General features: G+C 41.2%; 2 protein-coding genes across 10 annotated transcripts in view; both read left to right on the top strand.

Moving 5' to 3' along the window:
• The window catches only part of camta1a (calmodulin binding transcription activator 1a), a 1308418-nt gene extending 1300999 nt beyond the window's left edge, over window positions 1-7419 (top strand). For all 9 annotated transcript variants that reach the window (XM_072586311.1, XM_072586310.1, XM_072586307.1 and 6 more), the window contains one exon: window positions 1141-7419. In XM_072586311.1, the coding sequence (XP_072442412.1) occupies window positions 1141-1173 (33 nt within the window). In that variant the 3' untranslated portion in view covers window positions 1174-7419. The remainder of the gene's footprint in view (window positions 1-1140) is intronic.
• Window positions 7420-34153: 26734 nt separating this feature from the next.
• On the top strand, window positions 34154-52007 carry vamp3 (vesicle-associated membrane protein 3 (cellubrevin)). Its single transcript, XM_072586305.1, has 5 exons — window positions 34154-34288; window positions 42610-42703; window positions 45737-45895; window positions 46419-46470; window positions 49438-52007. Coding segments are annotated over exons 1-5 (324 nt in total). The 5' UTR covers window positions 34154-34286; the 3' UTR covers window positions 49455-52007.
• The last annotated feature ends 20082 nt before the right edge of the window (window positions 52008-72089 follow it).

Below are 72089 nucleotides of genomic sequence, written 5' to 3'. Positions count from 1 at the left end.
CTGGGATCAAACTGGTGAACCTCTCTAGACTGCTGTCAGTGTCAGTATATCTTTCCTTAGATAGCCAGACCAAAACTCTTTACAGTTTCCTCAGTGTAATTTAACTGATGTCTTTTATAGTTTGAGTCCGACTTCCCAATTTTATTATCCATTCCCCTCTAAAATAATGGCCGGCATTACATTTGCCTTCCCTATTATCTACTGAATTTAGATACAGACTGTTTTGTGAGAGGATTCCAGATGTATTTCTGCTGCAGCTTTCTGCAGTCATTCTCCATTGAAGTAATTTTCAGCTCTTCCATTCTTTTTACCGAAGTTCATAACCTCGCATTTTCCCACATTATATTCCATCTGTCAAACTTTTCCTCACAGAACCAATCAGAATCAGCTCTGAATGATCCAGGATCCACTTCTAAGATCCAGCAGAGATTAATTCTGTTAATCTTGGTAATTTTATTAAGGATGGCATTTATTACCCACTGCCTTGATGTGTGACACAAATGAGAGGCTTACTAGGCCACTTCAGTTTAATTAGTAATCAACCACATTCATAATGGACTGGAGCCATAAAAGGAACAGATTTCCTTAACTAAACTTCCCTAATGAACCAACTGGGATTTTTACAGAGATGTCTTTGCAGTCACTTTTATTCACACATTCCCTTTTTAAACTCAATTCAAGCCCATAAATTGCTGTGGTGGGATTTAAGTTCTCATTCTCTGGCTTACTCACTCAGCATTACTTGTCCAATAATGTAACCACAACACCACTCTACTCCCAATGTGACAGTAACCCTACATCAATAGTCTTCACAGATTTGAAGCCACGGGCCCATAACAATTTGCTTCCTTAGGTAATAAGAAGCTTTTTTTTTGAGGAGCTGCTTGCTGCCTTGTAGTCTCAGGAGAGTTGAACTGATAAATTAGCTCTTTTGAAGAGCTGGCATAGGGCAAGATAATCTAAATGGCCTCCTTCTATGCTGTATCAAATGGTGCTATGATTGTAGACATTCCCAGGTGTTGTTACCCTTTAATGAGTGATGCTATAATAACTCCTTGTTATTGTGCCCTCGGTGTTTTTGCTGACACTAATGTCTGTAACTTGATTTTACTCTCTTTTGTTCCCTCTCCCTCCCTTCAGAGTGAAAGAATTGAGAAAGGCCAAGGAACCTGAAGATTTACAGAAGCACCCCATAGCAATGTAACATTGCTTCCTGACTGTTTTCTTTACGTTTATATCAGAGACATTTACAAAAGATCACTAGAGATTTGGGAAGATTAGCAACACTCTCATCGCAACAAGGCTCTAGAAACTTTTTTTCTCTCGACCACATCGGCACTTTTATGGAACTTTTTTTAAAGAAAACAAAACAAGGCGCCATAGAACTTGCAATTTATTGTTTTAAGAACTTGAAACTAACTTGTAGAATGAAATAACCTCTTTACCAGCCTGGTGCGTAGTACTGTAAACTTGTGTAAAGGTTTGCAACACAAAAAAGGGGTTTATTTTCAGGAATAAGCAAATGTATGTAGAGAAATCAAACAAAGAGTGAAGAAAAGCAGGTGAGTGAACTGAGGGGAGTATTAGAATGACTGAGAGGGTGATGCACAGCTTATGTGGACGAATAGCCTGAGGCAGGAAGTGACAGATATCGCATGTGCCACTTGTTGGGCGTGATCATATCCACACTCTGGTGATAGGAACTGGTCCAATAAAAGGCATACAGCTTTCCTTCTTTGACCTACGTCCCTACTTTAATAAAGAGCTGCTATCAGTCAACGTGCTGCAACAATATTATTGATAGTCCAAACTTGGGTTTTAGGAAAGAGGAGAGAGATGTTTAATGTCAGTTGCCAAAATACTGGGGGGAAGCCAGCAGGCTGTGTTACAATTAATCTATTAAGTAGATTTTGTGTTCATTTCTGGGTGAGTTGGTCATTTTCCTTCCCTCCACCCCAACCCAGGTCTGTCTTCTTTATCTCCTGAATGGGACACCCAGAAATTACAGTCCTAATAACCTTTGAAGGACTAACAGTAGTTTATTGGGGCCAGAAGTACAGAGCAATATGAGGCTATGACTTTTTTTTTAGTACATTTGGGCAATGTTATGGATTCTTACTAGATGTGTTTTATTGTGAGATTTCAATTCTCACCATCAGTATTGCAAAATCAGTCAGTATTTCAATTGTTGATGAAAGTATACTTGGTTGGAGAAAATCAGACGCTGCAGACACTAATGGTCTCTGATTTCCAGAACGTCATCATTTAAGAGGTGCCTATTACTGAGCAATAAGGCAGAACACTGGGCAGAATCAATGTGCTAGGGAATGTTTGAGTATGCTGGAGCTTGCTTGATGAGCATGCTTGCAACTTTAAGCTACTGTCGGTCTAATAGGGCTGAACTTTTGGACTCCACTGTGGCTAGGACAAAAGGCAGCAGAGCCTTGGAAAGCCACAACTGGCTGCATGTCAGTTTCCCAGTGCCAAGTCATTTTAGTGAAAACAGAATTGGGACTAGCAGGGCTATACACACTTCCTTTGCACCAGATTGTCTCTTAGGCCCAACTAAGAGACTTGTGTTCAATTAAAGGAGGCCAATTTGGAAATTTCCAATTTCCTGCACTGGCAGGGGCCAGTTTGAATGCATGAAGGTGGGCACCTTGCGGCAGATTTGGGGGCCTGTGCTCCAGGTATGCCAAGAGCATCTCCCTGTCATATGTAGCCAGGTAAAGGCATTCGCTCCCCCAGCTTCCCCAGACAGTGGTGGCCAGACTGCAAAGAAAACTGTTATAAATAAAGACTGAAAGAAAATTGGTGAACACCTGCATGTTGAAACACATTCTTTGTTACTTAACTTCCTTCTGCAGTTACTGCACCTTTCAAGCTGGAAAGCCTGTGGTTCTACAGCTTCAAGAGTTCAGCTGCCTTCCTTAATTGGGGCTTTAGGACTTTTTGTTACCTGTGCTATTCTGAACCACACCAATGTCCAGGTAATCAATAGTCTATGTGAATGCTGGAGATCCCAGAACAGTAGCAGGACATTTTTTTTTGTATTCACTCGTGTCACAGGCTCGGCCAACATTTATTATCCATCCTGCGTGGCCCTTGAGAAGGTGGTGGTGAGCTGCCTTCTTGAACCATAGCCGTCCTTCTGCTGTAGGTAGACTCAAATGCACGCTAAGGAGAGAGTTCCAGGATTTAGACCCAACAACACTGAAAGAATGGTGAGATATTTCCAAGTCAGGATGGTAGTGGCTTAAAGAAGAACTTGCAGGTGGTGGTGTTCCCATGCATTCTGTCATGGGTTGTTTTAAGGTTCTGTCTAAGGATCTTTGGTGAATTACCGAAAAGACAGACTAAGTGTATACAGTGCTAAAAAAACACTGTATTTTATCACCTTGAATCCTGACTCTGTGGGATGTTTATTTCACTCCCAGAATTGAGTAATTTTAGATTCAAGTCTTGTATAATTCAAGCAGTAGATTTAAATTTATTGATTTATATATAGATTTATTGAGTTTAACCTCATCTCAACCAGATTCAAACTTTACACATCAATTGAGTTTGGCAGAGAATCTTAAAGCATTTATACTGCATAAAAATATGCAACATATGCCATTTTTAGCCAACTGAGTATTCAGAATCCCCTGAGGTGCTACATTGAAGTGGGTCAGTTAAAAATATAATATAAAAAATTTAAATAATGGAGTGAATAAATCTGCATAAAGTATTATTAGAGAGTTTTTTAAAATGGTGTTAGTAAATTGGAGTACTACAGGAGCTGAGAGAGATTTGAAGGTAGTGCATCAGTTCATCTCAGAATTTCTACCTAAAAGTGCATGAAGCCCCATGTATTTCTGTGAAGACATCCTGCTCCCTATCTCCTTCTCACCAATATTCTCTTTTGTTTCCTTATCTCCTCTCTTGAAGACCAGTACTGGCTACAGTTCATCTCTCCCGAGTGTTTTTGCATGAACTAAGCCAATATTTATCATTCAAACAACATTGTATAAAACAGACTTATAAAATTATTTATACTGATGTTTGAAGGTGCTTGCAGTATGCAATTTGCTGCCACTTTTTCTGCATTACACAGTCATGCTTTTCAGGATTGAGGCTTCATTGGTTGTGAAGTGCCTTGGTATGTCTGAGGTTGGGAAAGGTAGTACATCAATGCATGTTGTTTCTTGCTTTCTTTACATTTTCAAGTGCTTATTTATCAGGAGTCAGGTATTAATAATGGAGTTGATAGGAAGGTGGTAAGGAATAGGGAAGGAAGGGGACTGATTGAAAGTTTGGAAATAAATGAAAAGAAAACTTACATTTATATAATGTTTTTCATGACTACCAGATGTCTCGAACCACTATTTAGGCAATGAAGTACTTTTTGAACTGTAGTCACTGTTGTAGGAAACACAGCAGCCTATTTGTATGCTGCAAGTTCCCACAAACAATGTGATAGTGACCAGATAATCAGTTGTTACGATACTAAATGATGGACAAGTATTAACCAGGACACCAAGGATAACTTGCCTGTTGTTCAAAATAATAGGATGGAATCTTTTATATTTACCTGAGAAGCTGGACAGGGTTTACCATTTCATCCTAAAGACAGCACCTTTGATCATGTCCCGTTGCCTCAGGACTGCATTGGAGTACCAGCCTTGACTCTTGTGCTCAAGTCCTGGAGTTGCCGGAGAGGGTTGAACTTGGTTGGGCAAGGGAGCCTAGACTCAGTTTGACAATGGTTACCAGGTTATTCTTATGGAGCTCTGAGGTCCATTCCTTCCTCCCAGTCCCATTCAAATAATCAAGTACTAACCATGGCCTTCTTTGGAGACTAGACCAGATTGGTGAAGTGCAGGGTTCCTTCCACCCAGAAGAGTCCAAACTTTTGCAGGGTGCAAGTGATATGAAAGAATTCTGATTTAAAAGCCTATACATTAGTCCTGCGCTTCTTTGAGACAGTGCTGGCTACCTCTTCCACACAGCCTGTAGGAAGCTTTCATCCTCAGGTGTTTTGGAGGCATAACCACCCTATTCCAATCAGGCAGCTGTGCATTTGTTTTTCTTTGTTTATGAGTAGTTTGATTTTTTTTCTGGTTTGACAGTTAACCATGGGGATGCATGTCTTTTCACCAATTCACGTAGTTTTTGTGAAGACCAAGATGACTGAAAGAGCAAGTGTACTTATTGGAACAGTACAGAAAATTAAGTTAACTCTACTTTCCCATACACATATAAGGCCTTCTGAGACCAACAGTGGTGAAATTGGCACTACCTTGATTTCCACCTCCTATACCAGTTAGGTCGGTTGAAGAGAGACAATGCCTTCTATTGGACCATCTATTTTTCCTGTTGTAAAGGGGTAGGTGTTTCAGGTTAAGTTTAAACTGGGATATAGACAGAAATTCAGTCCTTTATAAATTCATTATCTACATTGAGCCCAGTGCTGTGGTCAGATAGGAAACTGCTTCACACTCAATGGATGTGATCTACACTGTGAAATCCGCATACTTTATTTCCCTTTTTTAAACATTGTTTTCAATCACAGAATAGTAGCTTAATAGAATGCTACCAGAGAACTACCTGTACTATTAAAAGCATGGAATGATAGCTAGGAACTGTAAACACCACAGTATTTTCAGTAGGAAGTTGTTCCTTTGCTTTACAAAGGCATGTTGTCATTTGATACATCACTGGCAAAGCTGTTGAGTCGAAGCACGATCACTGACTGTGGTATCAGTCAACCTAAAGTTTCCAAGGCGAGAGCCTTTCCCACTTAAACTGTATTTCAAGCTGAGGGCAAATGAAATGGGAAGAAATGTAAACTAGTGAATAAATAAAAATTTGAACAAATACGCAAATTACTTAAACTTCACCACCACCCCATCCAGGATATGTTAACTCTTTGAGGGCACCATAGAACAGTTCTTTATAATCTTTATTTTGTTCCTTCAGCAGATAAAAACATTGTGACATAAAAGATTTTGTTTTGCCTTTTGAGTTCATGATGTATGTAACAGACACATTGAAGCCTGTGACCGACTGGTGATAGTTACAAATTGAAATTGAGGTGGCACATGGAGAACACGTGTGTCAAGAACATGCAGGGCGAGGGTCCCACAATTTCCCACCTATTTGTGAGCAATGCTCCCTAGCTTTTCTCTACCTGGCCACAGTGCACAGCAAAAGAAGGAAATTGTAGGAGGGGAGGAAAAGTTCCACATAAGCTGGGTGTTAGCCTTTTCCAAAAACTCCCAAAACCTTTCTTCCTCAACAGTCGCTGTCACCTAGCTAGTGTCCTGTCACGTCCAGCACTTTATTTTGCCTTACTTTATAACTTTTTATTTAGTCTGAACTTTTTTTAATATATAAATAATATATAAATAGTTTATTTAAAGCTTTGATTATTTAATTTATTTTTTGTTTTCTTTTTGTTTTAAAAAGCATTTAAGCTTTTTTAGCCTTTCAAAATAGGACGATTTTTTTGAGGGGTCACATTCATTGCCTTGACATCATACAAGCCAATAATGACTAGTGTGATGTATTCTGCTGGCCAGTAATGTCCATATTCTTGGCTACTGTCAGTAACCTGGTGGACTCTGTATATATTGAAGAACATGATAGGGAAATGAGTGCAAAGTGAATAAAAAACAGGGGATGCCAACAATGAATTATTTTACTGTGAGTTGTAACAAGATTGGTGAAGGCAGAATGGGAATTTGTATAGTTTTATCTGAATGAGCTAGCAATGTGGATATACTGTTTGTATATATTGTATATATACTTAAGAACAATGAAAAAATGGAGATATGTGCATGACTGTAATGAAAAAACAAAACAAAAGGAAGTATTAGAAGCAAACGACCTGTAAAATGAAAAAAAATCACTGTAAGAATTCCTTATTTTAAATGTTCTTTAGAAGGACATTTTTGCTAAAGCATGATTAATTGCAAAAAAAACCTACTGTACTTAGAATTAGAAAACAAACAGCAAAATGATATAACTGAAAAGTTTACATTTACATATTTCTTTTCTGTTTGGCTACCAAGACTTATCTCCTTTGCCAATGGGTGCCAAGTAATGTGAATGCTGTATTGCTAAATGAAAAGACACAACATTAAGTTATAATCTTTGCTGAGCAGATTACTGTAAGGATATTATATATATATATAGCATTATACCATAACTCACTCTTTGAAAAGACAGGTTAACAGACATTTTTATGTTAAATACTGTGTGTTAAATACCGTGAAGAAACAATGCACATACACACACAAAATAAATTTTAAAAGATATGTACGAACAAAAAAAAAACAAATCTGACAGTAACGGAAAGAATGTCCACTTCATCTGTTCATCAATTAGAAAAACAGGTCATAACATTGCACAAAAAAAAACCTTAAAAAAAGAAAATTCTAGAAAATGCAAAGCTTTGTTGCACACTCGCAACAGCCCAGAGTAAGCTACGAAACTCCTGGGGTTGCTGACACTTGCATGTGATACTAGTGTAGGTCCTTCTTTTTTTCTTTCTCTTGCTCTCTTTTCTTTCCTCTCTTTCCCTCTTCTCTCGCTCTGTTTTTTTTTAACCTTTTTAATTTTTCCTTTTTTTTAATTTTTCCTGGTTTTGTATGTCTGCATGTGAGTGTTGCTGGGTCACAGCTGTTTAGAAGCTTTACAAGGGATAGCCCAGCTGCCAGAGTCATGCAAACATTTTAAATTGCCCTTAAAAATTATGTAAGATGTTTTTGAATGCTTTATAATCCTTTCTGCTGTAAATTAAAAAAAACAAAAGAAAAATCTCATGATAGTTTGTTAAATTTATTTCTATTATATATTGTTTTAAACTCATTGTTCTTCTTTCACTGGGCAACTTTTTGACTCTTGGCACTATGGTGCCCTCTAATGGATAGATTGTTGGAGCATTTCTGTTACTGTCTTTTTAATTTCCCAGATTTCCTTCCCCTTGCCTATCCCTGGACCTTACCTTTCCCTTGAACCTAACCTTTCTTCTGGACAGCACGTTTTCCTACACCTCACCTTCTCCTGGCCCACGCATTTCCTGGACCATATCTTCCCTTTACCTCTTCTTCAGCTGGGGTACAGATTAATGGTGCATTTTGAGTGCAGGATTGCCTAATCAGATTGGATGTATTCATCACATGACCTCCAGACTCCAACCACCTCGTTCTGTCAAACAGCTTCTTAACTCATCTTCACTATTTTTTAAATTAATAAATAAAAGTTTTCAAGGAAAATGGAAAAACTACATAACTTTTTGTCATGTCCCTTATAATTCTCTTACTGGGTTGCTCACAGCAGCATTCAGATGATTCATCTTAAATTCCTGGAGACTTGAGGACAATCTGGAGGGTTATGGACTCTACCACTTGGCCATCATTCATCAGTCAGCCTAGACAATAAATGTCAATAGGTTGTTGAACCATGTAGGGCATCACAAGCAAACTTGTATGCTGTTTCCATCTGACTTGTGCACACATGCTCTTTCCCACTTGCGTTAGTGGAATAAAATCTGGAGCTGAAAGTTTGGATAGTGTTTGGATAGCTAATGTTTCAGCTGTCCATCCTGTTGCATTCAAACTGTCTTATCTGAAACTAGATTCTCTGGCTGTCAGCAACCATCCCAGTGAAGATTGAGCATTTTAATATTGCACCTTGGGTCTGGATGATTGTGCGTTGCCAATCAAAGCAACTTATCCCCATTCTTTCCATTTATGTTCATGCATATTTCTGTGGCCAGTTCAGTAGGTTTCTCTGTCTCCACCTATGCTGTTCTTCTGAACTACACTAAATCTCTAATTTCTATTTTTGTCCCTCTGTCCCCATCCCTTCACCATGAGTGCTGGTGCAATAAATTTACATCTCACTGGTTAGGCCATGCCTTCAGGCATTGTTATGAAACTGCCCCAACAACTGGTTGCAAAATTCACCAAGAATAGGGGCAATTATTGATGAGATACTACCTTAGCAGCTGCCCCTCTGTGTGCCGCCTTCATCCAGGCATGGTGTCACCCTTAGGCATTAAATCAGAGGCTGAAACATTAGCTTGTTGTGTCTCCATGGCAACCTCAAAGGCAGAACAACCAAGCTCAAGTAAACTAACAAATTGGACGAATGGTCTTCAAATGAGGAGGAAATCAACAATTCAAAATAAAAAAGAGTGATGCTCTCATTGAAGATACCCCACTGATTGTGCTTGTGTTGAAGATTTACAAAAAGCCAACACTTGGAACATTCACGCCAAACTTGTGCCTCCAGCAATGAGAATTGCTCTACCAAGGGGAGGTAATGGCCTAGTGGTATTATCGCTGGACTGTTAATCCAGAGACCCAGCTAATGTTCTGGGGACCTGGGTTTGAATTCTGCCACGGCTGATGGTGGAATTTGAATTCAATCTAAATCTGGAGTGAAAACTCTAATGATGGCCAATTGTTGGAAAAACCCACCTGGTTCATTAATGTCATTTAGGAAAGGAAACTGATGTCTTCACCTGGTCTGGCCTATATGTGACTCCAGACTCAAAGCAATGTAGTTGACGCATAACTGTCCTTTAGGCAATTAGGGATAGGCAATAAGTGCTGAACAGCCAGCGATGGCCTTTTCGTATGAGTGAATTTTAAAACCCAAGGAGATGGATGACTGCAACATCTGACAGATTTTATTGAAAGGCAGGAGCAATCCAGATTGAAGGTCTGGTTTAGTGCACCAAATTAAACGGAACTACAGTACCAACTTTCCAAACTCAGCTCTATAGTTGTCAGACAGAATTCAATGGGTGAACCTCTTTGGTTGCCTGCACAATCACGATGGCTAATGTGAAAGCAATATAGCTTTAAGTCCAGGAAGCTCGTCAGCTGTCTGCCATTTTGGTCACAGTTAATGTGAGCAAGAGGAAAAATTGAAACACAGAAAACTGTGAATGAAATGGATCACTACAGGATAAATCCAAGACTAATAATGACCACCAAGACCACTCTCTAACTAATAATGACCATAAACTCATCGGCACATAGGCAGCCTTTGCTGAATATCCCTGAACTCTGCTATCTGCTTAAAAATGAACCATCTGACATGCCCATTGCCTCTTCCTCTCAGTATCCCTCTAAAAATTCCAAAATCACCATGAAGAATCATGGGTAATGTTTGCCTTAACACATCATGCCATAATCAACTGGCTCCACCAATGTAGCAACAGGTTTCCAAAGAGTGAATGTACAAACACTTAAGAGAGACAAACTTTCCTAATCAGCAGGCCTCGTCACTCTGGCCTCTGCAATGATTAATGGCATGGACATTAGTAGGGTTGGGCAACAAACAGAGGAAAAAAGTTCAGAATCTAAAATGAAAAGATGGAAACTCAAAATACTACTCTGAATGATGTGACAAGTATGTGGTTTATCCCTTTGTTCCTGCAGTATTGTGTTACTTCCTTCCTATCTTACACTTCTTGAGGCAAAATATCGATTTACACACCCAGGAAACAGCACTTCCAAAGCCTTTTTACCTCACATAGTGCTATTCCAAAAGCCAAGTATCTACGTTTAGTAAGTGTGTAAATTGTCAGGTTCTTATGAGAATCTTTTTCCCTAAGATTAGTAAGCCTGTGGAACATGATGGATTTCCAACTACATGAAGCAAATGGACTAACATTTGACTGGAGCAATGACTGCATCATAAAGAAGGTGAGTGCCTTTCTAAGCATTTTGTGATATCCTTGGACTGCTTTCAATTGTCTGAGTAGATCAGAGATGTAGTTGACTTATTCCCAATCAGTGGTTTTCTTTCTCATTGGCGTGTATGTTTGCTTTTCTTAAGTGATTACATTAGCTGTGGGGAGATGGTGGAGGTTTGCGAGTGCGCTATATAGATGGGAGGAGACTGTCTGGTCACAATGCACCAGTCACCATCATAGACCAGCCGGATTTTTCCATACTGTCAGCTTTTAATGATGTATTATATTAAATGAGTCACTTTGGTGATGAACAGAATTGCTTCTATTTCATTTGTTGGGGAATCTAGAGCAAGGCAACACAATGTAAAAGTAGAGCTCAGCTATTCTGGAGTGATAGCAAGAAGTAAATATTTAATGAAAAGGAATGGCATACTGATCTTTTAAATTTCTGTTTATCAGTCCTTCACAACTCAAGTACTAGAAAATGGGACTAGTGTAGATTTAAAGTAGTTTTTGTTAGTGCACACTCAACAGGCTAAAGGGCCTCTTCTGTATTGTATGATTCTGTGATGCTATGCACAGGTGACGCAAAATGGACTTCAGTGCATGTTATGATCTCCATTAAACAGTTCTGGAAGTGTGGCACTAGTGAAAGATGATACACTGTGGGTCCTCTTGCCTACATTTAAATGACATCATTATCAGTAGACACACAATCTGCATCAGGTCTAATGCATTTTCTGGCCCGGGAAGATTGACAGCAATTAAAAATGTCTTCTTATAAATGAGTGTTCAGGTTTGGCATCAGGTGTACCTATGGGCAACGTAGAATGCTGACTTGCATTGTAATTGTAGGACTTCAGTGCAATGCTCAGAAGACCATGGGTACAGTTTAAACCTAATCTGCTTAACAGGAAACTGGTAGAGTGTTGTTTTAACACCTCACTCACTGAATAGCAATAACAAGCAGAAAAACCAGAGTCCTTGGGTTTTGCAACTGGCTAATTGGGTTAACATTATCCCTCCAGAGTCACAGTGTGATGTAGCATAGAAGGAAGCCACTTGGCACTTCCTACTGGTGCCAGTTCTTTAATAGAACCCCAATCCTACTTCCCTGCTCCTGTCCTGGAACATTGAAGTACTTTTCCTGATCTCTTTTGAATGTTACTGTCGACACTGCTTCAACCTCCCTATCAGCAGTGTATTCCAGATCAGACCAATATATTGTGTAAAAAGCTTTTCTTCATGTCACTTCTGGTTCCTCTCACAGCTCTTTAAGTCTGTACCCCTTGCTTACCACCACTTCTGCCACTAAAAATAATTTTTCCATATTTACTCTGTGGAAAATGAGAATAAATTTTGTTTTCACAGATTACTTGAAATATAAGACTGGCTTAGCTTCTCTCAGAATTGATTAAGACCTCCAAAGTGAACAAGACAACTTTCAGGTTTAGCAGGGTTTGGATCCTAGAGGATAAAATGATCTGGTCTCATATGAAGCACTATAGCTCAAGTCTGTTGCAGCCTGGAGGGATGCTACTTGTGGAGGATCACACAGGCGCATTGGACATCATTATATTACTGTCCCAAAGGTTTTGTGCCACTCAATTGCTTTTGGAATCAAAGAACTTTTGGAAGCTCCTCCTACCAGAAGTGTTACTGGCAATTGGTTCACTGTGGTGAATAAACATAACAAAACTCTGTCACAACTCCCTCCAAAACCATGGGTGGCATGGTAGCTCAGTGGTTAGCACTGCTGCCTCATCGCCCCAGAGACCGGGTTTGATTCGAGCCTTCCAGTCTGTATGAGGTTTGCACGTTCTCCCTGACTCTGCATGAGTTTCCTCAGAGTGCTCCTCCCATGGTCCAAAAATGTGCAGGTTAGGTGGACTGACCCATAGTGTCCAGGGATGTGCAGGCTAAGTGGGTTAGCCATGGGGAATTTGGGGATAGGGTGGAGGGGTGGAATGCTGTTTGGTGCAGGTCCATTGAGCCTGCACCTGTCAATAAAGTAGATGCCAATTTTCCTTTGTTTGTGACATCTGATCAATTCATGCAAACCATGCAGGGCATCTCCAGACTAACACATTTGACCTGCTGGATAACTGTGTTTTAAATATGATATTGGTGCCAAGAATGCCATGAGGCATTGGTATTGGCAAACACTTCCGCCTCAGGTGAGAGGGAAGATATGATGAGCAGGGTGCCATAGAGACATGGTGCATACTTAATGAGATGAGTTTTGGTAAACAGTGAGAAATCTTGCTAGGTCTCACGGATGGAAACCCAGCATGCAGGCTCAATGGGCCAAATAGCCTGTAAGGAACTATGAAAGCATTACAACAGTGAAGTGATGGACAACACATAAGCCTATGTTGCTGTGTAAAAGAGCAGCGATTAAGAAATAAACTTGTCGATATAAGCTATTCAAACTGTCCTTGTTTTACATTTGCTTGTTTTTATTTTAAAAACTCTCATCCCACTGTGGTTTGCTTAAACTGAATGCTGAAACAATGGGGCCATGACAATGTTGAGGTCAATTGGAGAGATTGAATTGAGTTAAAATTGTAATATAGGAATGAAAGGTGACCAGATGTTGTAATATACCCAAGTGGTTCAAAAATGTATCTTTGGGAAGTAAATGTATTCTCCTTAGCCATTATGATCTATGACTTCAATTCACATCAAATGGTCGACTCTTCAACAGCCTCTTTATTTGCCTAACAAAGCATTCAGTCAAATCAGTAGGAAAGGGTGTAACTGCTGGCCCTGTCAGTGTTACGCTCATCTTGAATATTAATTTCAAAAACTCATTGAAACGTTTAGCAGTTATTACCAAATTCTGTTCACATTTGACTTGCAGCCTGATTGCCAAAATTTCTCTCCTTTTGGAATTCAAGAAACAACTGTCATTGGGAGGCACAAATTACAAATCCAACATTTATCATGTTTATTTTTCAGAAAATATTAAAATATTTAAATACACTTTTTGGAAATCATTTGCTGATGAATTTTCTACTCCTCAATTTGAGTCTTCTTGTGTCTCACAACATTCTGTATGCAAGGAATCATAAAATGGTCCGCTAAAACAGTCTTTGGCAGGTCCATAAGAACATTACAGGATAATATAAAATTGAACTAATGTTTACAAGAAATCAGTTAAATGTCAATATTGGCAAGTTTCATGTTGGGTTTCCATCCGTGAGACCTCGCAAGATTTCTCACTGTTTACCAAAACTCATCTCATTAAGTATGCACCATGTCCCTATGGCACCCTGTTCATCATATTTTCCCTCTCACCTGAGGCGGATGTGTTTGCCAATACCAATGCCTCTTGGCATTCTTGGCACCAATATCATATTTAAAACACAGTTATCCACTAGGTCAAATGTGTTAGCCTGGAGCTGCCCTGCACAGTTTGCATGAACTGATCAGATGTCACAAACAAAGGAAAATTGGCATCTACTTTATTGACAGGGACCTGGAAGTCCTTGTGGATGGCATGGTGCAGAGGAAGGCTGTTCTCTTTCCTCAGGACTGGCAGAGGAGACTACAACATTAGATACTGCCATCTCTGGTCCAAGGCTGACACTTGGGTCAGTGCTGTTTCCTTGGTTCAGACAACACCCAGCAATATAGAATGAAGATCAATGAGCTTCTCCACTCCACAGGGGTCAGTGCCACAATATTCTGTCTGCTATCTTACCCACCTCTTACTAACAGTCTCTACTAGTCTCACTATTGCATGTAACATCTTCCTTCACTCACTCTCAATTACCCAATTCCCCCTACATCACTAACCCTGCATGGCCTCTGCACTACCCATTCTCTTATTCATGACACCTCATCATTTGACCCATCTGTGCCACCACTAACAGCCATTTTCATCTCAGTTCCTCTAGGGCAGAGAGTGCCATGACAAGCAGTAGAGTACCTGATTTTCACAAGGAGAGGATCCTGACCCAGGTCAGTTAGGACTGTGACCAATCCTGTGGTGATGCCAAAACTTAAATGTCTCAGCAACCAAGTAAGAATCATTGTCCATTACCATGTAGGGTCAGCATGGTGGCACAGTAGTTAGCACTGCTGCTTCACAGCACCAAGACCCAGGTTCAATTCCAGCCTCGGGCGACTGTGTGGAGTCTGCACGTTCTTCCTGTGAGCGCACGGGTTTCTGCCAGGTGCTTCAGTTTCCTCCCACAGTCCAAAGATGTGCAGGTTAGATGGATTGGCCGTTCTAAGAGCTCATTGTGTCCAGGGATTTGCAAGCTAGATGGATAAACCATGGTAAATGCAGGGTTACAAGGATAGATTAGGACGCTTGGTTCTGGGTGAGATGCTGTTTGGAGGGTCGGTGTAGACCATTGGGCTGAATGGTCTCTTTCCACACTGTAGGGATTCTATGATCCCCTTACATGCATTCTGTCTTTTGTCTCCTGCAGGTACCACTCGAGTCTGCATATATCCACAGTCAAGAGAGTGACTATAAGACACTTCCTGCTCCACCACGTCTTTAGAAGGAGACGGACATAATGGATGTTGAGGTTAGGGATAGATGTTTGATTACTCTAGGTCAAGTTGGCATAAGGAGGGTGGATGTGTCGGGTATTCTAAAGGGTATTAAGATGGACAAGTCCCCAGGTCCAGAAGGGATCTATCCTAGATTATTGAGGGAAGCGAGAGAGGAGATAGCTGGGGCCTTAACAGATATCTTTGCAGCATCCTTGAATATGGGTGAGGTCTCGGAGAATTGCTAGTGTTGTTGCCTTGTTTAAGAAGGGTAGCAAGGATAATGCAGGTAATTATAGATTGGTGAGCCTGACATCAATAGTAGTGAAGCTGCTGGAGAAGATACTGAGCAATAGGATCTATTTCCATTTGGAAGAAAATGAGCTTATCAGTGATAGGCAGCATGGTTTTGTGCAGGGAAGGTCATGTCTTACAAACCTAATAGAATTCTTTGAGGAAGTGGCAAAGTTGATTGATGTGGGAAGGGCTGTAGATATCATATACATGGACTTTAGGCGTTTGATAAGGTTCCCCATGGTAGGCTGATGGATAGAGAACTGGCTGGGCAACAGGAGACAGAGAGTAGTAGTGGAAGCATGTTTCTCAAAATGGAGACCTGTGACCAGTGGTGTTCCATAAGGATCTGTACTGGGACTATTGTTGTTTGTGATATACATAAATGATCTGGAGGAAAGTATAGGTGGTTTGATTAGCAAGTTTGCAGATGACACTAAGATTGGTGGAGCAGCAGATGATGAAGGGGACTGTCAGAGGATGCAGCAGAATACAGATAGATTACAGAGTTGGGCAGAGAAATGGCAGATGGTGTTCAATGTGGTCAAATGCAAGACGATGCATTTTAGAAGATCCAATTCAAGAGCGAATTATATGATAGATGGAAAAACTCTGGAGAAAATTGATGTAAAAGAGATCTGGTTGTTCAGGTCCATTCTACCCTGAAGGTGGCAATGCAGGTCAATAGAGTGGTCAAGGCGGCATACAGCATGCTTTCCTCCATCAGATGAGGTATTGAGTACAGAATTGGCAGGTCATGTTACAGTTGTACAAGTCCTTGATTCGGCCACCTTTGGAATACTACACACAGTTCTGGTCGCCACATTACCAAAAGGATGTGGATGCTTTGGAGAGGTTGCATACAAGGTTCACTAGTATGTTGTCTGGTATGGAGGGCTATAAAGAAAGGTTGAGTAGATTAGGATTATTTTCATTAGAAAGACAGAGGTTGAGGGGGTACCTGATTGAGGTCTACAAAATCGTGAGAGGTATAGACAGGGTGGATAGCAAGAAGTTTTTCCCCAGAGTGGGGGGGCTCAATTCCTAGGGGTCATGAATTCAAAGTGAGAGGGGAAAAGTTTTGGGAGATACGCATGGAAAGTTCTTTATGCAGAGGGTGCTGGGTGCCTGGAACACGTTGCCAGTGGAGGTGGTAGAGGCGGGCATGATAATGTCATTTAAGATGTATCTAACAGATACATGAATGGGCAGGGAGCAGAGGGATAGAGATCCTTGGAAAATAGATGACAGGTTTAGATAGAGAATCTGAATTGGCACAGGCTTGCAGGGCCAAAGGGCCTGTTCCTGTGCTGTAATTTTCTTTGTTCTTTGGTCTTCAATCCCTCAGATTCCTCAGAGGAAGCACCAGCAAGACTGCCTCTTGCAACCTTCATCAGCTCAGATACAGACACCTCATTGGGGCAGCAGCTGGTCAAGAAAGAAATACCCCAGGTCAACTCCAGTTGAACCCCAGTTTCCCAAAGGAGAGATGGGAATACTAAACACTATACTAAGGAGGAAACAACTCCAGGTGTGGTGGCAGCCATTTTCATTTCCATTGTGCACCTGCTATCTGAATCACAATGTCAAGAAACAGCAGTCATGCTTCACGCAGTGAGTCGTGTAGTCAGCCTCTTAGTCCAGATAACCTCCAAAATGTTCATATTCCCTTCTTGAGTTCCTTCTCTGTCAAAGGATTCTGGGTAATCCAAGATGGAGGGTGGGGAAAATACGTGGCTCTCAGAGCTGCTGCTTTTTTGAGGCATTTTCAGTGTGGGAGCTGATTTCCTCATTCTCGGAGCAGTACTACTGTTTAATAAGCTGTTGCATTATTTTGGAACTTTGGAGGAGAAAAGATCAAAATAACAGCACTTTAAAAAGGAGGAAGACAAAGACAGGTTGTGACCACAAGGGAGGTGAACCAGAGAAATAAACTTGCACTGCTGTCTAAACCAGCAGTGAATCTGCACAGCTGACTGTTCTGCTGTTTAATTTCAAGTATCTCTGGACATCGGAGTTCCTCTAAGGAAAATTAACAAACAGCAAAGTTCACAGCTGACCTTGGAGAAACCTGTGTGGGAGAGCTCATAGTAGGGGAGCCACTAAGTGGCTTTTTAAAAGTGTAACCTTACTGGGGTTTTTTTGTAAATCTACAATAGTAAGTAATCTGGGTTCTGTTTTGATTATATGTTTTATTGAGAACTGTCTCTTGATTAAAATTTAAAAATATAATACATAGGTAATAAGTTAGCCCGGAGCAGAGATTTTTAGAGTGCTAAGACTGTGCTATTTTCTGTATCTGTAGATTGTTAAGGTGCAAAAATGGCCTTTAGTAGAGCGATGTGCTCTTCCTGTCAGATATGGGAGATTAGGGAGAATTCCCACGTTACTGATGATTATGTTTGCAGGAAGTGTGGTTGGTTGCAAATCCTACCGGATTGCATAGATTGGCAGTTAGAGGCATTGAGGTATTTACAGAATAGCTGGTCCATCGATTTGTCTTTGTTTGTACTGAATTCTGGATTCACGATCTGAGACATCAGGGTTCATTAGGACCTAATAAGCCAGCCCAACTGTGGTCAAGTCAGGGGTGGGACTGCAGTGCTTGGGTTAAAGGCCGAGAGTTAAAGCTGTGTGAGGGTAGGGTCCAGGGCCAAGAGCAATATTAGGGGGCCTGCGATTTTCATTCCTGCCCCTGTCCCTGCCTGAATGTCAGCAATTTTGACTTTGAATGATGGGGTGTCTTACAGCTGATTTTGGATCAGCTATTGTTTCTACATCATTGACTTGAAAGGAAATGCAAACCTTGAGTGTAAATTATATGACCTACCCAATATCATCTATTTGATACGAGCATCCAAAGTCAAAATTACCTCCTATGCATTTAATTTTAATAATTCTAAATAGCACTGTAATACCTCAACACTCAGGCAAGCATAGTCAAGAAGTGTTGTGAACCCCTAATCCTAACCCTAACCCTATCACACATTCCTGATGAAGGGCTTATGCCCGAAGTGTCAATTCTCCTGCTCCTTGGAAGCTGCCTGAACTGCTGTGCTTTTCCAGCACCACACTTCTTGGATTTTTATGTCAAAATGAACACTGATTTCTCAGGTACTGAATCCAGAATTCAGTACAAAGACAAATCAATGGACCAGCTATTCTGTAAATTCCTCAATAACTCTAACTGCCAATCTATGCAATCCAGTAGGATTTGCAACAAACCACACTTCCTGCAGACATAACATCAGTAACATGGGAACTCTTCCCTCATCTCCCACATCCGACAGGAAGGGCACATCATTCTACTAAAGGCCATCTTTGCAACTCAACAATCTACAGATGCAGAAAATCTCTGCTCCAGGCTAACTTAGTTCCTATGTTTTATATTTTTAAAGTTTAATCAAGAGACAGATCTCAACAAAACATATAATCAAAACAGAACCCACAGTACTCATTATTGTGGATTTACAAAATAAAACTCACTGAGGTTACACTTTAAAAAGCCACTTAGCAGCTCCCCTGCTATGAGCTCTCCCACACAGGTTTCTCCAAGGTCAGCTGTGAACTTTGCTGTTTGTTAATATTTCTTAGAGGAACTCCGATGTCCAGAGATACTTGAAATAAACAGCAGAACAGATGCTGCGTGTTTTGACTCTGATCTCCAGCATCTGCAGTCCTCACTTTCTACTCGGGCAAACATAGGCTAGGTAAAGACCAAGGTTAGGAGAATTTAGCCCACTACAAGTTCTAGTTTTGCATTAGCTTATTCTGGTTAACAAAGCAAATGAAATAAATTAACTCTACTTTTTTTTTTAACTCACAGGACATTGCTGGCTGGCCAGCACTTTTTCCCCGTCCCTAGTTGCCCTTGAAAAGGTGGTGGTAAGATGCCTTCTTGAATCACTACAGTCCATGTGCTGTAGGTAGACCCACAATGCTGTTAGGGAGGGGATTCCAGGACTTTTACCCAGCGGTAGTGAAGCAACGGCAATACATTTTCAAGTCAGGCTTTATTAGATTAGATCCCCCTACAGTGTGGAAACAGGCCCTTCACCCAACCAGTCCACACTGACCCTCCAAAGAGTAACCCACCCAGACCCATTTCCCTCTGACTAATGCACCTAACACTATGGGCAAGTTAGCATGGCCCATAACCTGCACATCTTTGGACTGTGGGAGGAAACCGGAGCACCCAGAGGAAACCCACGCAGACATGGGGAGAACTTGCAAACTCCACACAGACAGTTGTCCGAGGCTGGAATCGAACCTGGGACCCAGTGCTACGAGGCAGCAGTGCTAACCACTGAGCCACCGTGCCACCCATGGTGGTGGAGTTCCCATTATCTTGTCCTTCTAGATGGAAATGGTCTGGGTTTGGAAGGTGCTGTCTAATGACAATTTCCTCAATGCATCTTGCAGATCGTACTCACGACTGGACCATTCTGTGAGATAGCTCTCCCAGTTTTGGCACCAGCCCCCAGATGTAGGACTTTGCAGGGTTTTTGCCATTATCATTTCCATTGTCTAGGTTGATACCAGGTTATCTATCTGGTTTTGTTTCACTCCTCTGTCAGTTTGCATGCCCTGATTTTTTGTTTCCCCCATTAACATTATCTGTCTAGACATTAAGTTGTGAAATTAAATCCGTAAATTCTCAAGCCCATTTTTCAAACCCATTCTTGACCTTGCTGCTAATGATCACTGTAACCAGCTCCAGTCTCTAAGGCTCTGAGATCTGCGTGCTGCTCAGATATCTGGCCTTTTGTGGATCCCTGGTTTTAATAACTCCAACATTAGTAGCCATACCTTCAGTCACTTGAGCCTTAAGTTCTGGAGTCATGGAGTCATACAGCACGGATACGCACTTTGACCCAACCAGTCCATGCCAAATATAATCCCAAATTAACTAGTCTCGCTTGCCTGTGCTTAGCCCATATCCCTCCAAACCTTTCTTATTTGTGTATTTATCCAAATGTCTTTTATATGTTGTAGCCATCCCCATCGCTTTTTCTGGAAGTTCACACCACACACAAACCACACTCTCTGGTAAAAAAAATGCCCCTTATATCTTTTTAAATCTCTCTCCTCTCACCTTAAAAATATGCCCCCTTGTCTTGAAACCCCCCCATCCTAGGGAAAAGACATTTGGCACTCACCTCATCCGTATCCCTCATGACTTTATAAAGCTGTATAAGGTCACCCCTCAATCTCCTATGTTCCAATGAAAAAAGCCCCAGACTATCCAACCTCTCATTATACCTAAGAGTCTCCATTCCTGGCTACGTCCTGGGAAAATCTCTTCTGAACCCTCCCCAGCTTTATAATATCCTTTGTATAACAGGGCGACCAGAACTGGAGATGGTACTCCAGAAGAAGCCTCACCAACATCTTGAACAACCTCAACATAACGTCCCAACTCCTATGTTCAAAGATCTGAGCAATGAAGGCAAGCACACTAAATGCCTTCTTAACCACGCTGTCTATATGTGACACAAAGAATTATGTATCTGAACCCTTGTCTCTCTGTTATGCAACACTACCCAAGACCCAATTTTTAATTGAATTCTTCTTCATAAAAGTCTCTCCTCTCCATTCTTCTATTCTCCTTCAAAATGCATCTGAAACCCTGTATCTTTCAGCATGCTATTGATCATCCATCCTATTATCCCTTTATGTGACTTTGTGGTTGGATACCCCTGCTTTGAAGCACCTCTCTTGTCTACATTGATATATAAATTCAGCTTGTCATTTGTTGATGAGAAAATAACTAGTATAGACAGGCTGATGTACTTGAATTTTCAGATTTCTCCAGTATTTCAGAAACCTTCCTGGGAAACATAACTGCCATCTAACCTTCTGAGGCCCAGTTAGGTCCAAAACCAAAAGAGTGGAAGGGCCATGACTAGAGTGGGACACCTACAACTTTTTTCTCACCCATGAACACAAAGGTGTTGCAAGAAATGAGTAATACCACTGGGGACAATAAAACCCTTTCACTATTTTGAATTGAACAACGGATGTTTCTTCAAATCTAGTGAATCACAAATTTTTCGTCAGAATATTTATTGTTTTGACATTTCAGTTCAAGGAAATGTTACAGATGTCAAGGTTCTATATATAAACAGTGGTTGTACTTCAAAACTCCTCATAGGCCTTAAAGTGCTTTGCAATGTCTGGTAATTGTGAAAGTCTACCTTTTTCCACTTATTGTTAACAGTATTTATAAGTGTCTTCTTTCAATAAATAGATAAATGTGAGGCGTTGCATTTTGGTAACGCAAATCAGGGCAGGACTTAATAGTACGGTCCTGGGGACTGTTGCCAAACAAAGGGACCTTGGGTGCAGGTTCATTGTTCCTTGAAGTGGACTCATAGGTAGACAGGGTAGTAAAGAAGGCACTTGGTATGCTTGCCTTTACTGGCCAATGCATTGAGTAAAGGAGTTGGGATGTCATGTTGGAACTGTACAGGATATTGATTAGGCAACGTTTGGAATACTGCATTCAATTCTGATCTCCCTGCTACAGGAAAGTTGTTGTTCAACTCGAAAGGGTTCAGAAAAGATTTATAAGGATGTTGCCGGTGTTGGAGGGTTTGAGCTGTGGGGAGAGGATGAATAGGATGGGGCTAATTTCCCTGGAGTACTAGAGACTGAGGGGTGTCCTAATGGTGGCTTATAAAATCATGAGGGGCATGGATAGGGTTAATAGCCAAAGTCTTTTTCCCAGGGTAGGACAGTCCGAAAGTAGAAGGCATAGGTTTAAAGTGAGAGAGGAAAAGTATGAAAAGGACCTAAGGGGCAAATTTTTGACGTAGAGGGTGGTGTGTTTGTGGAATGAGCTGCCAGAAGAACTAATGGAGGTGGGTAGAATTACAACATTTAAAAGGCATCTGGATAGGTAGATGAATAGGAAGGGTTCAGATGGAAATATGCTGGCAAATGGGACTCGATTAATTTAGAATATCTGGTCAGCATGGACAGGTTGGACCGAAGGATCTGTTTCCATGCTGTACATCGCTGTGACTCTAAATAGGTAGAAATATTTAAGTCTCGCAAAAATATCTGAACTACTCTGTACAACTGGTTGAGGGTAAGGTAGTAAACTCCTTTAGATTTTGTATCACAAATCAGCAAAACAGGAAGGAAAATGTCTGTGTTCATTTGCACCTTAGTACATGCATGCCATTGTTTCTTGAGCCATAGTTACCATTTTTATTTGTCAAAGCAAGAAATGAGATAACTTATAATTTCATATTTCCTTGTTTGAATTTTATTATTTAGAATACCCATGCAGCTGGTTTGCTCACCGCAAACTCCCACACACAACATTGTGAGAATGACCAGATATCTGTTTGAGAGATGTAGGTGAAAGGATAACTAATTTGTCAGAATACCAGGGAGAACTTCCCTGCCTTTACTGAATTAATGCTGTAGGAAATTTTACAAGATACAGAAATGCCAAAACAAGAAGGCACATTTCCACTCCACTTGATGGTCTGTGACGTGAGTGCTTTGATTCTAGGAATTTTGGCACTTTCTCCGCTCATTTAATACATATGCTTTCCGAATGCATCTGTTGTGGAACCTTGCCAACTGCTTAATAAGACTAGAATATGCGGTTCTTGTCTCACAGATGTAAAGAAGGGTAGACTTTACCAAAGCTTTGTACACAGTAAGTTTTGTTGTAAGTTTAATATCTCATTTCCTTCAGAGCCTCCTGTGTAAGTGGGAGAATACTGAGCTTCCTCCAGCAACTGAATACAATGTCAATGCAGACATTTCTGCAGATTGTGCTTCTAGGGTAGGCAAAATTATCTCAAGCCTTCAAGACTATGTCATTGGTAGTTTTTGTGTATGAGGCAAAGTCAGAATTTATGATGAAGTAATTCTATCTTCCTTAAGCTGACCATTAGCCCATAGACATCAGCTGCTTTGAACAAAACATTCTATGCTTCTTTGAAGGCCATGTTCACAATGTCACATAAGGGCAGAGTCATTGGGAAAAAGCAATTCCCATGTCATCTCCTGTTACCTTATTTGATGTATTTTTTCAGATTGAAGTCAGTGTGGTCTGTTCTGAATTGGGTGTATATTCTATCAACATTTCCATCAATGTCTGAAATGACTCTCTTTCAATACTGTAATGGATGGTGGCCTTGCAATCCAGACAAATGGCAAATTAGTCCTATTTACTTGTATATATTTTATTCCAAGGTTTTTTTTAAATTGGCTTTCGTATGAAGGGCGGTTCCAAGTGTTGTCGCCTCATTGGTGGATGTCCATTAATAGCAGCAAGTGGGGACCAATAGGAATTAAGTCAGGTGGAAAGTTCAACTGGCCACAAGGTAAGCAAGGTTCACATCTGTGTAACTACCAAATGAAAACTCTTGGACACTCAAAACATCAGTTACAGCATCTTTGTGATCTGATTATTCAGTGATTGCAAAGAAAAGTGAATTTATTTGTTAAGACGAGTACTTAAATGACCAATAAATATTGGACAGAACTTGGAGGACAATTTCCCTACTTTTCTGTGAACAGTGTCATGGAATATTTTCACATCCACCAGAGAGGATAGGCAAGGGCTTTTTAAATTTCTCATCCAAAAATTTGCACCTCTGACAATGCAGTGTTCCCTCAGTACTGCAGAGTGCAAGTTCCTCTATTATGCATTCAAGGCATAGAGTGCATCTGGAACTCGGCAAAAGTGATGGCAACCTTGTAACTAGGATTCCTGATGAAGGGCTTTTGCCTGAAACATCGATTTTCCTGCTTCTCGGATGCTGCCTGACCTGCTGTGCTTTTCCAGCACCACTCTAATCTAGACTCCTGCATCTGGAACTTCCTGTCCCAGAAGAAAGAACACTACCACTTAACGGCAGCTGGCACTGAATTTACATTATCTCTTATTTTGGCACCTGCTTAGGTATGGGAGAAAGTGGTCAAGCTTTGGTTAATATACCACTCCGTGAACACTGGAAATATCAACAAAACACATGAAGCCATTGGGGAAAAAAACTGCTGTAAACACAGGAAGAAAGAATACTCCACAGACTGGCAAGATGCAATAACATCACATTTTATTTCCCTGCTTGTCTCGAGCTACTTCACCATAGCAGTCTGCTTCCAGTTTTACAAAGTTTTCTCTCTTTAAACTAATTTTTCACAAATATGCTTCTTGCGTTTGTCCAATAAAATTTCTCTCAGCTCCAGATTAATTGGCACGATTTTGACTTTGTGTGATGGGTAATAGCAAGTCAACATTGCTTTTATACCTCCCTTCATTTTCATTTCTATTGATTTTCAAACTAGGTTTAACAAGCTGCAAACTAGTTATCACCTGTTTTGTATTATCACACAGGATCTACCCCTGTTCTCTGCTGCATTTTCTCTAGCTCCATTCACGCTCTTTCAAGTGACCTTTCTCAGTGGGGGTGAGCCCATTCACAGGGCAGTGTCCAGATAGTTGAACATAGAGGACATCATCTTGTTCTGAGGTCCGCATGTTTAGGGGCCTTCTCATTCTTGTGCCTTTAGTATTGCACCAAATGTGCTTTTCATTGACGAGGGTTAGCCCCATGCAGAGGTGCTGTCCTTGGGATGCATTGTTAAAATGATGTCCCTGTCTTTCCCTGAAGAAAGTGAGAAGGGAAGGCTCGTAAAATTGCAATATGTAAAAGGTATCTGGATGGGTATATGAATAGAAAGGGTTTGGAGGGATATGGGCCTGGTGCTGGCAGGTGGGACGAGATTGGGTTGGCGGCATAGACGAGTTGGACCAAAGGGTCTGTTTCCATGTTTTACATCTCTCTGACTCTATGACTGAGTGGTGAGGTAGTGATAGGCAAACACAGGTAGAGGGTATGACCTGGTTGGTCGGTCAGAGGAATGGAAGAGAGGGCTCTTTGACCACACCGTGAAACAAACTCGCTACTCCTCCTGATGCTGCCTGGCTTGCTGTGTTCTTCCAGCATCCTGCTTGTCTACCTTGGATTCCAGCATCTGCAGTTTTTTTGTCTCTTACCTATAAGGTACGTCTGGGACCTTGATGGTGAGGAGGGAGGAGGGAAATGAGCAGATATTACACCTTCTGTAATTGCATGGGAAGGTGCTGTGGGGATGTGAGGAGATGTTGGGGGCGAAGGAAGAGGGTACTAGTGTGTCCCGGAGTGAACAGACCCTGTGGAATGCAGTCAAGGGAGGGGAGGGGGTTGTATGTCTGGTTGTGACATCCCATTGAAGGTGACAGAAATGGCAGCTTACAATCCTTTAGGTACAGAGGTGAGTGGGATGAAAAGTGAGGACCAGAGAAACCCTATCACTGTTGTTGGAGGGAGGGAAGTGGTGAGGGAAGAGTGCAGGAACAAAGCTAAGGGCACTGACGACCACGGTTGTGGGAAATCCTCACTGGAGGAAAAAGGCGGACATTTCTGAGGCCCTCACTTGGGAAGGTAGCATCATCAGAATAGACGTGATGGGGACGGAGAAACTGGGAGAATGGAATGGAGTCCTTACAAGAGACAGGATGCGAGGATGTATAGTTGAGGTAACTGTGGGAATTGGTGGCCAGCCTATCCCCAGAAATGTAAACAGAGATGTCAGAGAAGAAAAGAGAGCAGTCAGAACTGGAGCAGGTGAAGCGGAGGGCAGGGTGTAAATTGGAAGCAAAATTGATAAATGTTTTCAATTCTGAATTCTCAGTCACAAGAAGGGGAAGCAACACCAATGATGTTGTCAACATAACATAGAAAGAGTCATGGGGAGGAACCCGAGCAAGTTCAGAACAAGGAATGTTCCCACGGAGTGACCGGCCTAACTGGGGCCCATGCAGGTACCCATAGCCATACCTTTGGCCTGAAGAAAGTAAGAGGAGTTAAAGGTGAATTTATTCAAAGTGAGGACGAGGTGAAGGAGGGTGCTAGAGGATGAGGACAGTTCAGGCTGTAATGTGCTTGGTGATGTATGGGAATGATAAAAGTCTCTGTGCAAGTCAGCACAGGAAGAATGAACTGTATCACCTTCTTCAGTGTTCTACTCTTCAATGACTGTATCATTTCAAGCTAGTTCTTTCTCTCAATTTTGTTTTTGGGAGGAGGTCAATGAGTAGCCTCAATTTATTTTAAGATGTTAAATTTGATTTGTGCTATTTTTAATATTTTGGTTACATGCTCACATCTAAGTTCCAACATGTGTTAATTTCATTAATACTTACTCAAAACAAATATTTCAAATAATCTTTTATCCTTGAAGAAATTTTGGATTATGAAAATTGTTTTTTAAAAAAATGCTTAACACCCTATTTTATTCCAGAAAGGCTGAAGATAAAGGCACAAATGACATTTGAATGGGGCAAAACTAAGAGTAATTTGTTATCTCCTGCATAGTTACCTCTCAGTAATTAGATCTCCCACATGAATATACTAATTAATATCACTAATGCAGAAAGTATTTTTCAAAACTGCTCCAAACTTAAAAAGAAGCTTTGATAATCTGTTCTCAAACAGCATTGAACTTGATTTACACAGTTAGGATATAGACAGAGATAATGTATATCCAAGGTAACTCACAGGATATAGGTGATCTTCACATTCATTATGCATGTCACAAAAAATTAAAATCCATAAATATAAAAGCAAATGTCTCCCATTTTAAGTGTCTGGAGTGGTTTCACATAATAGTGCTTTGCCTATGCATTTCAAATAGAACTCAAGTCACAAAGTTTAAATTTTTGCAGTACAGAATTGCAGTCAGATGTTTCCACTTAGTTGAAGAAGTGGTTCATGGTGTTCCAGCACTGACCTTGACATAATTTCTCAGTACAATTACTGACTTTACAATATTACACTATTTTCCCACTATCTCAAAAGACTAACTGAGCTGGCGGTGAGAAGGGCACTACCTGTGAGAATCTTGTATGCCTGGTCTGTCTACGCCACTGCATACTGTCCTTAAATCAGCCACGAGGGATTAGAGACTTAGATTAGATTACTTACAGTGTGGAAACAGGCCCTTCGGGCCAACAAGTCCACACCGCCCTGCCGAAGCGCAACCTACCCATACCCCTACATCTACCCCTTACCTAACACTATGGGCACTTTAGCATGGCCAATTCACCTGATCTGCACATCTTTGGACTGTGGGAAGAAACCGGAGCACCCGGAGGAAACCCACGCAGACACGGGGAGAACGTGCAAACTCCACACAGTCAGTCGCCTGAGGAGGGAATTGAACCCAGGTCTCTGGCACTGTGAGGCAGCAGTGCGAACCACTGTGCCACCGTGCCGCCCACATATCTCCTTCTGGAACATGCCTTTGCAAAGGAAGTCTAGAGAAAGATGCAGTGGTTTTCAGCTAAGTTCATCCTGAATAGCTCAGTTATGCAGGACTTTTGCTGTACTGTCTGTTTCCCAGGATGCATACTGATCATAGAATCCCTGCAGAGTTACCAAGACGCAGTGCAGGAAAGACCACTGTCTGAGGTCTTTCTACCGAATTTAAATTGGGTCCATTCAGTTGACAGACTCTTCTGGTGCCTCAATTATATTTAAATTTAATTTTCCACAATTAAGTGATCCTTTGGTTGGTTTGTTGGATGGAGTCAAACTTTAGTGTTTGTTTCCTTGATATGCGACTGTACGGAAGTGAACAGTTTTAGTGACTGTTTATACATAAAGATATTTTTGTATGAATTAAAGTCTATTTTTGAATTTAAAAAGTCTTAACAGGACTAACTGATAATGTGGGATCTGACTCTGGTACCAAATCTATCCCAGGATGCATACTGATCATAGAATCCCTGCAGTGTTACATTTGTTTCTAGAAAGTGATGGAATATTTTATCATTGCAGGAACATCATTGCTGAGCTTAATGTTGTTTTCACTATACAAAACCACATGTCAATACTAGTCCCTGGATCAGTCATTGGAACCCTGATGTTTTTATTTTCATTCCCCAAATGGGGGGGGCTGGGTGTGGCCATAGAAGCTCCCTTATGTTTAGCAGCAGAGCTGAACTGGGAGGCAGGTACTATATTGACTCTCTCATTCATTTTGAGGTTGATCATTGACACTTTAGTATACCGCTCCTACTTTGATCCCAGGTACCTCGGTGGCCAGTGGTGGTTGTACATATTCCTGGGGTTTTATCACATGAACTTTCACCTCCAGCCTCCTTCTGCCCTCCATTCTGATGTTGGACATCCAACAAGCTCATCTCTGCAACTCTCCACTTTCCCTTGGTCAATCAGAAAACAAACAGGCCTTTAATGACCTAGTTGAGAATCATTCAATCATCAGTGAAATAATCTTTTAATCCCGTCCCTAACACTTTTGAAACTAATAAATGTTTAAAAGAAAATGAAAAATTCACAGCATTATTTTTAAAGCCTCTACAATTTTGTGTTCCTCCCCCCACTGTTTCTACTATAACAATGTTTTAGAAATTAATCACGAAGACTCCGGGAAATTCTTACAAAGCTGACAACTCTAAATCTATGTGACTTACCTTTAACCAACAGGCTTATGAATCATTCTCAAATTCCTAACTCAGCCTCCTTCCCACCAAGGTGGGCAAGTCTTGATTTTGACTCTCAGCACACAATCCATGAACTAAAATCCACTTCTTCCACATCAGTCTTTGAGCCATGCATTCATCTCTCTTATTTGATTTTCCCTATGCCAATTTTCACATGGTTCAAATAATAATCCAGAGGTTATGACCTCTGTTTCTTAATTTGTTGCCAAGCTCTTCATATTGACTGTCCAGAATCACCTCCTTTGTCCTGCCTGTGTCATTGGTACATACATGGACTGTGAGACTTTATCCTTCCCCTCCCATTGCAAGTTTGTTTCCACTCTTAGTCAACGGCCTGAATGCTGGCACCAGTCAAGCAACACATCAAACTAGATTTATGCTGTTTCATAGAATCCCTACAGTGGGGAAGCGGGCCATTCAGCCCATTGAGTCCGCACTGACCCTCCAAAGAACACCCACCCAAACTTATACCTTTCCCCAATCTCAGTAATCCCGCATTTACCATGGCTAATCCATCTAGCCTACACTTCTCTGGATACTATGGGTAATTTAGCCTGACCCATCCACCTAACCTAAACATCTTTGGACTGTGGGAGCACCCAGAGGAAACCATGCAGACATGGGAAGAATGTGCAAACTCCACACGGGCAGTCACCCGAGGATGGAATCAAATCCAGGTCCCTGGTGCTGTGAGGTAACAATGCTAACCACTGAGCCACAGTGCTGCCCATTTATATTTTTGTCAAGGAAGATTCCAATCTCTCTAACTATACTATCCCCTACTACCACTACATTCCTTTTCCTTTCCCCTACTTGAATGATTTCTGTACGACAGTGTCATAGTTAGCGCATCCATCAGGTAGATTATAATCTCAAACCTGTTGACAATTGTAAAGGCTCCTGCCCTTTAGGTCTCCTTAGCTGCCTCATTTGTAGCCTTAGTCTCCTGTTCCTGAACACTGACCAAATAAGATGACCTGATCCATAGAGGTGTGACTGGATCCAGACGCAAAAAACCCAGATACGTTTCTCTCTCAATAAAGTGTTGCAGTGTCTTTATTTCAGCCCAAATCTCAAATTAAATCAAATCTGTTCAAATCTCAAATATATGCTGCAGATATGGGTATCCTGGATCAAGCTGGCATCTTGAACCAATAACATCTTGAACAAACAACCCACCCTGCCACTCTTAATGTGTTCCAATTAATTATTTCATTCATTTGCACATTTACCCATTTTTAAATCTATATCTGTTAACTTTATCACCGTTTTGAGGTTAAGAATAGATTGAACCTTAGTCACTAGCTAGATATTCACCAAATAACGAGCTTATTCTGCTGTAGCAGAGGAATAGCCAATTTCTGAAATAGTCAGAAAAAGCAAAATCAAAAGAGTATCTCTTTCCTTTCTTACCCTAATTCTTTAATCATTCATCTTCCAAAACTCTCATAAGTCATACTAAATTGGCTAGTGTTATTGGAATGCTCCTAGTATAAAAGGCCTAGTTGATCCAGTTAGAGAAACTAGTTTCAGCAGACTCTTCAAATTTAACTAAACCCAGCTGTACTTCTAGAAGACCTGGTTAAAAACCTGGGAACTTTTTCATTGAAACTGCAGATTTCAGTTAAATGTTAGCTACAAACAAAATTAAAGATTAAAAAAAGATTAAAACACTCTTACCCACCAACTGCCAGCACTCAGTTCTCTATAACTCTTGACAAATGTTGTTCCACTGCCACTTAATGACAACATCTGAAAACACATACAAAAAAGGAGCAGGAGTGGGCCACTTGATCCCTCGAGCCTATTCAATAATATCAATAAGCTTGCTGATTTACTCCTCATTCCTATCTAGCCCCAATAACCTACCACTCTCTTGCTTAACAAGAATCTATCTACCTCTGCCTTAAAAATATTCAGACTCTTTTTTAACTACTTGGTGAGGAAGGGAGTTCCAAAGAATCACAACGCTCTGCAAGAGAAAAATTAACCTTATCGCCATTTTAAATAAATGACCCCTTATTTTTCAATAATATCCCCCTAGTTTTAGATTCTCCAACAAAACATTCTTCCCACATCTACTTTGTCAAGACCTTTCAGGATCTTGTACGTTTCAGTTAACTTTTACTTTTCCAACATGCAGGGGATACAAGCCTAGCCTGTCCAAACTTTCCTCAGAAGACAATTCACCCATTCCAGATATTAGTCTTCTGAACTTCTCTGAATTATCTTGCACACATTTACATCTTCACTAAATAAGAAGACCAATACTGTACACACGTATTCCAGAGGTGTTCTCACCTGCAACCAGTATGATGTACAATCTCCCTATTTCTATATTTAATCCTCTTGCATTCTATTGGTTTTTCTAATTACTTACTATACCTGTCTACCTGCCTTTTACAAATCATGCACTAGAACACTGAGAGCTCTGCAATTTCTCTCCATTTAAATAATATATGCTTTTTTTTATTCTGTGAAAATGGACAATACTACATTTTCCCACAGAGTGTATTTCCCAAATCTTTATCCTATCACTTAAACTATCTATATCTTCAAAGTTTGGTAGAAGATTTGGAGCTCGGGTGCTCGTTGTTGTGGTTCTGTTCGCCGAGCTGGGAATTTGTCTTGCAGCAAGACAAATTCCCAGCTCGGCGAACAGAACCACAACAACTATCTACATCTCTTTTTAGCCTCCATAGGTCCTCTTCCCATATTACTTTCCTACCTCTCTTTGTGTCTGCAGCAAATTTAGCAACTTATCTTCAGTCCATTCAAGTCATTTATATAAACTGTAGAAGGTTGAGGCCCCAGCATTGATCCCCATGGCGCACCATGATTACATCTTGCCAACTAGAAAATGACCTATTTATTCCCATTCTCTGTTTCATGTTAGTCAGTCCAACTTCTGCCCACACCAATATGTTACCCTCTACACCATGAGCGTTTACTTTCCACAATAATCTTTGATGTGGCAACTGAGCAAACGCCTTCTAAAATCTAAGTACATAATATCCACCAGTATCTCTTTATCCACTGCAAGTTACTTAAATAATTCCAATAAGTGGGTTAAGCGTGATTTTTTTCACAAAACGATGTTGACTCTGCCTAATTATCTTGAAAGTTTTTAAGTGCCCTGCTTTAATGTAATTAACAACAACTTTTAACATCTTCCCTACGACAAAAGTTTAGTCAACTGACCATGTAGCTTCCTGTTTTCTGTCTCCCTTCCTGTTTTGATTAAAGTCACACTAGCTATTTTCCAATTCAGTTGAATCTTCCCTGAATCCCAGGTTTTTTTGAAAGTCAAAACAAATGCATCAATTACCTCATTAGCCACTCTGTTTAAACTTTATGTTGAAATCCATTAGGATTTGGGGTCCAGACAGCCTGTATTTCTAACACTTTTCTGAATGCCACTTCCTTGGCAATTGTAATATTCCGGGGTTCCTCCCTACCTTCCATTTTTTTTTTTGTTTACAGTTATTTCTGCAATGTTAATTGTATCCTATATAACAAAGACCAGTACAAAAAACCTGTTTAATTCATCTGACATCTGCTTATTTTCCATTATTAATTCCTCAGACTCCGATTTCTATTGGACTAATACTCACTAAGTTTTCTGTTTTATATTTATAGAAACAATTACCATCTGATTTTATTTTTCTAGCCAGCTTTCTCTCATACTCTAACTTTTCCCTTCATAATAATTTTTGGCAAGCTTTACCTTTTTTGTTTTAAATATCCTGTCAAATTTTCTGACCTGCCATCCATCTTTGTATAATTGCAGTGTCAGTTTCCAAATGTTGAAAACACCCAGCTCTACCTCACCATCACCTTTTTTGACTTCTCCTTTGTTTCTAAAGAGTCAGAACATTGAACAGCATACAGTACTGGATCAATTGAAATGCTCTCCAACCAAATATTGCAAGAAGTCATTGGTTCTTGTCACAAACTTAGTTAATTAGCCACTGACTTCATCCCTCTTGGTGCAATTATCTGAGGCAGCCCAAGTCTGTTCACATTTCATACCCTCAGCATCATATCCTGCCTATATAGCCGCAACTTCACCAATGCTGTATTTTTACAACTCTGCAACATCATCTATCTCCGCCCTGCATCCTCACCAATACATTTTTACCTTAAAACTTACCTTAAATCCCAATTTGTGGTCACCCTCTCAGAACTGTTGTAAACTTGAGGTCATCCAAAATTTACCTCCTATATTTTAACATGCATTCATATCTGGGCTTATTCAGCTTTAGTGTTCCCAGTTAAGCAACGCACCAATTTTAAAATTCTCAACTTTTTAAAATCACTCCACGGTCTCACTAATTCCAATCTCTGTAAACTCTTTCAATCCTAGAAAGCTCCCTGCTCTCTGTGTGCATCTTGATCCTGTTTTAATCACTCCACTGTGCATGCCGGAAATCAGAAACAAAAACAGAAATTGCTGGAAAAACTCAGGTCAGAACTGAAGAAGGGTCACTGAACTTGAAATGTTAACTCTGCTTTCTCTCAGCAGATGCTACCAGATCTGTAGAACTTTTCCAGTAATTTGTTTTTGTTTTTGTTCCTAAAGTTCCCTTTCTAACTGTATAAATTAAAATCAACCTAATTTACATGTTATTTTAAATTGTGAATATAGTATATGGTGCTACTTTCAGAAACCAATCAGGCTGACTACATCACCTTTCCCACAACATAAAGTATTTTCCTGCTTCTTTATAATGATGCAAACAAAGTAACATAAGAAAACCTTGATCCCTGTGGTTATACAATTTTAATGCTTACATATTAAAATAATCTGTTCTGGTTTATAAAGCACAGCTAACTAGGCAGAGTATAAAAAAAACATTTAAGACAAAAACGTTGAATTTTCACCTTTCAACCTCCTTTTTGTGGCTGACTCAATGTCCATTTTTGTTTGTTAATTGCTTCTGTGAAGGATGTCAAAGGTGCAATGAAGGCAAGTTGTTGCTGGTTTAAAACGAAGTGGAGCTTTCTCTTTTTTTTTAATTAGAAACATCCAATTAAAATTTACCCAAATGTTGCCCTCATTGGTGCATTTGGGATGTGCGGGAGAAAGGGGAGAGTGAAGTATTGGTTTTGGGAGTAGGATTTATTGCTGCTGACAGCAGGAGGTGGGGGTTGGGAAGCGGTGACGTCTCCAAGCTGCTGACAACACCCAACTTCCAACGTTGAGTAGATCCGTGTGCCCGCATCGAACGGTTTATTTCGCTGGAAAACATGTAAGTTTATTCAGACGTTACCTCAGCTTTTGTTTCTCTATCGTCTTCCCGCTCGCTTAGATCGGTCTTTTTTCTTTTGGAACGATCTCCGACTCCAAACCGTGGCCGGGCGAGAGCTGCTGAAACCCCGTCGAGTTTCCAGGCGAGCTGCAGGCTCGTGTTGGGGAGGGCAAGGCCGCAAACTTGTGTTTGGCTGCATAGGCCAGAAACCAGGGATTTTATAGGGGCTCGGCCTCTTAATTTCTTTTAAATGTTAAAAATCGGTACAACTACTAAACTTATAACACTTGAAGTAATATGCAAAGTGTTAAAGTTGAGTTGAAGTTAACGCAATTTTTTTTGGGTCAAGACACTTTACTTACTTTTCACAATTTAATCTCCCTGGTTGTGCTATGTTATTGTTGTTTCATTCTTGTATTTATTTTCTGTATCTTGCGGTATTGATTCTGAGTAGCTTTCACGTTTATCACTTTATGAATTTACTGTTCAGGCTTAGTGTTTCCAGATATTGCTGCCTTCAAAAGTTAGACTGACATATTTTGGTCACTCTTGGATTTTAGCTGCCTTTTTAGCATGAAAGGAAGATTGCTGGGGAAATACCAATGCTTCAAATTGGGAATTGTGTGTATTTTTTTTCTGGGGTAGGAACTTGGGCTTTCAGTTCATTTTAAGGAACTTGGGGGTTTGTGACTTGTAAGTGGGTAAAATGAAAGTGGGCATTTTCTTTCACATGCAACCAGCAGAGTGGACCTCAAAGATCCTTTTCCTGAATTTCTATTTATTGGCATGTTATCTCTCTCTGTACACAACAGAAGTAAAATCTAGAACAGCAAAAAATAGAAATCATATTTCTTCATCTTATCTTTTTTTAAACTTAAGGTTATTGTTGTACTTTTACTTAATACAAAGTTGGACAAGGGTGGACTTTAGCAAAAATGCATTATGTAACATAAACTGGTCTGTCAGACTTGCATCGTTTGATTCTCAGTTGATTTGAGTTAATACTTTGGTTCCCAATTAAATTTGTTGCTTTCCAAAGTCAGTAAAGTTTGTTCCCTCTCCCTAGATTTCAGTATATTCCTTGTTCTCTTCTGTTTAAATAAAAATGTTGTGAAATTCAACTGCTTAAGCATGGTTTAGAGAAATGTTAATATACCATTCTTGTCTCTTGTAAAGTGTGTGTATTTTTTTTAACAAGGCATTTATTGGAAGCTTGACTCCTTTACCACTCACTTGAACTTGGAGTAAATTGTGCTACTTGGGAAGTAACTGGTACTCTATTGGTGCAATTTCTCAGTTTGCTTTGTCAGTTAAAACATAATTCATAATGGAGACTTGTCTGTGACTGCAACTGATCTACTTCTCAGTTCACTGGGGCATCAGCGTATTTGGGCCAGAATTAGAGACAATTAACCATTGAAATGGCTATGTGGTAGATTAGATGTGTGAACTTGTGCCAAACTGCATAATCCTTCAAAACTGAGTTTGTTTTTGTAGAATGAGTCATTGTGTTGGAACAGGTAGGGTTAGAGCACTGTTCATTTGGTGTTACTTTATGACTGAAAGATTAACAAGCTATTTAATAATGGTAAATAACTTCAGAAACATGTCAATTTATTCCATCCATCTCAAGGAAACCAGGAAGTGACTCTAAAATGTGTAAATAACTTGTCATCAACTATGTTTAGGCATCCTGACCTGTTACAGGGCTTAGCATGCTGTGTAAACAGTCTAGTGTTCTGGCTCATTTTATTGCATTGTTTTTTGTACTCTGATCAAGCAACATAACAATAGCCTATTTGTATAGTGCTTTTAACATAAAATGTTCCAGTGCTTCAGTGTTGTCAGTCAAAATTTCACAGGAAGTCATATGATAGGACAAGCAAAAATCAGTGTTCTAAGTACCTCTTAAAAAGCAGAGAGGTTGCAGTTGAAAGGTTCAAGGTAAAAATGGGAAGGAATGAAGCTGTGGAAAGACTTGAAATCAAGGATAAACGTTTGGGAATGGAAGCCTTGCCAGAGCCAGTGTAGATTAGCAAGGACAAAGGTGATGACTGAACATGTTTTAAGGATAGGATTAAATGACTTTTTTGAGATTTAAGGCTAGTGTTGAAATTTGCTGCCTATCTGAATTTTTTTCAACCACTAAATCTTCATGATTTTGCTTCTACTGTTTTACCCTGATGTTCAAACATTTCCCATTTGAAAGGTCAAAATCTGAACCGGCTCCAATGAAATATTAACCTGTTGTTTCCAACTTCAAATGGTTGATTGACTTAACTTCAGGCTTAGTTTCCTTCCAGAGATTTTAGGAGTTATCCCTTGTGGAACAAAAAAAAAGTGCCAATTGTGCTCCATTACCCTGCCTTTCGTGTGGACCTTTAGACAGCTATGATGGTGTTTGTGGTGTCATGAGCTGTTGAACTAACCTGTCTATTTATAACTGGGCATTTCTAAATATCTTAATCCATGTGCTACTAATGCTGCTGTGACTGGGATTGACCAAGTATGCATTAGGATGGCCTCTGGCAAACTGACATCTATTATTGCAGTATTTGTTTTTGTTTGCTCATTACTTCAACTGGCCTAACTGAATTTGAAGAGAAAAGAATCTCCTATTTGCTTCAAACCCCTCCTGATTTCACAAATAACGTCATCTTCTAGCCTAATAACTCGCCAATATCAGCACACTCTCAATTCTTTTCCAAACACCTGGAATAAAAAGCAGTATAATGATAACCCTTGTATCCACTGGCACTTGGCAGAATTCCAGACAGTTCACTAGCAGTCATGGAGATGAAATTTACTCCAACGGCATCTCGATTCTATGTAGGTTGTTTAAAACTTCCTGAAGCACTTTACAGAGCCTTTTTATCAAATTTTGTTTGATACTCTACTTTTGTTATGATGTGGAGGTGCTGATGTTGGATGGGGGTCTTCATCTGACAAAGGGGCAGCGCTCTAAAAGTTTGAGATTTCAAGTAAACTTGTTGGACTAGAACCTGGTGTCATGTGACTTCTTGCCAGGTATTGTTGGATGTTGGGGCAGGAGACCAAAATTATTCAGATTTTGAGCATCTTGAAGAGAACCATGAATGAAATGCAGTGCTTGTGTAGGTATGTGAAGACTGAGACACCCTTTGACAGAACAATACTAAAATGTGCAAGAATCCACACCTAAAGGGGTGCAGTATTTTTAGGAGTATTGTAAGGGTGAAAAGATTGATCCCACGGATGGGTTTGCAAAACAGAATGAGCACATGACAATACCTTAACTTTAAAATGGAAGTTATTGAGGACTGGCACATGTGAAGGGGTTTTGCTCGAAGTCAGGATGCCAAACTTTGCTTTGAGGTTCTTCCTGTTCAACAGGCTTCTTCCTTTTTATGAAGGCAACACTCAAGCTGAAATAAAAACAAAAGGTGCTGGAAATATTGTCTGACCTGATGGGTATGACTAGAGAGAGTTAGATTTGAGTTGAATTGCTCTTTTCAGAAGTTGCTGCCTGACCTACTGAACATTTTTTGGCCTTCAGTCTTACAGTTGTGCTGATCAAACTTGAGCTGACAAACTCTTCTTTTGCTTTACTGTAAATTGCAAAACAGTTAGTTTGAAATTCACCAAAGATTCTTTAGTCCCAAATTGTGTAATGGAATTCAGGAATAAAGCACCCCTCCCTTTCTTGTCTCCTTCCAGGATCTTTTGTGGCAATACTTGCTTTACTTTCAGCAGTAGTTAAAAGTTGGTATCAAGCCAGTGAGCCTGTTTCAAGATGTGGTTACTCTTCCCATGTGTCTGGTGTTTCAATAGGGAAGAGACCTTTATCCAGCTCTTGAGCTGTATTCAGTAAATAAAACAAATTGCACTTTTTCAATTCTGAAATATTCTGAAGTATTTGACATCCAATGAAATACTTTGTATAGCCATCGTTGTGAAACATGCTGGCCAGTTTGTACGTACACCAGGACTTTGCTGTACATCCTGAGTATGTCTTGCTTGTTTCTATCACTGCTGTTTGCGTGGTTGATTTCAAGTGACCAGACAGGTCCAAGTATAAATGATTTTGTCATGAAAGTGAGACTCTCTATGAAGCTCGTGAGATGAAGTGAATAATTCACTAAATATCTTGCTGTCCATCATCCCTTCTGCAATTGCTTGCATTCTTGACTAGTACATTTTATTGACGGTCACAGTCACTAGGTCAGAACCCTGAAATCTAGTGACACTTACTTTAGGAGCACCTTTTGGCAGATACAAATTGAGAGAGTAGAGGAGATGAGGGAGACTGGCTCCTAAACATCACCAAATACAGATAAGGAGCTTAACTGTTATCAAGTGATTCATTTCTCCCTGACTGCATCAATATCTCATGACCATTCTCCCAGTAACCTCATCGGTAGTTACTGCTTAGAGTTGTTGACAGTTTGTCGGTGTCTAAGAGACGTAGTGATTGAATCTTTTTATTTTTATATACTTTTTTAAAATTTCTTGCTATTTTTCCAGTAATATGGTTATGGAGCAGTGGTCCAAAAAAGCTGGTGTTTTCAAATAAACTGTTGGACTATAGCCTGGTGTTGTGATTTTTAACTTTTTTGTAAACCTCAGTCTAACACTAGCACCTCCAAATCCTGGCAATATTCTCATTCTTTCTCCACTGCCCAGTTGAGCGGAGCATGCAATTAGTTTGCTCATCCTGTATGAACAATCCCTGCTATGAGGTGTTGTTTTCCCCCCCCCCCCCCCCCCCCCCCAGTTGTTTTTGAATGATGTTCAAGATCCCTGACCTTGCACTACTGAAGTTATGTATATTGTATATTTGGTGTTTGGCCCATATCCCCTTAAATCCCTATTCATGTACCTGTCCAAATGTCTCTTAAATGTTGTAACTCTACCTGTAACCATTTCCTCTGATTAGTTCATCCCACATATGAACCACCCTCTTGGGGGGTGGAATCGTCCACCAAGTCCCTTTTTTTTAAAAAGAAAAATGTTTCTTCTCTCTCAAAATATACCCCTCATGATTTTATAAACTTCTATAAAGTCACAGTTGAACCTCCTACGCTCCAGTGGAAAAAGGTCCTAGCCTGCCCAGTCTTTCCATAGCTCAGACCTTCTAGTCCCAGGTAAATCTTTGCTCCCACGCTCTCTCCAATTTAATAATCACCTTCCTACAGTCGAGGTGACCAGAACTGCATACATTACTCCAAAAACAGCCTCCCCAACATTCTGTGCAACTTCATGACATCCCAACTCTGATACCTACTGGTCTGAGCAATGAATGCAAGCATACTCAACGGCTTCTTTACAACCCTGTCTATCTGTGACACAGGGTTTGGAAGAATTGGGGAATCTCAAACCTACAATAGTCTAGATAGGATAAACACAGGAAGGATGTTCCTGATGAGCAGGGAGCCCAGAATCCGGGGTGTCTAAGGATATAAAACTAAGATGAGAAGGAATCTATTCACCCAGGGAGTGATGAGCCTGTGGAATTCTCTGCAGAAAGTGGTTGAGGCCAAAACATTATCTAGCTCCTTGAAGATATTCATAGTTCTTTGGGCTAAAGGGATCAAAGGTTATGGGAGAAAAAGTGGGAATGGGAGTGGGTTGTCGAGTATGCGGGATTAACATTTAATGTTTTCTCTCTTCTTTAAAGATGTTATTTGTTTGGTGTATAAGGCATTTATAACATGAAAGCATGTGCCATCAGATCTGCATGCTCACATGGATCTTCTACTCTCTCTCTTTTTTTTCTTCTTTTAAGGGAAGCTGATTTTGAGAGCAGTACTTCCTGAGTACTTTCGCTCCACTTGGAGGCTTAAATTGTCACAATCCCTCAGAACTGCGAGCGCTTGTTAGCGTGCGAGCATGGCTGCTATAACTTAGTCTGAACACTGGCAGTTATTACTGTCTCAGATCTTGCAATGCCAAAACTTAATGTGCAACCCACACCTTGGGAAGTTGTGTTCTAGAAATTAGCATGGGATCTAATGAGCAATAGGTTAACTTTCTGGAAGTTTTTTTGTTTTGACTATAATGCTACTGGAGGATCTGGTGCAAAGATAATTGGAAAAGCTTTTGGAAGCTAATTATTCCCAAGCTGATGTATTTGGAATTGTTGCTCCAAGCTGCTTGTTCCTATACATGGGTTAGAATACCCTCTGTCCTAAATTCAAATTACATTCCAACACTTTACTAATAAGTCCTTTGATTTTTGGGATGAAATTTTCAATCCTGTGTGTCTCGCTGTCTTAGTAATTTAGGTCCTAGACACTTGTGCACTTGAAACTGCTTAAGGACTCCATTTGTAATAGAACCGGAATGTTCTTTAGTTGATATTTAATGTCAAAAGATTCTTGCGTTTGAAGCCTATCCCCACTTCATATTGGGGATCAACCCTCCACTTTTGTAGAGATCCTTATGGTTGGGTTCCCCCCAAGCTTTGTAATTCTATTTTCCGAAGTGCCCATTCTTAAAGTAGAACACAAACTTCACCAGTGTCGGGCATCGCTGTTGTACCTCATCCTGAAAATGCTGGTGAACAGTAGCAGTTTGCAAGAAGAGTCAGGAGTTATCTCCATCTTGTTTTCCCCTCCCCTCCCCCCACACTTTTTTTTTTAAAAAAACAACAGAACAAGTAAAAGACGAATTACCAATCGAGAAACAATGCACACATTGTAAACTGGACTGCTACTGCACTGCTTGCTTTGGAAGTGTGGGATTTTTGTATGACCTTGCGTGAATATAACATTGTATATAATCTTTGAAGACTTTGTCAAACAGAGCAACCGATGGGTGCAAGTATATAGTTTAAAAGTGGCATCATGATTAGACAGGATGGTGAAGGTGTTTTAGCTTGCTTGATTTCATTGAGAACATCAGATACAGAAGATGGGAAATCATCTAATATCTACACTAGATGTTTTAGTGAGACCATATTTGGTGTACTGTATACAGTTCTGGTTGCCCTGCTATTGGAAAGGATTTTATTAGTAAAGAGTGCAGCAAAAACTCTACAGATGGTACTGAGACTGGAGACTTTAAGTCATAAGGAGAGGGTGGATAGGCTGGGACATTCCTCCCTAGAGCATAAGAGGCTGAGAAGTGACCTTTTTAATCGAGGTTTATAAAATTAATGAGGGGGCATAAATAGGGTAAATAGCCAAGATCTTGTCCCTGGAGTAAGAAAGTCCAAAAGTAGAGTGCATCGATTTTTTTTAAGGTAAGAAGGAAAAATTTAAAAGGGACCTGAGGGAGAACATTTTCAGAGGGTAGTGAATGTATGGATTGAGCTGCCAGCGTAAGTAGTGGTGGCTAAAATTAGAACTTTTTTTTAAGGCACTTTTGTCAGGGACATAAAGTTTTGGAGGGATATTGGTCAAATGCAGGTAAATGGGACTGTATAGTTTGAGAAACCTGGTGAGCATGGGGGATTTTGGTGAAAGGGTCTGTTTCTGTGCCATATGATCCGAGTGACTTTCTTTTTTGGTGACATCTATTTGCACTTGCTTTAACATCTGCACTTTAAGTTGGTATTTTCTTTTATTAGACATAGGTTCTTTGTGGACAACAGTTTTAGGATAGAGGTTAGCAGATTTAAAACAGATGAGAAATTCATTCTTGAGAGTAATGAATCTGGAATTCACTACCCCCAGAGAGTGGTGGATACTGAGGCATTGTCGACCTTGAAATTTGATCAGACTAACTTTTAATCAATAATGGGGAGAAGGGTTATGGGGAGTGTTAAGAAAGTTGAGTTGAGGCTAAGATGAAATCAGAAATGATCATGTTAGGTGGTGGAGCAGGCTTGATGGGCTGAATTACTAGTTTTTATATTCTTCTGAATGGCTGACCTAGTCTTTGTGGAGGAGGTTGTGGAATAGTGGTAATGTCACTGGACTCCTAATCCAGAGTTCTGATTTAATGTTCTGGAGACAGGTTTGAACCTCACCAAAGTGCAAGCAAAGTTTGATCTGGTTCACTAATATTCTATTTTAGAAAAAGAAACGTCATCTTTCTCCGATCTGACTGACTCCAGATCCTGAGCAATATGGTTAGCTCATGACTTCCCTCAATGGTTTGGTTAGCCACTCAGTCCAACAGCATTTGGGGATGCCCACCAAATGCTGATGAAGGCAGCAACTCCTATATCCCATGAAAGATTTCGTTTAGAAAAAGGTTTTTCTTATCCAACCTAACTCTTGTGAATCTGTTTTAAGCTCAGCCGACAGTCATTCACTGAGTTGTCTTGCTCCAAGTTTAAACAAAGACTTTATTCTGGTGGAATTTCAATTTTAAAAATCTGCTTCATTCAATTGCAGGTCAGCTCCAGGCACCTCAAGTAATCCATCAGCTGGACCAACACCCTATGGCAGCAACAGGAAACTGCAGCAGACCCAGGCCCAAGTGGATGAGGTAAGGGTATCTGTGTAATGCTTCGTTCAGTGTATTTTATAATTGCACATCTGTTGCATGCCCTCATGATGTAGGCCTGACACACAAACAATAAGCACAGTAAAATGTTAGAAATATTCAAGCCTGGCAATATCTGAAAACAGTTAAGGTTTTGTCAGAACCAAAGCATTTGAAGCTTTGAAGCTGTGAGGACATCTCTAAAAGATTTCCCTAGGCATGTGTTACGGTGTTTCAAACAGTTGCTTCATGAGTCTGTTGGACACACACACAGATTGTCCCTTCCAGCTGAGCTGGTTTTCTGTGATTTTAAAGCTTTATTTTTGAAAAGTTTGGCTTGGGTGAGGATGTGGTTGTTACAAAAGTATTGGTATTTGAACAGCCTCTTTTTAATTGCTCTGCCATTGCTACTCTGGCTTCAGCTGCTTCAGAACCAAGTTGTCAAAGCTAAGATGTTGCTTAAAACCTGCCTCTTTTCTTCATGCATATGATAATCTGTTATATTGGTTTATGGCTTGGTTTCAATTTTTATGTCACTGTATCTTGGGTATTTTTCTACATTGAAGTTACTTGATATAAACTATATTTTGAGTGCTCATAAATGAGATGTTATTGAACTACAGAAATTTCAATTAGAGGACACTGGGATTATCTGCACTTCCTCATCCTCCCTTGATTTTGTTCAGCTGAAATGAGCAAATGTAGTTTGTCATTGGGACATGTGTACATCGCAACTCAGCTGATTTGACACGTTACAATAGATAACCAGCTTAGTATCCGGCACAATTAGGAAAATACTGAGTTTATGAATTCATTGATACAACGAAAAGGTGCATTTTCGACCACTTTTTTTTGAAAGACCTAATCAATTAGTCCCACTCTCCTCTCACCATAGTCTTTTGAGTATTTATGCGATTTCCCTTTTGAAAGTCACTGTTAAATCTGCTCTCCACTCTTTCTGACCATACATTTTCAGTTCTCACTTGCAATGTCAAATGTCATTCTCCTATGTTTCCTTCTAATATTTTTGTCAATATCTCAAATCATTGTCCCTTTTTATTGATCCTTCAGCCATGAGATGACATTTCTCCTTACATGTATTTTTTTCCAAAACCCTTTACCGTTTCAGATATCCCATTTTTCTTTTTCCTTTCCTCTAGAAAGGAAACCATTCCAGCTGCTCTTGTTTTGCTATATAATTGTGTGCATCTGGTATAATTCTGATAAATTTCTGTACCCTCTCCATGATCAGATGTTCTAGAAGTGTCTTACCAGGAAGTGGATACAGTACTCTAGCTGAGCTAACTAGTGACTTACGAATTGGCTTAATAAAAGGCATTCTTAATTTAGACAGTGAGTCCACAGCCTCTTCCATTCCATATGCATTATGCTGAGGTAGAATTGAAAGATGAACCCTGATTCCTCATTGATTTCAGCTGTCTAAAGAGGATCTGACCTCTCTGGTAGGATGTGATGTTGCAATACCTGTTGCCTGCTACCGATTGATCTCAATACAACAGCCAAGGTTTGCAGTTTGCAAAACAAAAAAAGTACTGAAGCTGACCTTTTCTCTTGCTATTGAGAAAATATCTGGAACAACAACCTTACTGGGTGTGGAGACAGAAGATGTAAATGTTAAATCATCATGAGTAAAACTCACTTTGTGGTATATTAGTACTTGTTTCCCCTCTGGTTCAAGACCCAAGTAGCAGTAAACGAGGTATACAGAGTACCAAGCTATTTCTCCAGCAGATAATTACTGAATCACCACCTCCTTGCTTCAGCCCATCTGCAACTGAAACCCTTGATTATTTGTTTGCTCCAACATTCTGATTAACCAGTTTTTAGATTATGCCTATCTGGTACTCTGTAGACTTGAACCTGTCCTTTTTTGCCAAGTGTCTTTTATCCTTACTTTCTCACTGGTGGTTAAATGTTTTTTCCTTTTCCGTGCTCCCCTGTGTTCCACATTGATCTTTTGCATGCTCCAGATCCCTTCATGATCCTTTTTTTTTAAAAAAATGTTCCTTTTAAACCTCCAACTCCCTGTAACCCATTCCTTTGGATGTGGTATTTGATCAGTCTTCCCAATCATCCTTTTTTATTTTTAAAATCTCTTCTTGCACTCTCAAGCACTCCTTTTTAGCATGTCTCTTTTTACGGTAAATAAAGGCTGTAGTACAGATGCATTTTTCTTGAACATATGATGAGACACTTCTATTGGTACATGGAAGCACACAAGATAAGACTGTCACAATTATGAAGAGTAGAATGTATTGCCTCCGATGTTTTCTTCTGCAGTATACTTTCACAGCCTGTAGTCAATACCACTTCCTAGGTGGAGCATCACATGTACAAAAGCACCTCACGTAAGCATGTTTCTGTGGCTTGTAAAGTAGGTTGCTGCAAGGACCCATCTCAAATATTTGAAGTGAATTCGTGGTGTTTTAGGTTGAAATTTGGCACCCACTAGGAATATTTCCATTTTAAACTTTTATTACATCTCACTTTGAGTAAAATTATAGTCAGCATGTGACCTCCTTGATCCTTTTGTCACTACTTTGTTACTGTGACACTGTCTGTCTGAGGCTGCTCTCTGCACTCACTTGCAAAGTATTTTAGTGGTGGACAAATTGAGGATTTCTTTAATTATACTTAAACAACTTTTCAATCATTGATTTTGATTTGTGACCAGTGTCATTCTGATGGATGGTTATAGACCTCAACAGTGGGGCATGTAGGAATAAACCTGTCTGTTTTCCTTGGCTGTCTGACTGTAGACATGAGTATCAATGAACCTCTGGAATGTTGCAGTTCCTGACACCATCTATATTCAGAGTATCTAGCACATACAGAGGACACTAACTCCATGAATCAACAACCTCATTTTACTTTTCTGCACTTTGTTCTAAGTGTTTGGATACTCATGAGAGTAGTAGTGCTGGGTCCTCCACCCTTGGGTCATTTGATAATTTACAACAGCAACACTTCTTTTTTTCTTCTTCTTCACGCTCCCATGTACTTTGTCACCCTTAGGTTGTGGATATCATGAGAGTGAATGTGGACAGAGTCCTTGAACGAGATCAGAAACTTACAGAGTTGGATGACCGAGCTGATGCACTTCAAGCTGGTGCATCTCAGTTTGAGACCAGTGCTGCGAAACTAAAACGCAAATATTGGTGGAAGAACTGCAAGGTAAGGTTATGATTCTTCTGTTTGCAGTTAGTTTGGGTTTTGTCTAGCCAGTTTAACAGCCTTGCCAGCATTGCAATAACAATATCAGATTTCAACTGACTTAGTTGTCACAAAAGGCTTTTTTTTTGATTAGGATGACACTCCTTTCTTTTGTAAGGAATGCTTATTGTTGTAGTGCTGTCCTTCCAGTGATACCAATTTAACCCAAGGTTCTGTTGGTTTGCACTGACCTTGATTCTGAGAGAACAACCAGGGCAATATTCTCATTGTGCCTGGCCTACCTCCATCCCACTGCTGGGAACAGGTTAGCTTTGTTGTGTAGTACTGTTTTTTTTTTGGTGGTAATATAGCAGTTTAGATGCTGAATAAAATGTAAGGCTGTTAATGTTCATGGATTAGAGAAGGAAGTATGTTGCCTTACATGTAACCGATGCACTATAGATCTTGTGATCTTTGTTCATGGCTGCTTGTTTCTTTTAATAGTAATGTCTTCATTATATTAAGTGCCTTTTTTTCCCCTCAGATGTGGGCAATATTAATAGCTGTGGTCCTGATCATTATTGTTATCATAATTGGTGAGTATCCAAGCCCCCCCTCTTTCTTTTTTTTAAAAAATTATTCTTGGTGGTTTTTGTTTGTTTCATTAATCCACTTAGAAAGGAACAACTTCATCTGTTTATCGATTCAATTTTAAGAATCTGAATTTAGATGTTTTTAAATTAGAGATTTTAAAAGATTTTGGTCTCTGCTTTTAAAATAAAGTGATCACACATCAGTTAGACTGCCTTAGTACAACCAGTACAAGCCCTTCAATGGAGTAAACCTGCAGTCCTTGCCAATCTGGGCTATGAGAGTCCAGTTAGAACATAGAAAAGTACAGCACAGAAAAGGCCCTTTGTCCCACAATGTTGTGCCTAGCCTTAATCCTAATGTAAACTAAAATAACCAACGCACCCCTCAATTCACTGCTATCCATGTGCATGTCCAGCAGTTGCTTAAATGTCCCTAATGACTCTGCTTCCATCACCACCGCTGGCAACTCGTTCCATGCATTCACAACTCTCTGTGTAAAGAACCTTCCTCTGACATGTCCTCCATACCTTTCTCCTACTATCTTAAAACTAGGATCCCTCATTCTCTCTCTCTCTCTCTCTCTCTCTCTCTCTCTCTCTCTCTCTCTCTAGAATTCAGACCTTAGTTGACCGTTCTTCATAAGGCAAGCCCTCCAGTCCAGGCAGCATCCTGGTAAACCTTCTTTGCACTCTTTCCTATAGTAGGGCAACCAGACCTGGACACAACATTCCAAGTGTCACCTCACCAGGGACTTTTAGCCATAGCAAAACCTCGTGGCTCTTAAACTCGAATCCCCTTGTTAATGAAAGCCAAAACACCATATGCTTTCTTAACAACCCTATCCACTTGGGTGGCAACTTTTGAGGGATCTATGCACTTGAACACCAAGAGCCTCTGTTCTTCCACACTACCAGGAATCTTGTCTTTAATCCTATATTCAGCATTAGAGTTCGACCTTGCAAAATGCATCACTTCACATTTATCCAGGTTGAACTCCTCCATTTGCCATTTTCTCAGCCCAGTTCTGCATCCTGTCTGTCACACTACAGCCTGCAATAGCCCTCTATGCTAATGTCATTTCCATCCTTTTTTTATCATCTGCAAATTTACTAACCCACCTCTCAACCTCCTACAAGTCACTTATAAAAACTACAAAGAGCAGAGGCCCAAGAACAGTCCTGCAGGACCCCACTCAACACTGACCTCCAGAGAGAATACTTTTCATCTACAACCACTCTCTGCCTTCTGTCAGCCAACCAATTCTGAATCCAGATAGCCAAATCTCCCTGTGTCCCATACTTCCAGACTTTATGAATGAGCCTACCACGGGGAGCCTTATCAAATGCCTTGCTGACATCCATTTACACCGCATTCACTACTTGACCTTTGTCGACCTGTCTTTTCACCTCTTCAAAGAACTCAAGATGTGTGAAGCATGACCTGACCCCGCCCCACAAAGCCACGTTGACCGCCTTTACACATGCTATGCTTTTCTACATAGAAAGATTTTTGAGGGAAAGAATTTATTACTAAAACTTTGACCACAGACACAAGACTGCCTGGTCTGTAATTGCCAGAGATTTTCCTATTACCCCTCTTGAAAAGAGGAACAACATTGCCTCCTTCCAATCCTCTGGTACGACTCCCATAGAGAGTGAGGAGGCAAAGATCTTTGCTAGCAGATTAGCAACTTCCTTTCTCACTTCCCAGAGCAGCCTAGGGTAAATCTGGTCTGGCCCTGGGGACTTATCAATCTTAATGTTTGCCAAAATTTCCAGCACATCAACTTCATCAATCTTGATCTGGTCAAACCTGTATCCCAGCTCCTCAAAGGTCTCATTCACAACAAAGTCCCTTTTTCCTTAGTGAAAACCAAAGCACAAAAAACTCCTTTAGGGCTTCCCCTGTCTGCTCAGACTCCACGCACAAGTTGCCTACGCTATCCCTGACCGGTCGTATCTTCCTGATCATTCTCTTACTCCTCATTTACGAGTAAAATGCCTTTGGGTTCTCCCTAATCCTTCTTGCCAAGCCTTTTTGGTGCCCCCTCCTGGCTCTTCTCTGAGCTCCTTTTCTAGCAAGCCTGTAATCCTCTAAAGCTATGCTCACTCCTTGCTGCTGCCTTCCTTTTTGATGAGAAGGTTCTCTGTTCTCATCATCTTGGGTTCCTTAATCTTACCCCTTCTAACCTGTCTCAGAGGAACAAATTCGTGCATCGCTCGCAACAACTGCTCCTTAAACAGTCTTCACATGTCTGCTGTGCCCTTTCTGGGAACAATTGCTCCCAGTCTGTACTTCCCAACTTCTGTCTGATAGTGTCATCATTTCCTTTTCCCCAATTAAATATCTTCCCTCGGTAACTGCTTCTTTCCCTCTCCAAGGCTATGGTAAATGTGAGGCAGTTGTGATCACTGTTACCAAAGTATTCCCCCACCATGAGACCTGGCATTTTGTCCTGGCTCATTGCTGAGCACCAAATCCAAAATGGCCTCTCCCCTCGTCGCTCTATTTACATACGGAGTAAGGAAACCCTCCTGAACATACCTGACAAAAACTGCTCCATCGAAAGTTCTACCTAACTAAATTAATTCTAAACCACACAATGGAATAGCTTGCTTGGGAACTTCCAGATATCAAATCTGGTAACCAGGAAACGGAAATAAATGCCACCCTTTCCATTAGCACCCATGTCTCCAGGATCTTTCTTTTAAAAATGCAGCATTAAGGCTGAGATCAGAGCTGTTAGTTGAGCTTTAATTCATCCCTCATAATGTGGACTTGTGTTTTACTGCTCAGGTTGTGTATCTGCAGTAACCCTGAAACTTGTCATTTGAGTAATATGTATTGAGCAGTTTCCTGCTGCCTTGCGTGTAAGAGATTCAGCATAATAAACCTTTAAATCAGTAATAAGGTTGTGTACTCTAAACTTTTTTTCTATTTTTTTTTCTCCTTTCTCTCTCTCTTTATAGTTTGGCAGACCACATAAGACCAACTTCTTGCCTGTTGGAAATTGGAGGCAGAGGAGGACTTTATTGGTTTCAACCCACCTTATCTACTATGTTTTTAGGGGTTCATTTGTTTGTCTGTTGGTTTAAACATTGTGTTGGGGGAGATTTGATTTATAATCAGGAGTTCAGGTAAAATTACAAAGCATTGATCTTTTAATTTCCCCATTGTTGATCACTCGCTGTACTTAAGTGATAGACTGACAAGGCAACATTATACTTGACCACTTCAGAAAGATGTATGTTGCTGTTGACATCTTAGACTTGGGTGGGACCAATCCTTCCACAGGAGACTTGAAATCCTGATCGTATAAGTTCTTAATTGTCTTTGTCTCCTTAATGCAGAAACTGCTAAACACTTGAACTCCTGGTCATGATCATTCTTTATCAAGCTGTCTGTTGTCTATAATTATCAAAATAAGCAGATGGGACTTTCTTTCTCCCCCACTTTCCTAAGCTATCACATTTTTTTTTAAAAATACACACTTTATAAACTTTTGGCAATTAAAACCCATAGGTTTTAAATGAAGTGACAATGCAAATTAAATTGTTGGCAGGCTGCAGTTGCTAGTCTTGGCCGTTAGAACTAGGCAGAGATAGAGTAATGGATCATGAACATTTTGTTGTGCACGTAGAAATGAGGGCTACCTGCATATTAAACCTTTAAGGAGACGAGGAGCAAAAAGATGAGACAGCTAGTCAACAGTAGTATTGTCCCCTTGCATCTGTGGCTTTTAACAGTACCAAAGTCAGAGGGTGGTGTGTTTCCTTTTTGCTAGTAGAACTGAAGTAGGAGAATGGTTCCTGAACCTGAAGTTTATAATACTATTCCACTGTCAATTCCGTTTCTGTTGCACATTGTTGGTTTTTATCATGCCCAAAGTAACTCTCTTCCTGAAGAGGTTTCTCCTATTTTTTTTCAGGGGTCCGACAATGTACTTTTCAAACCACCACTACCTTTTCATGGGAATTCTTGTTTCTGCCTTCTGATTAACTTGAAGGAAATTGTAACTTTTGACCATCCATCCTGTATCCTCTTCAGCATAAGTAGTCAGTGTTGGGTCTGGAAAAAGCAAGTCCTGTCCTGTGAGCTGACAGTGACCTCTTGGAATGAACTGTAGTGGAGTGTTGCAATTAAATTTGCTCAGTAATGAAGATTTTTTTTGTTGTCAAACAAAATATTGTCCTCAATGTGCCAGTTCCCTCTATCCTTTTTTACAAATACTCAAAAGCCAAAAACAAAGCTTATTTTAACAACTGCCTTGTGCCTTATTTGCCCAATGTCCCAGATAAAAGTTCAAGTTACAGCCTTAAACTTTTTATATGAGTATTTAGATCAGCTTTGAATCTATGTGCCTTGCTCACAGGAGTTGGGCTTTCACGAGCCGTGCATAAATTGTGACAAGTGGTTAGGTGTTTCATTTTGAAATTCTTTGTCTTTTTAAGAGAAATTCCAAGCTAAGGGGTATGCTTCCCTATGATATGCTGTTCATTTGGTGTAACTTTGGTGCTGATTGAAGGCTTATCTAGTCACTTTTTTTAACTAAAAGATTGGTTGTAAGCCTTTAATTTTGTCATCAACAATTGACCTAGGTTCATGAACTCAAGAAAATCTTTTTCGCACAAGAGTTTTAAAGGAAATTTTTATACACTCCCTGAATAGGACTTCAAGTGTCAACACATACACAGCATCTGAATGGTTGGGCTAGTACTATTGGCTAGTCCCCACCTCTCACTCCCACTCATCAATAATGCTGTCTGGTTGCACTTGATGTTCACTTATTTGCTGATGATTGGTCTCTGATAAATGTTGAATATTGTCTAGCACTGTTTAGCTTTTATTGCACTATTGGCAAATTGTAAGCAATACATTAGTGATGGGTATTTTGTAGACATCGCCAACAGCTATTGTATGTTGTTGAATCGTAAAGTGATTCAGATGCTGCTTTGCTGTCCTTTTTTTTTGGAATAGGGAGAGAATCCAAACTGAGAACTTCACCATGCCCAATGTGTAATCTGAATCACAGCATTAATTGGCTGGTTTTAATCATTGGGATGGTGTATACAAAAGGGGTTGAAATCCAGTGCCTGATGGGTGATGCCTGCCTAGTCAGGCTCATTGGCATTTTGTGAAAACTGAAGTTTGAATTAACCATCACTGCTGTGTTGTCAGTATAATGGATCACGAAAAATCTTTCTAAACAGTATTTTTCAAATAGTCGTCTTGAAAATTAGTTGACATGATTTTGTAAACTTGAGGTGCCTTAATGCCTTTAGCCTGCAAATTTAACTTTTGGTTTGTGATTCTTTTGTCAGGACGTGCTGTCAGCCTTTAGTGCTGTAATTGCTGCTACTCTGGCTTCAGAAGTGCCCAGCAATTACTCAAACCCAAACAAGTGCCTCTTGAGCTATTTGTGTCCCACTTCACCTTTTTTGTACGAAAGTGTAATTGTTCAGGTTGGCTTTGCAGCTAAGCTTGTTCAATTGTATTTAATTGTAAGGAAGCCTTAATTAAAGACATTTTGCAATCCAAAGACCTGTAGTTTATTTGACATGCACATGAATGAAGTACTGTTCATTCCACCTCTTTCCAAATTCTAACACCCATCAAAAACTTTCATGAAAGTCCTAATTATTACAAATACTTGAAGGAAGAGTTAGTTTCCTACTATATCTAGTGTCAAGACTTGAAGTTGTATGAAGAAATTGAGGTAATACTTGGAGCAGAAAGCATTGTTAACATTTCGATTAAATCTCAATCAGACATGGAGAGTAAGCAATTACTGCATCTAGTGGCAGAAGGGTCAGTAACCAGAGAGAGTTTTCTTTTTGCAGTAAGTTGTGATCTGAAAGGCACTGCCTGAAAACAGTGGATGCAGATTTGATCTTTTTTTTTCCCCAAAAGGAATTTTATAAAACTGTGGATGGAGAACATGACAGCACCTTTTGCTGATGGTTTAGAAAAATAATCTAGACATCTACCATCTTCTAGCAAAATGTGCCATTCAATAGTAAAATTTCACTATATCTACAGTCACTGTATTCAAAGACTTTAAGAACAAAAAAAAATAATCGCAATCCAGAGCATGTCACTTGGTGCTTTCTAATGAGCAAAACAAGTGGAATCTTTATCCAAAGACGACATCTTCCAGGAACTATGCAGAATCTGAAAGACTGAATAATACTTAGTGCAGCTTGATAAATTCATTGACATGATTGACACAGCCCAGCTAATTATGCCTTTTAAAAGCTATGTTGTTTGTGCACAATCACTGGACGATCTTCTCCTTTTGCCTCTTAACAAGATAACAAGGGACAATATATACAAGAGTTAAAAGGTCTGTGCTTGAGGAAAAAAACATTTCACTCAAGAAACTAGTTTCTATCAAAGCTAATGTGAGCTTTGCTGCAATTTTGTAGAAATGATTCTGATTTTCCTTGTCAATTACTGTTGTCTGATCGGCATGCTTTAGTGGGTAAAGGTATGGGTGACTTCACTCGTGTCATAAAAGCTGAGATTGTGAACTCTATTTCACAACAGCCTTTTGGTACCACTCGCTGTAAATTCTTACTCCGTGAACTCCATGCTGGCTATGGTGAATTAATATTTTTGAGGTAGCTAAATCAAAGAAAGATCCTGCAAAGATTTTTAGATCACGTGCCTGGAATCGTCACTTAAGTGTGCAGTGAGCTGTTAGATGGTAATTGGTTTCTTACAGACAAAGTCAAGTAAATCAATGTCAAACTGAGCTGAACTAAGCAAATGACAGAGACTTGGCACATGATCAGTGAATGCACTCAAGTTGAAAGTGGCTCTGGCCCTCTATTTTTTAAAAGTGCGATAACATTTCCAAAGTCTGGAGAAAATGCTAGGAAAAGAAATCAAAGCCTACGAACAACTGTTCCACTTGAATCATCTGTGCATACCTGAGGAAGTTGGCAGGAGAATTCAACAGTCCATAGCAGAAATTAGATGTGATGGAACCAATTGTTTGTCTCGTCCATTCCTTCGGTTAGTGGGTTGGCTACCACATTCGACTAGGTATTTATTGATAAAGTAGTGGAGGCAATTGTTATGTAAATGAGATTGAGGTGCAAGATGATTTTTTTGGGGGGGGGGAATTTGCAAACTGAACCTTCCAGCTCAGTGAGCAACGTATATCCAGAACCTCAACCTGAGCTACAAATCTTCTCAACTCACTAACAGAGGAAAATACCCACTCTGACCTTGCTGTGCTTTTTTTTTATTGAAAAAGACTTTTTTTTTACAAAATTATAAAATTACAAAAGTATAACAATCTTATGGTATAAAAGTAATAATAATAAATGAAGGAAAACAAAACCTTCCCATACTTCAATAAATAATTAAACATATTAAGTTAAATTGGGTTGAATTGAGTTAAACTGACTGGTCAGGATTCTTCCTCTCGGGGTCCCCGGCTTGCCAGACATAGTCTTTGCAGCTATACAAAGGCCCTAATCGGTTTAGCTGACAAGTCTTCATCTACGTGATACAAAAAGGGCCTTATATTTTTTTTTAAAAGTTCCATTTTCTGGTGCACCATAATTGTCAGGAAGTCACGGGGAACATGCTCCATCGCTAACTTGTGCCTTCCGGAAGGGGATCCAGCTCATCATCCAGCTCATGTTCTTCCTCTGGCAGTATGTGAGAATATTAAAGTTTCTTCTCATGCTCATCTAGACAAGGCAGATTAGGTGATCCCAGAAAGAAAGATACCGGATCTGCCTTAACCTCAGTTCCCCAAGATCTCCTCCAACAAATTTGCTATGGCGTCCTAATATCTATGAATCGTAGCACGACCACAAGCAATGTACGAGAGTACCAATGTCCGTTTTACATTTTAGGGCACTTTGGAGATGCTCCATTTTTAAATTTTGCTCGCCACTCCACAGCCAGATGGGCTCTGTGGCAAATCTTTAGTTACATGGCATGTGTTTATTACAACTCAATCTTTTTAACATTCTCCCAGATATCCTCCCATACTGCTGACAAAATTTCTGCTCCAAATTCTTGATTCCAGATTCTATAGACCCTTTCAATATCTTGCGAGGCACCCCTGTCCCTGTAAATGATGGGGAGTACTAAGCAAGCCCACTCCTCTCCACATCAGACTTAGGGATGAACCAATAGTGAGGTCCTTTTCTGGAAAAGTTTCTGATGTGAAAATAGGTGCAAAGGTCCCACTGGATAAATCCATATTTGTGACTGAGATGATCATAAGACATCAAGACCTCTAATAAATCTCTCAAACTGGAGACTTTCCTAGATTTGCATAACTTAACACCAGAATCCATCAATCCTGGCCTAAATCCTGATATTCCTACTAGTGGGACCCAATATACCGGCCACTGCAGCAGACAGCTCGAACTGACAACCGGAAGCGGCAGAGACAGGCCACTATAAATGCCGGAGGAAACAGCGCAGAAGCGCTTCACAGGAGGCTCCCAAGCACTGAGGATGTCACCTAGACAGGGGACGAAATGTTTGCGAGACAAATTCCCAGCTTGGTGAACAGAACCACAGCAACGAGCATCCGAGCTACAAATCTTCTCCCAAACTTTAAAGGGAGGTCTTATGTAATTTACCCTTGCCTTGTTGCATCATTCTCTGTGCTTTGACCGTGTTAATGACTATTGGATTTTCACAATATTCCGACAGTTCTCATCCTATCCATAAATAGCAAATCAACAGTGGGGCATTTTGCCTGGATCCTGATAAGCCCAGTCATTCACGTAAGAACTTACTTAATATATTTTGAAGGCTGGGAGATCTATCTACCCACCCACTCTTCCCCACCCCCCCACCCTTCTCTGTGGAAGCTGCAGCTTAGCAAATTTGAGAGTGCTTGCAGCGCCAGCTGAAAGATCCAAGCCAACCATTAAGTCTCCACAGCACTTGCCTAGGTAGCACCAGAGGGAGCATTCCCATGGGGTATAATAGGTGAGGAAGAACATTAATTTTGATCAGAGCTATTTGACCCAACCAGGATATTGGTACCACGTCCCAACGTTGAAGATCTTGTCTTCTCTTCTCGAGCAATTACACAAAGTTAGCTTTGTGCAATTGATGAAAGATGGAGGTAATGAAAATGCCAAAATATGGGAAACCACCCTGTGACCACCTAAAAGAAAATAGAGTTCCATCTTCAATGTCAAGCACTCTGACAAGACCCCCCATGAACATAGCCTCTGATTTAGTCAAATTAATTTTATACCTGGAAAAGAGCCAAATAAACTAATATTTTGTACTAGATGGCACAGACATTGGCAGTTTAGCCAAAAAGAGAAGGCTGTTGTCTGCACAGAGACTGATTTTATGCTCGCTTATTCCCACTTCTGGGGCAACTATTTTGGGGTCCTTCTGAATGTTCTCTGCCAGCGGCTTGATCACTAAAGCAAACAGCAGTTGCAAAAGGGGACACTGTTGTCAGCTGCCTCTACCAAATCTGAAATTTTGATTTTATGCCATTTGTGAGAACCGCTGCCATGGGATCACTATCCAACAGCCAGTAAAGATCTTTTCCCCCATCCCACCACCACTGTCCAAGACCAGACCAGACCAAACCAAACCAAATCAAGAACATAAAAAAGGTATGGCAGTTCCACCCGATCAAACACTTTTTCCACATCTAGGGAGATTACCAAGCCAGAGATCGACCTTTGCGAGCACACATAGAGCATATTCAACACTCCTCTGATGTTGTTAGAGGAGCTGTGGCCCTTAATAAGGCCTGTCTGGCCCTCCTTTACAATAGAAGACAATACCTTCTCCAGTCTCAATGCTAATGTTTTGGACAGAATTTTGAAATCGACATTTAGCAGCGAGATGGGTCTGTACAAGATGCAGTCTTCAGGATCCTCCCCTCTCTTAAGAATAAGGGAAAGAATTAGCCTCCGTGAGAGAGGGCAGGAGGTAGTCCTGACTGTACGAATGGTTATACATGCCCAACATTGGCTCGGCCAATGTTTTTATAAAATCCTTATAAAACTTACTCAGGAATCCATCTGGGCCAGGCGCTTTGCCACTTCTTGTACCTCTTGTGTTGTCAGAGGGGTATTCAGCAGGGAGGCTTGCTCTGAAGTTATACCTGGAAGATCCAAGTTCCCAAAAAGGACTCCATCCTCGCCAACTCATCCCCACAACCCTCTGACAGGTATAACTCTGCATAAAATTTCCTAAATGCTGTGTTGATCTTTTTGAACTCGCGAGTGGGAGTACCAGTACTCTCTCTAATGGACATGCTAGATTGAGGAGCACTCTTCTTCCTGGCCAAATATGTCAAGTATCTACCTGATTTATCACCTGCTGAAATAGTCTTTGCTTAATGAAGAAGACTTCTCTCTTCACTGCCTGGGTCAGCACTGAGTTCAGAGCAACCCAGAGAGTTGTAATCCACTGTAACTTAGTCACAGGTGGTCTGTCAAAATATGCTGTCTCGGCTGCCTTCAGTCGGGCCTCAAGAATGTGCTGTTGCTCTCCCATCTGTCTCTTCCGAGTCACTGAGTACGAGATAATTTTACCCCTTGAATACACTTTGGTGCTCTGGGAGACTGTCAATGGGTTACCGGCCATACTCAAATTAATCTTCCAGAAAGTCTTAAACTCCCTTGTGAAATACTCGATGAACTTACTGTCTTTCAAAAGAAAAGGATCCATGCACCAATGCCGCGTATCTCTCCTATTACCCCGATCTTAATCTCCAAATACACTGCCGCATGGTCCGAGATAGCTATATTCCCAATCTTACAGGTTAGTACGGAATCCAAAAAAGTCAGCAGGGCAAAAAACATATCAATCTTTGTGTGACACTTGTGCGGGTTAGAGAAGAAAGTAAAATCCCTTCCCTTAGGGTAAAGACATTGCCACATATCCACCAACTCCAACTCCCCACATAGGTCTACCAACTGTTTGGATTGCAGGGAAATGCCCAAACAACCCCTTGGCATTCTGTCCACATCAGGATCCATAAGACCATTGAAGTCTCCCCCTATAATCGTGTGGTGCACTCCAAGGGCCATCGGCCTGGAAAATGCATCACTTAAAAATGTGAGGGGCTGTACAGACTACTCCCCGTGTATTAGTGCTTTGAGGATCAGAGCACTGTTCTGAACCCTCCCTGATGTAACTTTAGATGGTCCTTATCATCAAAATGAGTTTGTTGTAGCAGAGCAACATCGACCCTCTCCTTTCTGAGAATCAAGAGCAGTTTCTTTCTTTTAACCGGTGAGTATCGCCCCTTTATATTCCAGGTGCACGATGTAAACAAAACAGTTGGCCATAACTATCCAAAGTGGCCAGTGACACCACCCTCGCCCCCCCCCTCCCCCCGCCAGAGGATGAACCCCACTCAGAATGTACTAAGTGTAGACAACAAATTATTCATAAGATCTAAAAGATACAACTACAAACACTATCAAAGCAAAAATTCCAATAATTACTCCTAAAATAAACAAAAGACAAATAACTGAAGATTTCCCCCTTGCCCACAGGGGGCACTCACCTACTCACGAACACCTCCATGGCTGCTCTGGCTGAAGCTGCACCCCAAACTCAGCAAAACAGAAGCAAAGAATACATGGAAAGAAGCAAAGAAGGAGTGGCATGGTGGCTCAGTGGTTAGCACTGCTGTCTTACGCTATCAGGGACCCAGCTTCAATTCTAGCCTTGGGCAACTGTCTGTATGGAGTTTGCACATTCTTCCTGTGTCTGCATGAGTTTCCTCCCACAGTCCAAAGATGTGCAGGTCAGGTGAATAGGCCATTCCAAATTGCCCATAGTGTTAGGTGTATTAGTCAGAGGGAAATGGGTCTGGGTGGGTTACTCTTCAGAGCGTTAGTGTGGACCTGAAGGGCCTGCTTCCACACTGTAGGGAATCTAATCACATATATCTTATACAGCTGGAAATTAAAAGTGGGCATCTAGCCCATACATTGATCCCACGTATTATCAACAAAAGAAATGACCACCCCTAACCAGGACAAATATATAAAAGGGATGAGTAAAGATAACAAGAAAGGGAAAGAAGAAACAGCCCCCATATTGGATGTAGGTTTGCTCGTTGAGCTGGAAGGTTAATTTCTAGACGTTTTGTTACTCTACTAGGTAACATCTTCAGTGGGCCTCAGGCAAAGCACTGCTAAAAATTCCTGCTTTCTGTTTGTATGTTTGGGTTGGTGATGTCATTTCCTGTGGTGAAGTCACTTCCGGTTACCTTTTAGGGGGTGAGAAAAGGAACAGGACCAACCCAAACATATAAATAGAAAGCAGGAATTTTCAGCAGTGCTTTGCTTGAGGCCCATTGAAGATGTTACCTAGTAGGGTAATGAAACATCTGGAATTGAACCTTCCAGCTCAGCGAGCAAACCTACATCCAAAACCTCAACCTGAGTTACAAATCTTCTCAAAACTCACTAACCCCACATATTACAGGCACCAAGTCAGACAAACAAAGTAAACAGCCGGGAGAACAAAGGAAACACCATGGTCCATAGTATTTGATCCAACCAGTCCATTTTAAAGTATCTAGGAAATCTTTTGCCTTCTCTGCTGAATCAAAATTATGCACAGACCCTCCATGGCTGAAGCGCAACACTGCCGGCTACCTTACAAAATATTGAATGTTCGAGTCTCTCAGTCTCTTCTTTACTTCATCATAGGGTTTCCTCTTTCTGATCACAGCCCCAGAAAAGTTCTGAAAGAACATGATTTCAACCCCTTGTAGATCAGGGCCTGTGGGTCTTTCCCTAACGTTCTGGAAGCTTCTGTAACCATTTGTTTATCTCTATAACACTGAAATCGCACTTGGAGCGGACGGTGGCGCTGGTCCGATCCAGGCCCATGCACCATGATCTGGTGTGTCCGCTCATCTCGCACCTGGCCCGATTCGGGTTACAGTCTCAGGAGCTGTGGGAGCTATTGCTCCAGGAAACTGACCAGCTGACCACCTTCCTCTCGCTCCAGCGACCCAACGATGTGGACGTTTTTTTCCCTGACCTTGATTCTCAAGGTCGCCGACCTGATCCATCAAGGCCCGCATCTGTGCTTCCAGGACCTGAATCCACCCCTCTGAGGATTCTGCCCCAGTCTCCGATGTCGCGGTTCACTGCTTCACCTCCTCCACGCGCTGCCCAAGATGTTGGATCGCCTGCTCATGTTTTGTAGTATGGCCGAGATCGATTCCAGTCTGGTCTGGGACTCCCCCAGTGCTGATTCAATCTTCTCTCGGAGTTTGACGGACTTCAAGACCAGACTGTGCTGCTCAGGTGGGTTCAAAGACACCTCCGCTGGAGGTGGCACTGCGGCCACGGGCACATTCATTGCTGCAGGGGAGTGCTTTGCATGTTGCAATCCACACGGCTCTTTTAGCCATCTCCCCCAAATGTTCAAAGTCATATTCAGAGAATTAGATTACTAATTTGGGGACTTTAAACTGCTGATTTTTACAAAAATGGCCAGGAAAGGGAGGCCACTCTACCCGGATTATGGTGCGGAGCCCGGAAAGGCAGACCTGTTAGGTCACCGCCATTTTGAATCCCCCTCCCTATGTTTTTAAAGTGAAAGCTTAATTTGACTCCATGTACTTTTAAGATGCAATTTCCAAAGTGAAGATAATCAAGTTTAAGTCTCGCATCTGACTCTCAGATATCTTTTTTTGGTCTGTATACAACTAACAGACTCCAACTACAAACCATATTTCAAAACAGCAGCAGATAACGTACAGGGACAGGTGTGATATTGAGACTTGGTGGGTAAAGGACAAAATGGATATATTAGATTTATATGGAACTATGGAGTCATTTCTCTATGGCTTGCACTTAAGCACTAAATACAAGATTGCTTCTTCAATTTAAAAAGGTTTACGACTGCTAAGCTACCACGTTCAGGTGACTAAAGTTTGTAGTTAGTGCAGGATGGAAACCAAGTATTATGATAGTTTAAATCTAGAAGTGACCATGTTTCCCAAAGTTGATGTCCTGAAAACTTTGTTTGTTTCTTTCTCCCCCCAGAAGCTGCCAGACCTACTTAGAAACATGCAAGCTGGGCTGTTTACAGAATTTGTTTTTTCCTTTTTTCAGATTTCCAGTATCTGCAGTATTCAGTTTTGTTTGTGTTTTTCTTTTCCCTTGAGTTCTTGCAGTCATACAGTCTCTGCTGCACACTGAATCAGATATGATTTTATTTTCTGCCAGATTAAAGCCAGTACCCAATCAACTAATGGAATAGTCTCTTTCCAGAGAGTGTTCTATTTTTAATCTTTTTTTTTAAATCAAATCCTTGAGTGAAAGGACATGTTTCTGTCCTGGTGATGTAGGTCTTTGGCCCTCTGGTAACCAGAGGGATTATCTGCAAAATAACTTGTCTATTTAGAAATTGAGGCCCAAGTGTATGTATTTTGAAAGAATACCACCAGGCCCCTCTCTTTTTTTGAGGGGGGTGGTGTTGGGTGAGGGAGAAAGCAGTGAAGATTACGTATATCAAGTATTATCAGTCAGATATTCCGGAATCACCTCTTTCAAAGTCTATGTTGGATTAAGTTAAAAATCACACAACACCAGGCTATAGTCCAACAGGTTTATTTGGAAGTACAGTACAAGCTTTCGGGGTGCTGCTCCTTTATCAGGTGGGGCAGGATCATAGGACATAGAATGTATAGTGAAAGATCAAAGTGTCATACAACTATTGCAATATATTAAACAAACCTAGATTGCTGTTAGGTCTTTAATCACTTAAAATGCGGATGTAGGTTTCAAGTGATTAATATGTAAATCCAGAACTTAGAACATAGAACATAGAACAGTACAGCACAGAACAGGCCCTTCAGCCCATGATGTTGTGCCGACCACATGTATGCACCCTCAAATTTCTGTGACCATATGTATGTCCAGTAGTGTCTTAAATGTCCCCAATGACCTTGCTTCCACAACTGCTGCTGGCCATGCATTCCATGCTCTCACAACTCTCTGTGTAAAGATCCCGCCTCTGACATCCCCTCTATACTTTCCTCCAACCAGCTTAAAACTATGACCCCTCGTGTTAGTCATTTCTGCCCTGGGAAATAGTCTCTGGCTATCGACTCTATCTATGCCCCTCATTATCTTGTATATCTCATTAGGTCTCCTCTCCTCCTCCTTTTCTCCAATGAAAAAGGTCCGAGCTCAGTCAACTCTCTTCATAAGATAAGCCCTCCAGTCCAGGCAGCATCCTGGTAAACCTCCTCTGAACCCTCTCCAAAGCATCCACATCTTTCCTATAATAGGGCGACCGGAACTGGACGCAGTATTCCAAGTGCGGTCTAACCAAAGTTTTATAGAGCTGCAACAAGATCTCACGACTCTTAAACTCAATCCCCCGTTAATGAAAGCCAAAACACCATATGCTTTCTTAACAAACCTGTCCACTTGGGTGGCCATTTTAAGGGATCTATGTACCTGCACACCAAGATCCCTCTGTTCCTCCACAGTGCCAAGAATCCTATCCTTAATCCTGTACTCAGCTTTCAAATTCGACCTTCCAAAATGCATCACCTCGCATTTATCCAGGTTGAACTCCATCTGCCACCTCTCAGCCCATCTCTGCATCCTGTCAATGTCCCACTGCAGCCTGCAACAGCCCTCTATACTGTCAACGACACCTCCAACCTTTGTGTCGTCTGCAAACTTGCTGACCCATACTTCAATTCCCTCATCCAAGTCATTAATAAAAATTACAAACAGTAGAGGCCCAAGCACAGAGCCCTATGGAACACCACTCACCACAGACGTCCAGGCAGAATATTTTCCTTCTACTACCACTCGCTGTCTCCTATTGGCCAGGCAATTCTGTATCCAGACAGCTATGTTCCCCTGAATCCCATTCCTCCTGACCTTCTGAATGAGCCTACCATGGGGAACCTTATCAAATGTCTTGCTGAAGTCCATATACACCACATCCACAGGTCAACCCTCATCAGCTTTTCTAGTCACATCCTCAAAGAACTTCTTTCAAGTCACAATCCTGAGATAACTTAAGGTTTTATATTTTTAATAAAAAGTGACATCTCAGCTCAGACAATGCATTAAAGCAATGAGACACAGGTTCAACATATGTTGGATCAGTTCTGAGTCACTTCTGCTTGATTTTGGTTATGTGAACCCTCTACTACTGAGTGTGTCAGTTGTCCAGGTATATAATTATTAATGAAATATACATTAAAATATCTGCACATTTTGGTGTCTTTTCTAAGGAATGCAAACTTGTGTAAACTTAAGTGTACGTAATTATTACAATGTAATTACAAGGCCAACTGAGGATTTGTAGCGTCCCCATGTGGCTGCACTTGCAAGCTATTTCCATCGTAAATGCATATGTGGGTATTTATCTGTGCACTTATTGAAATAAGGACAGAATGTGCCTTTAACATTGAACTAACTTAATTCTATACACTGCTCAACAATCCCATAATGTTGAACCTAGCTTTATTTTAAATACTATGCTGAGCCAGTGCAATGCCACAACATTTGATGAGGTTTGTGAAAGAGAGTACAAGACTGTAAAGAATAGGAGCAGAAGTAGAAATTCAACCAACTGAGACTGCTCTGCTATTCAACAATATCATTGATCAGATAATCCATCGCTCTGCTTTATTGTCTTTTCCCCATTATCCTTGCTTTGCTTGGAGATTTAAAATTCTGCCTTTTCTCATAACCCTCTATTTCTTCTTGTCCTCTTCAACGTTTGGCCAATTGCACACCTCTAAAGGTCTACCTTAACATGAGAGTTTGTTTTCAGCATCATTGTAGTACCTTTCACTAGCTGAGGACAAACCAAATTGCTTTGAAAGTACTTTTGAAAGTTAGTTGTAAGAAACAGTGGCAGCCAGTTTGTATGCACAATTGTAGTGACTGGAGAATTGGTTTCAGTGATGTTGTCAAAGAATAAATGTTAACTAGAGTACAGTGAGAATGGCTGTCCCTGGTATTCAAATTGTGATGGGAGATCTTTTGATCCCACTAGAATAGATGAGGCCTCAGTCAAACTCATTCTGAATGTCACAATACCTCAATGCCACACTACATCAACACCTAGAGGTTAGTATGAGCTAACATTTGACTAGAACAACCAGCTACCTCCCCCTCAGCCACATCCCCACTCCCACCACATTCCTGGTGATGGCCTTATGCCTGAAACTTCGACTCTCCCTCTCCTTGGATGCTGACTGATCTGCTGTGCTTTTCCAACACCACACTTTTCAACTCCAATCAAATAAAAGCTATGGCTACCAAACCATTTAGTGACTGGGATATGTGCAGTGGGTAACTTGCCTTCCTGACTCCCCAAAACAGTTCGATCATCTGCCTAGTACAAGTCAGAAATGTTATGGAATCTCCCCCTTTTGTTTGGGTTAATGCAGCTCCAATAATTCTCCCAGCTTTCTGCTTCAGTGCCTGGAATGGAATTTAACCTCCTGTTCCCTGATAAAGTCCCATCTCTACTTTTCCAGATACGTTAGCCCCATTGTTGTTTTTTTGTAAGGTCTGTTCATGGTTTGACTCTCTGGAAAGATCAACATTTATTCCCTATCCCTAATTGCCCTTGAGAAGATGCTAAGTGAGCCATTTTCTTGAACTGTTGCAGCCCATCTAACCTAACGCCACAGGTATACCTATGAGGGAAAAAATGCTCAAGATCTGATACAGTGAAGAAATAATAATAGAATTTCAAATCATATGGGAAGCTTTCAAGTGGTGGTGTTCCCATCCATCTGTTGTCCTGGTCTTTCCATTTGCTGATTGTAAAGTACATGGACAAAAAGCCTTCATTTTGTTGCTGCAGTGCATTATGCAGAGCTGCCAGTGTGCATCAGTGGTGAAGTGAATGAATGGTGGTGGATGGGTGACAGCAAACTGTTCCATCCTGAATGGCATTGAACAAGTTGTTCGAGCTATTCTCATGAAGTCAAGTGACGTCCATCCCATCATGTTTTTCACTTCTGCCTTGTATCCTTCTAATTCAGACACAGTATTTATATGATTGGCCACAAACTGACCTGAACCAATGAGAACAGGATTTGATGGGGATTCACTGATGGGGAGAGTTGGCTTCTTTTGTTTTAAGTATAAATGACGCTCATTGGTGTAAATGTTGCTTCCTACTTGTCCTTGTTGGCTTGTTGCATGAGGGCACAGATAACATCATTTACAACACTTGAGATATTGAAGCAAACACTGTGCAGTCATTGGCAAACATCTCCACTTCTGACTTCATAATGGAGAAAAGGTCATTAGTAGGGCACTATTGAGGAACTCCTGCTGTAATGTCTTGGGGATGAGATGACTGACCTCCAAAGGCAACAACCATCTTCTTTTCTGCTCTTCCTTTATGACTTCACAGCCAGTGGAAATATTTCTTCCCTGATTCCCATTGAGCTTTGCTTGAGATGCTTAATCAAATGCTGTTTGGTGTTAAAGACAGTAGCTGTCTCAATACATTTGCAATTTTGCCCTTTTTTATATCCTTGGACCAAGTTTACAATGAAGTCTAGAACTGGATGATCCTGGTAAAAACTGAAGTTAGTATTCATGATTCTGCTTTTGACCAGTGCTGCTTCATAACACTGACAACACCTTGCATTGATCTGGTGATGAGAGTAGTCTGGGGCCATGATTAGGTTTGGGTTCAGCTTGCTTTTGTAGGCAGGATATACCAGGACAATTTTCCACACTTTTTAGATTAGATTCCCTACAGTTTGGAAACAGGCCCTTCGGCCCAACCAGTCCACACCGACCCTCCGAAGAGTAACCCACTCAGCTCCATTTCCCTCTGACTAATGCACCTAACACTGTGGGCAATTTAGCACGACCAATTCACCTGACCTGCACATCTTTGTGACTGTGGGAGGAAACCAGAGTATCCGGAGGAAACCCACAGGGAGAATGTGCAAACTCCACACAGACAGTCACCCAAGGCTGGAATTGAACCTGGCACCCTAGTGCTATGAGGCAGCAGTGCTAACCACTGAGCCACCGTGCCACCCTAGATACTTATTGTTGCAGAACCAATTGAATGTTTTGGCTAGGTGTATGGCTTATTCTGGGGCAAGGTCTACAGCTGGGATATTGTTCAGGCCCACAGTCTTTAATGTACTTATTGCATTCTTGATAATGTGGAGTGTACCAAATTGGTCAATGATTGGCATTTGTGATGCTACAAACCTCTGGGGGAAATCAAGATGGATCATCCAATCAACACTGTCAGAGGAAGTGGTGGTGGCTGGTACAATTACAACACTTAAAAGGCATCAGGGTAGGTATATGAATAGAAAGGGTTTACAGGAATATGGGCCAAGTCTGGCAAATGGGACTGGATTAGGTTAGGATATCTGATTGGTATAGACAAGTTGGACCGGCGGGTCTGTTTCCGTGCTGTACATCTCTGATCCTATGACTATGACATTACTCTTTTGGGTGAATATGGAGTCATCCTTCAGCCCAACTCGTCCATGCTGACCAGGTTTCCTAAACCAAGCTAGTTTAATTCGCCTGCACCTGCTCTATATTCCTCTAAACCTTTCCTCTCCATATACCTTTTCAAATGTCTTTTAAATGTTCTAATTGTACACTTTCTCTCGCATTCCATGGGTGCAATTCCTTTAGCCTTGTCTTTGGCACTGGGATTCCTCCATCATTGAGGGTACAGGGAAGCTTGAGGAGCTGCCTCCTGTTAGTTTAGCATTCATGACAATGTTGTCCTTCTGTGATTAAAAAATTCTTTCAATGGATAGTAGTAAATGATTAGGGGTCTAGATTAATTTCCAAACATCCAAAATTTGGCTGGAAATGTGAAAGCCAACAACGTTTCCCACACCCAAGAGGAAGTGTATTCAATATCCATGTCTGTATCATGTGTATTTTTGCATATGTCCTTCTGTAAGGGTAGGGTGGCACAGTGACTCAGTGGTCAGCACTGCTGCCTCACAGCACCAGGGTCCTAGGTTCAATTCCCGCCTTGGGCGACTGTCTGTGTGGAGTTTGCACATTCTCCCCATGTCTGTGTGAGTTTCCTCCGGGTGCTCCAGTTTCCTCCCACAATCCAAAGATGTGCAGGCCAGATGAATTGGCCATGCTAAATTGCCCATAGTGTTGGGTGCATTAGTCAGAGGGAGATGGATCTGTGTAGGTTGCTCTTCGGAGGGTCAGTGTGGACTGGTTGGGTCGAAGGGCCTGTTTCCACACTGTAGGGAATCTAATCTAATCTAAGTGATATTTTTATGGATGCTGCCTTTTAAATCAGGTCATTTATGCAGCAAGAATGCCACCAGTTTGACTGGAGAAATTAAAGAACCAGAGTCATGGAGATAAAAATCAAGTGAGGATACCTGTGCTCCCTGGCTGTTGCAGGGTGTGCTTTACAGATATGAAAAATGTGGTGCTGGAAAAACACAGCAGGCCAGGCAGCATCCGAGGAGCAGGAGAATCGACGCTTCGGGCATAAGCCCTTCATCAGGAGTCCTCACTTTCTCCTAGTGCTTTACAGATATCACAACAAATTAAGTGAACAGCAAAAGTTTATATCGGGCCTCTAACATGCTCTTCACAGGAGTTCAATCAGACAAAAATTGACACAGAATGAAAAGAAGTGATTGAAAGTGAGCAAATTCTTGGTCAAAGAAGTAAATTGCCCTTATTTAAATTGAGAATACTAGTTTCAGACAAGTTGCCCTTCCCCAAATTAAATTTGAAATTCTGCCATGTTGTGATGGCTGCTCACTAGAAGATTCTTAACTACATGTTTTCTTCTAATCCTACCTCAGTATTAAATCTAAAATAGCCTGTTCCCAGGTAGATTGCACACATTACTGCTGAAGGAAATAATCCCTGATGTGATCTATAAATTCATCTTCTGTGTTACCCTAGCTCATCTGTATGTTGACTGGACAAATCAGATTAAAACCACCCATTAGCTTTACTCCTGATGAAGGGCTTTTGCCCGAAACGTCGATTTTCCTGCTCCTCGGATGCTGCCTGACCTGCTATGCTTTTCCAGCACCACTCTAATCTAGACTCTGGTTTCCAGCATCTGCAGCCCTTGTATTTACCCTTAAAACCCCCCAGGACAATTGGAGTGCCTTTCTTACATGCCTCCATTATTTCCTGATTTTCATCTTGTCCTATGGTAAGGCAACTCTTCAGGGAGTTGTAGATGATTCCCCATGCTGGAGATCTGAAACAAGCAAAGTTAGAAATTGTTAGAGAAATTTAGCTGGTCTGGCAGTGTCTGTGGCAAGTCAAAGTGTGCCGCTGGAAAAGCACAGCCGGTCAGGCAGCATCTGAGGAGCAGGAGAATTCACATTTCTGGCATAAGCCCTTCATCGGGAATGTGATGGCGGGGGCTGAAGGAGAGTGAGATAAATAGGGGGGCAGCGGGCTGGGGAAGGTAGCTGGGAAGACAATAGGTCAATGCAGGTGAGGGGTGATAGGTCGCAGCAGAGGGTAGAACGGATAGGTGGGAAGGACGATGGACAGGTGGGACACTTCAAGAGGGCGGTGCCGAGTTGAAAGGTTGGATCTGGAATGAGGTGGGGGATGGGGCGATGAGGCAACTTGTGAAATCAACATTGATTCTGTGTGATTGGAGGGTCCCAAGGCAGAAGATAAGGTGTTCTTCCTCCAGGCATCGAGTGGGTTGGTGGGGGGGAGGGGCGTGGACGTAACAAGGAAGTCACAGAGGGAATGGTCTCTGTGGAATGCTGATAAGGGTGAGGAGGGAAATATCTCTAGTGGTGGCATCTGACTGTAGTCCCTCCACGACTCCCTCATTAGGTCCACCCCCAACAACCCACCCTCCACTCCAAACACCCACACCTCCCCCCCTCACCTCCATCCAAGCACCCAAAGGATCCTTCCACATCCAGCAGAGATTTTCCTGCACATCCAAACACCTCATCCACTGTGTCTGTTGCTCTCAATGTGGTCTCCTCTACAGTGGGGAGACAGGACGCCAACTTGTGGGTCGTTTCTGGGAATATCTCTGGACACACACATCAAACAATCCCACCGCCCTGTGGCAACCACTTCAACTCCCCTACCTACCCCCCCCCCCCCCCCCCCCCCCCCAACACTGCCAAGCTCATGCAAGTCCTGGGCCTCCTCCATCACCAAATCCTAGCCACCCAACACCTGGCGGAAGAACACCTCATCTTCCACCTTGGGACCCTTCAACCACACAGCATCAACATTGATTTCACCAGTTTCCTCATCTCCCCTCCCCCCACCTCATGCCAGGTCCAACCCTTCAACTCGGCATTGCCATCTTAAACAGTCCTACCTGTCCATCTTCCTTCCCACCTATCACCATCACCCCTCACCTGCATCTAACTATCACCTACCCAGCTATCTTCCACCCCAGCCTCACATACCCCTCCTATTTATCTCTCAGCCTCCTTCCCACCCTACACCTTCTTGATGAAGGGCTTATACCCAAAACATTGATTCTCCTGCTCTTCAGATGCTGCCAGACCTGTGTCTCTCTCTGTCTCCCTCTCCTCAGATGCTGCCAGACCTGCATCTCTATCTCTCACTCTGTCTCTCTCTCAACCCTCCCCCCACCCCACCAACCCCCCCTTTGATGCTGCCAGACCTGCATCTTTCTCTGTCTCTGTCTCTCTCTCTCTCTCTCTCTCTCTCTATCTCCTCGGATGCTGCCTGACCTGCTCAGTTCTTCAGCAATTTCTGCTTTTGTTTGTTCTACCCATGATTACTTCCCCTGGCTTCAAACTAATATGATTCCATATCATGATCAATTTCTCTTTATCGCTACCTTTTATTAACAGTGCTACCTCATCTCCTTTTTCTTTTCTGCCTATTTTTCCAGAGCATCAAATATCCTTGAATAATGAGTTCTCAGTTCTAGTCATCCCTCAAACATGTCTCTAATAGAAATAAATTAATCTGACTTCATAGCTATCTGTGCTATCAACTCATCTGTTTTATTACAAATGTTGCATGCATTCAGGTTTTTTTTTAGATTAGATTACTTACAGTGTGGAAACAGGCCCTTCGGCCCAACAAGTCCACACCGCCCCGCCGAAGCGCAACCCACCCATACCCCTACATCTACCCCTTACCTACACTACGGTCAATTTAGGATAGCCAATTCACCTGACCTGCACATCTTTGGACTGTGGGAGGAAACCGGAGCACCCGGAGGAAACCCACGCAGACACGGGGAGAATGTGCAAACTCCACACAGTCAGGTATCAGACCTTAAGCTTTGACTTCTTAACCATTATAACTTTGATTCCACTTTCTGTTGGGCTGTAACTATATATATTTTCTACCCTGCATCTTCACTACCCAGCATTTCTGTTGTTTTATTTTGCTTATTTTTTAAAGTTCCCTTCAATTGAACTTAGCAAACTGATCAGTTTAAAGTCCTGTCTATAATGCTAACTATACAATATTTCAGGACACCAGTCCCAGCATAGCTGAATTGAAGCCCATTCAAATAGGACAGCTATCTTTCCCCAGTACTGGTGCCAGTGCCCCAGGACCCAGACCCTGCTTTTCCAACACTAATCTGATTTTATTTGTTTTAAATCAACTCATTGCAATCTGTAAAATTCTCCAGATCATTTTGGAATCACTGCCTAAGGGTTTTAGGGGAAGGCTTCTGTTCAGTACAGTTCGAAGAGCAAAGATCAGAGATGGTAACCTCAGCTGCAATGAAGAAATTCATTTTAGTCTGACCATTTGGATACACAGAATAAGAACCGTTTCTAAATCTTCATTCAAATTGCTGGAAATCAATCAATAAAGCATGGCAGTTGTTTTTGGAATGTATGTTCATGCCCCAATTGTTATGACCCATTCCAATGTGTTATTATCACCAGGGTGTTGTACATGGGGAATGACTAGTGTAAATCAGCTGGCCTCTTCCGCGTGTGTGTACGCATGATGCTGCTAATCTGTTTTAAGAGATTATGGACATGTTGAAATGCAGATATCAGTGTTTTCAGAGCAAGCATCTAGAGGCACTGTTCTGAACTGAACCACATGGCGCTACATGAGAATGTGAAAACTGAAAATGTTCATAGTCCTCCACCACACGCTGGAGCTGGCGGCTTAATCGAACTGCAACGTGACTTTCGGGTGTAAACTACACGGGAGGATCCCAGTGAAAGTCTCAGCTGTCAGGTTTTAGCGAGGGCCTGAGAGTCCGGGAATGGCTGGGGGATTAAGCCGGGTTTGTTTTCTAAACGCGATCTCTCCTGGGAGCGGATTCCCCTCTCACTTTCCTCTTGTTTACTGAACCAGAGCCGCAACAAGCGCTCGCACAGGAAATCTAACCTTTTTCCAGGGATTGTCTCCGGGATATGATCCGATCTCGAGCACCACACCAACCGGATACAGTACAGAAATAAAGTCAACGTATCTGTTGGGGCGGTTTTTGTGTGTCAGCGATGCTTTAAAACCAGTTAATAAGTTGCATTATGTTGTGCAGCTGATCATTTCACTTTAGTAAAATGTCTATCCTCGAGGTTTTCTCGTCAGTGTGATTCTGTGGAGAGTGTTCTTGTGTTTATTACGAGACATTTTAATTTGCAAGAACCCACTAGCAACAAACTGAAACACTGAGGGAGCGTTAGATGAAGCTTAAGGCGAGATTTAATAAAGATGTCAAATTTGAAGAATTTCCACGGAGAGTAAAGAAGTGAATGTACTACTAACCTACAGGGGCTGGGGAAGGATGGAATTCAGGGTGACGTACTGAAAATATAGAGTCACAGAGATGTACAGCTTGGAAACAGACCCTTCTTTCCAACCCGTCCATGCCGACCAGATATCCCAACCCAATCTGAATTGGGTAGTCTCTGCACTGACCTGAATGTGGAAACTGAGCGCTGGGAGAGAGAACTTCCGAGGAAGTGAAACACAAGCATTTAGAGTCAAGAGTGTATGCTGGAAAAACACAGCTGGTCAGGCAGCATCCAAAGAGCAGGAGAGTCGACATTTCGGGGAAGAGCCCTTCATCAGGAATGAGGCTGGGAGCTGAGGGGGTGGAGAGATCAATGGGAGAGGAGTGGGGTTTGGGAGAAGGTAGCTGAGAGTGTGGATGGAGGTGGGGTAAAGGTGATAGGTTGGAGAGGAGGGTGGCGCAGATAAGTGGGAAAGAAGATAGACAGACGAGACAGGTCATGAGGGTGGTGCCCAGTCGAAAGATTGGAACTAGGATAAGGTGGGGGGAGGGGAAATGAGGAAACAGGTGTACTCCACGTGGATCCTGTGAGGTTGAAGGGTCCCAAAGCAGAAGATGAGGTCTTCCTCCAGGTGTCGGGTGGTGAGGGAGTGGCGATGGAGGAGGCCCAGGACCTGCATGTCTTTAGCAGAGTGGGAGGGGGAGTTGAAGTGTTCGGCCACGGGGCGGTGGGGTTGATTAGTTTGAGTGTTCTGGAGATGTTCTCTGAAGCGCTCTGTAAGTTGGCGTCCTGTCTCCCCAATGTAGAAGAGACCACATCGTAAGCAAGGGATACAGTAAAAGACGTGTGTAGAAATGCAGGTAAATCTCTGATGGATGTGAAAGGTTCCTTTAGACAGAGGTGAGGGTGGAGATGTGGGCA

Source organism: Chiloscyllium punctatum, chromosome 16 (genome assembly GCF_047496795.1).
Source record: "Chiloscyllium punctatum isolate Juve2018m chromosome 16, sChiPun1.3, whole genome shotgun sequence".
In the NCBI taxonomy this organism is placed as follows: Eukaryota; Metazoa; Chordata; class Chondrichthyes; order Orectolobiformes; family Hemiscylliidae; genus Chiloscyllium; species Chiloscyllium punctatum.
Note: the sequence above shows the minus strand (reverse complement) of the source record. Positions and strands in the feature narration are given on the sequence as shown.

What these genes read in the sequence shown, in the direction of transcription:
- vamp3 (XM_072586305.1), top strand. An exon ending in CCCAGGCCCAAGTGGATGAG is followed by an intron (nt 42,704 to 45,736) that starts GTAAGGGTATCT and finishes TGTCACCCTTAG; the next exon opens with GTTGTGGATATCATGAGAGT. An exon ending in ATTGGTGGAAGAACTGCAAG is followed by an intron (nt 45,896 to 46,418) that starts GTAAGGTTATGA and finishes TTTTCCCCTCAG; the next exon opens with ATGTGGGCAATATTAATAGC.